The following is a 70,600-nucleotide window of genomic DNA, read 5'->3' as shown; positions in this document are numbered from 1 at the left end:
CCTGTATGTCAGAAGTTTTGTGCCCCACAGGTGAACTAAAGGAGAAGGTGACCCACTCTATCTAACCAGGAGACTGAATCAGGCCTGGCGGGAAGGGCCCTACCAAGTACTGCCTTTGCCAGCAGAATAGCTGAGAGATCCATCTGGGTCCATGTCACACACTGTAAAAAGGCAAAACCAGCTACACCTGACGAACAAACACAGAGTTAGGAGAAAGATCCGATTACCACTAGGGCTCGGGGGTTGGCTCCTTAACGAAGATTCCCTTACCCTGTCTGATCATCCCTGTGTGAGTTCGATAGAAGGTAAAGCAATGGGTTGGCCTCTGGCATCTGACATGTTCTCAGGGCAAGGGTGGGGATTCACAGGTCTCCCGACGGTAGGTAGCTGTCTGATTGTGGGGGCCATATTCCTAGCACACACGGACCCTCCTGTTTCAGCCAGAAGTGGTAGTTAACCTAACACAAGTTGAAAAGGCATAGGAGACAGCTAGACGTAGGGAAAGGGGAAATTCTAGAGTAAACCTCTCTGAGGGAGGGAGTGAGACCGGGGCTGTGGTAAAGATAGTGCAAAACTATAGACCTGGAGGAAGTAGTACAGGTGGAAACGGGGTATAGAAATCTTAACCTGTGGTTGGAATGGATTCAGTATACGGCAAAAAAACTATGTCTAAAGAGGACTGTTTTGCCTGTGGGACAGCCAAACCAGGGTTAACAACAGGCTTTAACTCTCTGTCAGGTTTTTCCTCCATGCAAGCCACCTGGGAATGTGGTGAAAGAGTCTTATGGTAACTTGCACTATCTGTTTCCCCCGATAACAAAGTCATCCCGACCTGGGTTGCCTCAGTTTGAAGTCAAAGGGGATTCTAATTGTTTTTCTAGGACTAGTAAGGATAGGATACAGGGTAGGGCCTTTTAGCTCCTGCTCCCACACAGAGAATGTCACACCTAAAGAGACCATGACTAATCTCTCCTCTTTGTTGCAGACAGAGGATTTTAGGAGCCAAAAACCAGACCCGTGCTGACATCTGATGGATGTGTGGTGATAACTGATTGTGAACTCACCTACATACGCAAACAATCAAACGTGTCAGAGACTGGTGAGTTGTCACATAGAAAGTAGGACCTCCTCCCGGGATCCTTTGATGAAAGGATATATATTGATGGGATCCACAATCAGATCGCAGCTGGGTTTGAATCAAGTATTTTCTGGTGGTCAACAATTAATAAAAATGTAGATTGGATAAATTATATTTAATATAACCAGCAAAATATTTATAAACCACACTCGTGATGCAATAAAGGGATTAGCTGAGCAGACAGCGGCAACTAGCTTAATGACATGGCAGAATAGAATAGCTTTAGATATGCTTTTGGCTGAGCGGGACGGGGTTTGTGTTCTGTTTGGATATATGTGCTGTACTTTCATCTCCAACAATATAGCACCGGACGGGCCCGTGACCAAAGCGCTTGAGTGACCATCACCACGCTGGAGAACGAACTGGTTGAGAACTCTGGTATTGATAGCTCCATAGACGGTTGGTTTGATAACATATTTGGTAAATGGAAAACTATTTGTCGTATATGATGAATGGTGGCAATTATCGCTGTCAACAAAAGAGTCCGATCTATGCTGCATCGTGTTAGAGGCTTTTATTCATACCACGAGGTTACAGCATAAATTACAGACTCGCGAGGTCCGGAGAGCAGTGTCCTCCAATTCTAATGTCTGCTCTGTCCTATCTTCTTCGTGTACCCCTATTTATAACCAATGCAACAAGATGGGCTCCCTCTTCTGGCCAGTTTTACAATACACTTCCTGTCTATTATATGTTACATTATACTAAACATTGCCTTTTGATACTAACATAACCAACATTCCATTTCTTCATGAAAAACATTTAACAAAGGCATAATCTTCAGATACGATATTCCCCCCTTTCGAGACGAAATAAACGTCTCGAAAACAAACAGAATAAGATTATGACTATTAACCATTTATCTCATTGAGTATCTTTAACATTAAACCAAACACATTCTCCTCTAGAGTGTAAATACCTTTCTATGAAATACCTGTTTATGAAGTGTGAATACATTACTATGACATATGACCAACTGTTTATGAAGTATGAATACATTACTATGACATATGAAGAAATCTCTATGAAGTATGAATACATTACTATGACATATGAAGAAATCTCTATGGAGTGTAAGAGCGAAAAACTGTCCAGCAGCCATCCATCCATATCAATCAAGACAGTAAAATTCTCTCACGGTCCCTCTGCCCCAGGCAACCACCGTCGGTACTCCAGATAACCTCATTAACCATGTAAATGCATTTGAAACTATGATGTAATTAAATACACATGTAAGCCCTGCAAACAAAATCCTATCCATAAACATTCATTGTACGGCTGGTCAACCCATAGGACCGGACAATGAAACTCTCCCTTCCTAGCCTCTCTGTCCCTAAACATTCACCGAAATAAACAAAAACATCTAAGATCCTCCCATGTATTCAATAACATCAAACATCATTCTACAAAAATTAATACCTGAGACTATTACACAATTATGTATTACACATGTCTATATTTCATTGCAAACACTGGAATGTAGTCCACTACACTTCATCTCCCTGTAGTGTCCTCTTCCAATGGACTTGTTGATGATGGAATCAGCCACACCCCTCCTTGTTTCATCTCCTCCAGTCATATTGTCCCCTCATATTGTCTTTGTTTGAGTATTCCAATCTCCACATGTTCTCCCAAATACTTCTGGAATGACAAGAAAATAAACGACCAAACAGTATCTTTTGCAAAACAACATTTTCAAATTAAACCTCAACATCAATTTAAGAATATAAAAATGACCTATAAATGATGTATGAATCACATTAACCTATCCCCCCCTTGATTCATAAATCATACCAACATCACCCTACTATTGAAAAAAAAAAAAAAAAAATTTTTTTTTGAAAAATAATCAACCCATAAAAAAATGATATTTATCCATCAGTAGTCCATCCATCTTTATCCAGATCAGGAACAGTCAACACCGGCATCTGAGTGTTGTCTCCAGGAATCACTCTCCAACCTATCTCAATATCATAACTTTCTCAAAGATCAGTAACAAATTACAAACATCACAGTGTTATCAAAGCTGAAACTAAAATCTGACCCATCACTGCCCCTACTGGCCTAATTGATCTTGTAACCAAATCTTCTCAGATCTCCCAAACACATCTCTTATAATGTATCTATAACCCCAGTGATATTATCTGACCTATCTGGACTCAAAGTATAACTAATATTTATCCATATGATCTTCCCAAATGTTACACCATACCATGGAAGAAGTCCCCCCTTCTCCCTTAGACTTATTCTCCAATGGTAGGCTTGAAGACTATGACATGTAGCCATGTCATCCTTTTAACCCTAGATTCAGATTTCTGTGTTCGTACCACTCCTCTTTTAATGGTAAAAACCTCATATGGAAGCTTAAACATTGACCTGTAACAACATCCTATCCCCCCATAGGGTAAGAATATACTCTATCATCACAAACCCACCAAATATCTCTCAAATTCCCATAGTTACATTGTCAGTCAAAAGCTAATCTTTTAACCATCAAAGTCCTGCTCTTCTTACTACCTGGTATATAAAAAATAACCTATTATTTGTCATTCCTACCCTTAAAGTCATACTTATCCAAAGTTATACTATACTCATCACCCTCTGATATTCCCATAAACATACCCCTTACCTCATATGTTTTATTAAAACAACAACAACTTTTATCCTCACTGTTTCACCTGAATACTTCAGGGTTCCGTTGTTACCTGATTTTCCTTTCCCATTGAACAATTCCCATAGGGTACTCCCTTTACCCAAGAACACTTAAACCCTACTGTTCTGACAACTACATTATTTTATCTGTCAATGACTGTTGCCGATACCACAGTCATGACAAAGCATAACCCTGACCCAGACCCGCTAGAGGCTGCGCAACCGTCCAACACGTCTTGGGCTGGCATCCCCAACAGACATCAACCCTCAAGATTCCTCACTGATTCTTACAGAATGAGTTAATCTATCTCTAATTTTCACAACAGAGGAACGAGCAGCACTGATCAGATGCCCCCCCCCTCTGTCATCAAAATCAAAAGACCTCATCCTGCAGCTTCCACGATGAATCTCTCTTCTCCATTTCAGATTAATCTATATTGCTCTCTACTACTATCTGCTCTGCTTTTTTAACCCTATTCGTCGTAACCTAAACCCCTGAGTCTCTCTTGCTGCCTCCTTTAATTTCAGAAAAGTTGTTGTCATCCTTCCTACATTTGCTATTACCATCGTATCATTAATCCCTTCCCAAAGTTACCATTAACGTTGTTGATTTAGTTGATGAATTAAAACCCTTAATTCCCTCTAGTGGGAAACTACCAACATCCTATTCGATTATTCCCTGTTGGAGTGACTACTGTAATAAACTTATCCTTAACTCCCTCTGTGACTGTAGAAAGTTTTACAGACTTCAAATCTTCCATTATAAGCATCACCTTATAAATTACATAGCCCTTTAACCCATAATTCTTAACCGGAACAAATTTCTATGCTTTCACTAGATAAGTACACATATTCTCCCTGATCTTTATCTGTAACCTTACACAAAATAATCCCTTATTTGACTAAGTGCAACAGCTTCTACTTCTGATCCTGCTAACAATACTTATTCTCCCTAATTATCTCTCTCTCTCTGTGAAAGAAACGTCATCATCCTAAATGGCATATTATTATTATTATTATCCTAACTCTAATAACAGTATTTTCCCCCTATAATTGATGCTGGACCCTTATAATCAAATGCGCTATATTTATGGCTTTAATAACTATCAATGTTGAAAGAGTTAAATTACTTCTCACTGTTGTTTTAATAGACTCACGTGGTGATGTCATTATTGTTACTACCTCATCCCAAAGCTCTGAACTCTTTACTTGTACTTCCATCCATCACCATTAGTGTCACTTTTTCCCCCCCTTTCAGTTCTACCTCTAAACTTTAAACCTTTTGATTATAACAAAAAGTACCCACAATTACCTTGATCTTCCTATTCTAAAGTGTCATTCATTACTGTTCTCTCTCTCTCTTACTACTAACTTTGAACTTAGCTCACTGTCTCAGAGTTCCTTCACCCCTAGTTCTCCTAACTTATTTTAATCTAATCTTTTCTCTCATAACATTTAAAACCTTTTCCCACTGATTTATTGACAAAATTCCTTCCCCACCAATTTTTAGAATACGTGATTGGGAATTCCCCACCTGCTCCTGACTCCTTTACACAGACTTGGCAAAACGACTAAACACCTTTTAGCCTAACCTCAAATCTCTTAGTGTAAGAATGTAACCCAAAATAACAGTCACCCCTATTAAGTTTTTTTCCCCAGACAGATTGTCTAACAGGCAATCTAATACATTATCATCCTTCCTATGATATTATCTTTTAAGCAAATGATTCCCAAAAACCCTACTTCTTAAAATATTCTACCAGACAGTCAGTCGTCTAGTGTGCCTCTGATTGAACACTTCAATTTACACCATACATCTCTTCCCACAATGTCATTGGTATATTGTCTCTTTTAATTCCTATTTGACTTCTATAGCAGAGCTCAATTGATTCCCGAAGAGTAAACTGTTTTACTACCTCAAATCCCTATCCTAACCTAATTAGTTTATTTTACAGAGTGGATATGGATAACCTCTTTAGGCTGAACCCAGATAAGTTTTTCCCCTATTCACTATCACTTCTAATGGTCGGTTGTTTTTACTTCAATTGTTGCTATTTTCCCTTCTTCTCTAATCGATGCTCTCAGCTGATACCCCCCTCGTATCTTCTCTAGACACTAACAGGTGATCTTCCCTTGCTCTTCCTCTGTTTCTTCTTACTGTTGTTTCTTCCTCCTCCTTCTTCCAAGCCTTCTCTTCCTCTTCCTCTCCAATTCTGTGTCTTTCCAGACCTTGACTGTGGATATAACACCTGGTACCCCCCTTGGCTGGTACAAGTTGTGATGTCACGAGAGGCTGTGTCCTGGAGGGACGTTACATCCCCCTGAGGTGGCTGCAAACCCAGACAGCTATGGCTCCATCTGCTGGTATGGTCGGGAACTCCACCCCTCTATGGCCAATCTTCCCACGCAGCTGAAACAAATGAGGAGCTGATGAGCTGAAGGTTTGGGAAGGGAAGAGACACAGTCTCCAACCTGGGCTCTCTGGAGGACAAGAGTGCTGCACGTCCACTTCCATGAGGAATATAAGGATTTGGAGATACTTACCTTTGGGAAATACTCACCTTTGGATACATGCACCTGTGGAAATACGTGAGAGACATTTGGAAGGACTTTTTGCTGGGTTGGCCACATAGCTGCAACGTGGACTACAGTAAGGCTGGGGAAAAGTTATCTGAGCGAGTGAGAATTATGATTTTGGATGTGGAAGAGACATCCCTGAACTGTTAACCCTTAAAGAGCCACAAGAGAACAGAATTTTGTTATATTTTCGTTAATTTCCCAAGACCTATAATAAATTCCTTGTTTTGTTTGAACCTTGTCTCCTTGCACTACTTGAGCAATCCCGCTGAAAGCTGTGTAGCCTCTCGTGACGTCACAGATGGTGGAGAATACGGGCACGCTCAAGCGTTAATAGTGCATGTCAGAGGAGGATACCGAAGGTTTGATCACCCAGTTTTCCAAGTTGGCCGTAGGCTCCCCGCCGACTGAAATGGAGGACATATTGAAAGCCCTTGTTGCTGGCCAGCAAGCCCAGATGCAAGCAAACGTGGCTCTCTTGGAGGAGCAAAAGAAAGCCAACCTTCTGAAGGCAGAGGAATTGCAGTTGCAGAGACAGAGGGTGGTCCAAAATACCCGCCCAATAAAGGCAAGTGACTTTATATCTAAGGTGGGAGCTACCGATGACATTGAGGCATACCTGCATGCATTTGAGGCCACGGCCACTAGGGAAGCCTGGCCCAAGCAACAGTGGGTTGGTCTGTTAGCCCCCTTCCTAACCGGGAATCGCTGAATGCTGTCCGGGACCTGGGCCCTGACCAGGTTACTGACTATGATGCCCTGAAGTCTGAGATCCTCAGCAGATATGGACTCACAAAAGTTTGGTATGGCCCAGCGCTTTCACAGCTGGACCTTCCAACCAGACCAACCTCCTCGGGCGCAGATGCATGAACTTGTCCGAATCGCAAGGAAATGGCTGGATCCGCAGAGGAATACAGCAGCGGCGGTAGTGGAGGCCGTTGTGGTGGATCGTTACCTACGCGCCCTGCCTTATGAGGCAAAACGGTTCATCAGTCAACAGGCCTTGACCACGGCTGATCTGACCGTGGAAGCTGTGGAAAAGTACCAGGCCACAGCGGAGATGCTGAATGCTTCCCGAAAAGACCCCAGGAGTGCGGCCCCACCACAAATGGGAAGAACCCGTCCAAAGGACCCCAAGGTCTCGAACCCAGCCACGTCAGGACTTATCCCGGCTCCAGGGGGAGCCAGAAACCAGGCGGGTCCAAGAAGAGTACACCAGGAGGGGGAAACTTCGACAGTGTTACCGGTGTGGGGGAGATGGGACATATCTCCTGGCAGTGTGGGAAACCAGCCGATGAACCTATGCCCACTGCGGAGTCCTCCAGCTCAGCACCCACACACCGTTTTGCCTCGCTCTTGGGAGTCGTAGATGGCGGCCCAGATCGACCCCCCCACCTGCCCGGTAACGGTGAATCACCATGATGTGGAGGCCTTACTGGATTCTGGTAGCCGGGCCACCCCTGGTGCGTAAGGATTTGGTGGGCCCAACGTGTCTGACCCGGGAAAGTCCTCCCAGTTTCCTGTGTCCATGGGGACACCAGAGAATACCCCATTACTGAACTTACAATGACCAGCACACGGGGAACCATACACGCGACGGCGGGGGTGGTTGATTCCCTCCCGTCCCTGTCCTAATTGGACGAGACTGCCCAGCCTTTTACCCACTCTGGAGAGAGTCTCAGGAGAGGATAACCCGAGTACCTCGGAAACGGAGAGGCAAGACTCATCCTGGGAAGGCTCCGGTGCAATCCTCCGAGTTACTCACTCCCGCCCCGGGCTCTGATAGGGAGGGCAGGTGCCCAGACCGACACAGAGACGGAGCTACAGAATCTGGACAAAGAACTGTCTGGTCTGGAAGGGGACCGCTGAGAGGTATCGTTTGTTAAAGCAACAGTTAGACATGAAGACAGAAGAGTTAGATATCCTCCAGGCTAAACTCCAACAGAGCTCCTTCCTAAGCAACAGGAGGAGCTGGAGAGGCTGCGCAGGACCATCGAGGAGTGTGAGGAGACCCTGCGCAGTAGTAAGGAGGTCCAGAAGAAGGCAGAGGGAGAAGTACAAGGTGTTGGAGAACAAGATGAAGAATGCGGAGGCAGAGAGAGAGAAGGAACTGAAAGCTGCTCAACAGAAGCTAAACTCTGCTAAAACCAAGGCTGATGCGTTCAGTAAGAAACTCAAGGAGAGACAACAGGAGGCTGAGTCCCTGGTCCTAGAGGTGGAGGAGTTGAAGAGAGAGCAGTCTGGCAAGCACCACGTCAATGCGGACGCCCTCTCCCGGCGTGATGCCTTCTTCGCAGCCTTTACCCGACGAGGACGTCGGTCCCGAGGAGGGGGATGTGTGATGTCACGAGAGGCTGTGTCCTGGAGGGACGTTACATCCCCCTGAGGTGGCTGCAAACCCAGACAGCTATGGCTCCATCTGCTGGTATGGTCGGGAACTCCACCCCTCTATGGCCAATCTTCCCACGCAGCTGAAACAAATGAGGAGCTGATGAGCTGAAGGTTTGGGAAGGGAAGAGACACAGTCTCCAACCTGGGCTCTCTGGAGGACAAGAGTGCTGCACGTCCACTTCCATGAGGAATATAAGGATTTGGAGATACTTACCTTTGGGAAATACTCACCTTTGGATACATGCACCTGTGGAAATACGTGAGAGACATTTGGAAGGACTTTTTGCTGGGTTGGCCACTAGCTGCAACGTGGACTACAGTAAGGCTGGGGAAAAGTTATCTGAGCGAGTGAGAATTATGATTTTGGATGTGGAAGAGACATCCCTGAACTGTTAACCCTTAAAGAGCCACAAGAGAACAGAATTTTGTTATATTTTCGTTAATTTCCCAAGACCTATAATAAATTCCTTGTTTTGTTTGAACCTTGTCTCCTTGCACTACTTGAGCAATCCTGCTGAAAGCTGTGTAGCCTCTCGTGACGTCACAAAGTGCACTTGACATTCTTCAGCTGAAGCTGCAACAGCGATTGCCGATTTGGTTCCCTCTGATTCTTCATAACCCAAACTTATTTTCTCCTTCTCCAACTCTTGGGATTATTTTCTCAGCAGGTTTTCTTGGTCCTGTTCCTTCTCGTCGTTGACATATCAGTATTCTTCAACCTTAGTTCTAAGTTCTGTCCTCGAAATATCATCTTCCATCATCTTCTTACTTTTCTTCTGTGCCAGTACTTGTAGGACAAACTCCTCTTGAAAATAAAGCACCTTTAATCTCCAAATCTTCATCGCTTTCTTCATCTTCAACTTCCATCAGAGATCAAATCTCTAGTATCCATTTCTTCTTTTCTCTCTTGCCACTTCCCTCTGATCACAGAGTCACCTCCACCCATGACCTCTCATCAATCACTCTCATCTCCATCATCCTCTTCTCCTTCACGTTCCAGACATCTCATTTTCTTCCATCTTCATCTTTCTGAACCTCCTTCTCTTCGTTTCCAGACATGTCGGTTCTTCTTACTTCTGGAGTTTTGAATTCATCTTCATCGTTGTTTCTGCTGGTACCCTATCTATTATTAATCTATATTTCTGATGCAATAATCACTCCTGGATAATCATTGTAAGCTGAGAATAAACCTCCCTAAGCTCTACTTTTTAAACCTATCTTATCGCTGACATATTTTATCAATTTCTGTTTGAGAATGAAGGGCAACTTTTGTTTCACTTGCCGGATACCCTAGCAACACTTTAGTTAAAGGATTACCACTATGCACTATATCAACCCGTGTAATGACTTTCATAGTCCTGATATCTTTTTCCCCATTGTAACAACCCTTTATATTCCTTTATTGTGAACTATCTTATTTTAAATTATATAGCCTATGTAGGCTCCCCCCTGTAATTCTTAATATAACCTAAACAACTCCAAATAAATCCAAATAAGTCAATTAAAAATCATGAATAATTAAAACCAATTTTTATTCCTATCTCCTATGTCCCCAATTTATCCATTAGTGTTGACTATATTACCACAACCCATCAAATGCAAGTAAATTAGTCAACTTCAAAGCAATCCCAAAACAAAGCCTCTAACCCTTCAATAAATGATACACAGAGCATCCAAAATGCAATTTTTAATGAAATAGTATTTGCCAAGCCTATGCAAAATCGTCATAAACTCACATATCTTGTAACAGTAACCTGTTTGATGATTTGATCCCTCCACCGCGTCACGTGATCACTTCCTGTATCTCCTCGCTCCCCCTCTCTCCTGTCTCTCATGACAAGGGACAAAGACACAGAAACAGCTTTTAATAGTTAATGCCATCACTGAGTGTTTCCAACCATTCAATATTCGTTCGTTCTACATTCACTCTAAAACTTTAACTCAGGACTAATTATAGATCGCCCAAAAACATTTTGATTTTAATCCGTCATTTAATTATTTAATTCACTCTATTATAATCCGCCACCATATATTTAATTTATAAATTCAATAGGTCCCAAAACAAGTTTCATCTTAACCCACCGCCGTGTAAACTTCGTGTTAAACTCTCCTTGTGCCTATTTGTTCCGTCGTCTGTGTTCCTCTGTCTCCCCCTGCAGTTTAACCCATGTGTTGTTTTGCAGAATCCCACGCATGCGCAAATATCATTTATTACATAGATCGCTCCAAAACATTTCATTTAATTTTAATCGTCTTTTAATTTAATTAATTATACTCCGTCAACATATATTTGATTTATAACTTTACTACATATCGCCAAATAGTTTCCCGTTCGAACAACAGCCGTTTAACACCTAAGAGATTTTTCCCCAAAAACCCCCCACATGGGACCTATGACCCTTACCCATAATGCCGTGCTTTGTAGGCTTAGCACATAACCACATGTTGTAGTTTTTAGCCCCGTAAAATCACACATGCGCAAATATCATTTTAACCTCACTTGAGTCTCAGCATCCCCCTCATGGTGCCGTAAAACAAAACGTTCCCTAATCTCGTGCCATAAACTCCAACTCCCACGTTTGGTACTGTAGTGTCGCAAAATTAAACGCATGCGCAAATATCATTCCTCACTACACTTTCACCGTGAAAGGAAGATTCTCTACTCTCTCTCTCCAAACAGAATACCAGTCCAGCTGTAATTCCCCATTTCCCCCTTATAGTCAAACAACATTTAACAGCGCTCACAAAACATATAACCTGACTTACAAACACATAAACAAGTTTAAGAGACTTTCACCCGTCGCAACGGAATCTCTAAGGATACGTTAACATGTAGCACACAACACAATTAGCCTGTAGCATTAGCATTTAGCTTAGCCTAAGGTACACTATAGCATGATTCACACTTTAGCCTTACAAAGATTAGCCTGAGCAACGATATACCACGTGGCCCAAAACAATCCAGCCTTAGCTTCAGCCTCTAGCCAACTGCAGCCTACTACACAGAAACATACCCTGCACTGGCCTATTTATTTTTTAACCTATTTCTCCTACCGTTTTTGTTGCCGAGACTAATGACCATTACACCGAGAAATCAGATCCAATCAAACATCCCGTCGGACGAGAGTCAAATCATAATCACAATCAGATAAACCTCATGAATCTGAGCTCTCTTTAAAAAAAAGAAACCCACCGAATATACATTCTATCGTACACACGGATTTGCCAGCCCATTATCTAAAATGGCCCCCTCGGGGTCTTCAAGCCGGTCCAGTGCTCTAAAGAATGCGCATATCTGAATTTACCAACCATTGTCACCGTTACCAATGGACCATACACTTTCAATACTTAAATCCTACCGTTTAATGCTCTAAATGCTTCCAATTAACTGCCGCTTCCAATGGAATAAATTTTAGCAGACTCTAGTCGACCAGCAACACCGCCACCTGAGGCCAGGTTATAATGGAGCATCGCTTCAGTGTACACAAGTCATATCCAATCTAACAAACTCCGAAGCGGCAAGAACACTCACCCTTTCCATGCCTCAGAGAGAGTTAGCCCAGCGATTGACTGAAACAAGGAAGAGACGCAAACCCAAGCCCCACGTTGGGCGCCATTATGTCGTATATGATGAATGGTGGCAATTATCGCTGTCAACAAAAGAGTCCGATCTATGCTGCATCGTGTTAGAGGCTTTTATTCATACCACGAGGTTACAGCATAAATTACAGACTCGCGAGGTCCGGAGATTCTAATGTCTGCTCTGTCCTATCTTCTTCGTGTACCCCTATTTATAACCAATGCAACAAGATGGGCTCCCTCTTCTGGCCAGTTTTACAATACACTTCCTGTCTATTATATGTTACATTATACTAAACATTGCCTTTTGATACTAACATAACCAACATTCCATTTCTTCATGAAAAACATTTAACAAAGGCATAATCTTCAGATACGATATATTGTTGTGACTATTCTGGGTGAAGTTATGGCCTCTATGGGTATACTTGTTCTTTGTGGATGTTGCCTTATTTCCTGGCTGAGTGATTGGTTTGGTGAGTACTCTTCTATGGTGGTTACTGGATTTCTGACCCTAGTAATTGTGTTTTTGCTGTTAATGTGTTGTGCTGCTTGCATCGTCCCCTGTCTCAGGAGGTCAGTGGTAGGAGTGGTGCAGGCGTCAGGTATGATGCTGTTGTTACCGGCCCAGGATGATGCAGGTGACTCTGCTACTGACTCTGAGACCAAGCTGGATGATCCATGTTTTGCCCAGTAAAATACATACACGCATTTATTTTCAGTTCTTGCTCATTTATTACCTTATGTTTTTACTAACCACTGTGATTGTTTATTCTTCCTGATGTGAAGGTAAAGGATTCCTGGGTGGCTGGTAGCCAACTCAGTACATGTTAGGTGTAGGGGAGGAATAGAGGGTTAAAATTATTATTTTTATTTTTATTAACATTAAATGTTGTGATTTAATTTCCATATCCTGTTATTCTTAAGGGTGATTATACTCTGTTTAGAGTGACACCATAAAATTGTTGGCTTTTATTTTTAATTGGATCTGTATGTGATGAATAGCTTGGAAGGAATGCATTAAGGAGGAGCACTGTACTGATATGCATTGTTTCACATAACAGGCTGATAAGAACACTCTCTCTTTGTTGTCTGTGAAACTGTCCTTGAACATGGGTACATGGAGTACAGTTAGTGTCTTTTGGGTGCTGACTGTTATACCATTAATAAAAACGTCGATAGAATTAACTACATACATTAATGTTCAAAAATTAGGCAATTGGACACAACAAGGTTTTGAGGAGGTGCATGGCCAGTTGGCTGCAACCTCTCTCATGGCTTTCCAAAATCGTATTGCTGTCGACATGCTCCTGGCTGAAAAAGGAGGAGTATGTGCTATGTTTGGTGAACAATGTTGTACCTTTATTCCCAACAATACAGCCTCAGATGGCAGCTTGACTGTCGCCCTGGAAGGGTTACGAACTCTTAATGGCAAAATGAAGAGCCACTCAGGGGTGGATACTTCAATGTGGGACTCTTGGATGGATGCGTTTGGTAAATATAAAACGCTTGTTTCTTCTATACTTGTATCCATCTCTGTTTTTGCTGCAATTCTAGTGCTTTGTGGATGCTGTTGCATTCCATGCATACGGACGCTGACAACCAGGATTATAACCACCGCTATTGATCCAAATCCTGCAGATAACAGTCAGATGTTTCCTTTGCTTGCTATTGACGATGCTGACCAAGGATATCTGGATGATGAATAGCATTTAAGCTTTTTGTCACGTCTCTTGTGAGACGTGAAGAGGGGGAATGTAAAACTTTATCTTCTGATAAAGTTTTCCCTATTTTGCCAATTGCAGCATTTAAGCTTTTTGTCACGTCTCTTGTGAGACGTGAAGAGGGGGAATGTAAAACTTTATCTTCTGATAAAGTTTTCCCTATTTTGCCAATTGCACTATTAGCTTGTGTCACGTCTCTTGTGAGACGTGAAGAGGGGGAATTAAAACTTTATCTTCTGATAAAGTTTTCCCTATTTTGCCAAATTGCAGCATTTAAGCTTTTTGTCACGTCTCTTGTGAGACGTGAAGAGGGGGAATCAAAACTTTATCTTCTGATAAAGTTTTCCCTATTTTGCCAATTACACTGTTAGCTTGTGTCACGTCTTAAGTTTTCCTTCTTTACTGTTACTTGGTCACGTCTCTGGGGAGACGTGAAGAGAGGGATTTGTCGTAGTAAATATATAATGTTATAGCTTGGTCTGACTAAAATCTTGTGCATGACCCATTTTGTGTTGGGCCTTTGTATTCAATACAATGGACAAAAAGAGTCCTATCTTGTCAGCCTTGTCAGCAGGTGGCTATGGACAACACCCACGCCATAGGTCTCTCAGTTCTTCCAACTCACGAGTTCTTGCTCTGAGGACACACACACACACACACACACCCCCCCACCCCACACACACACACACACACACATACACACACACACACACATACACACACACACACACACATACACACACACACACACACACACACACAAAAATCCCCTTCTCTTAGGCTGAACATCTGAAGACAGAGAACCCGACTCAGAGCCAATGCAACAGTGACACTAGCCTGGAGGTGACCTCGCCCAACTCATCAGGACCAATCAGAAGATCAGAACTACTAGATTCAACCTACTTCATTTTATTGTATAAAATGTCAGCACACAATGTTTTGGGGCTCTTCTGATAAACTCCCTACGAGTTTGACGAACGGGTCCGTGCACGCGATTCCAGATATCTTTACCTCTGAATAAACTGCCTTATATTATACAATTATCCACCTTGTCCAAAACTCTCTACTTGGTCTCCGTTCTCCAGTAAACTTGTTTTATCAACACAGGCGGTACTGGCGCCGGAAAACCCGCTCTCCCAGGTTCCCCCTGAGCCTGTGTAGGGATCAGATCTGTTTTATTTTTTTAACAGAAAAGTTGTTTGATTTAGTTTAGTGTATTTATTTTTGGGGGTCATTTTGTTTAATTTTTTAGACTCATGTTTCCATTCTGCACAGTAGGTGGCTACATGCACATTAAATTGTGCGATCGCCAATATACCATAGAAGAAGAAGAGCATCATGTCCACCATGGCTTGTGTTTATTCTGAAAGTCTAACATTGGACCTGCGTATAAAACAGAATTACAATGCTCAATTTGCAAAATTGTGTTGGACAACTGGTAGGTAGAGTGAGAAGACAACAGTTCATTGGTTTGCTAACAAGCTGGCAACGGTGAAATCAGTTAGATAACGTTAGCTAGCTACGCTACCAGTATAATCAAGTAGCTAACCTTGTTACTAAACGTTTCTTAGACTCGCTTTTCGACGCCGAAAACCCTTTACATTGTAGCCAACGTATGAGACATCATCTTCTATAACTGGTGTTGGAAGGGTGGCTCCCTTCACGTCTTTTTCCTCGATGTCTCAGCGCAAACATGTTGAATTGCTTTGTTTACCTTTTGAATTTGACGGAATTTACCCAGAGTGCAACGCGTTATTTACATTATGACGTAAAAGTGAAATCAGGCCATTTCCGGCCAGCACAATTCACAGCACCATGGATCAGGTGATATGTCAGCTGATGAGCAGAAGAACCAGGAAGAGAGATTGGGTGTCATAGCGTTGTTATTTCTCAAGAAGTATTATATTTATAAACCCAAGACACATCATAATATCTGAGAAACACATTATTATTGCTACACAAAGACAATACATTCAAAATGTTTGCCGCTGACGACGAGGATGGAGATTTTCTGTCGCCTACTGGAGGGTGAGTTTGCTTTCTTTCTGGTATTAGCCAGCTAGCCTATCTAGCTAAACTTTATTTTTTTATTTTTTTTTACATAAAACTGCTTATTTTGTAGCTATCTTGCTTGTTTGCTTTTTAGACACTGCCTGAATTGAAGTAGGCTAGGTTGTCATTTTCACAGAGCTAGCTACATAGTTACTGCACGCACTGACAAAAACTGCACCGATGCGATGGAAAATGGCTAGCTGCGAAATTATTTTGATTGACCCTGAAGCCTACTACAACCGAATTCACTACAACAATTTAAAATAGTCAAGCCCCTTCACACACACACACAGTCTGGTACATTTGACAGACTTGCGCGAGTCGGGCGCATGCCTTGCACGATATAAATCGAAAGAAAATGTGACCTAGCCTTGCTCTTCGCGCATCCTCAGTTAGAGCCTTGTGTTCTGAGACAGGCTTTGTCCTCCACCTCTCACCCAGAGACAGTAATGCATGGGATTTGCATGGACAGTGGGTGTCTTATGCAACTGATTCGGTCTCAGGTCACTGTATTTGCAACATCCTATGTTTAGGGTAGTTTGTGATTTCACCCAAATATGTTTTCCCTTTTGGCTGTGAGCCCAATTTCAGTTAAAAAATTGGTTTGGTACCAAAGTTGCTGGATGAATAGGTCTGCTATGTCTCATCTGAAGTTCATAACTATTCAATCACTTGTACAATGCATGCTAACTGCCAACTAGGGCCTGTGTTATTTGGTTCTCTAACATTTCCTGGATAGTGGGGCAATAGTTCCCTCGGCTAATATGATTTGGAGGAATAAAACTTGTCTGGGCCAGGAGCAGTGAAGGAGGGGGGAGGCTAGCGTTGTGGCTCCTAATTCCTCTCACATGCTGGTAGTTAGGGCCAGTAGGGCGAGGGCTGCCTGCTCCTTCAGATCAGCTCAGAAAACTGGACTGCAGATTGAGCCACAGCTCTTCCAGTGATATGGTGTCAAATCTGCCATGGAGGTGTGACTGCATTGGAGAACAAGACATTGGGGAAAGGAGAGGAGGGCATCACTAAGGGTGGCAACACTGAAACTCAGTGTGTTGTTGGGTGGCCCATGCCTGTTTTACAAGTGGCTAAACAGGCTACTCTTCACCACCAGTCGTCAGCAACAAAGACCCAGGCCTCAAGGTGCCCACCATGTCTTCTGCTCTGAGGGATAATGACTACCTGTGGAGGGAGATCCAAGGGTCAGTATGGCCCTGCCCTGGATGGAAACGTTCAAGTGAAATCTGATGATTTTCATCTTGATGATGAACATAGCATTCATTTTCCACTGGTGGTCTGTCGTCTGTCTGTGGCAGTTGAGGAAGGTTATGGGGCTTTTTATTATGTGAATTTGTGATATGGTTCTTATGATAGCAAGCATGTGAAATGTTCTTGTGATGTATTTACGCTTCAGTTATGGCAACATAATATTGTTAGAGATGATGGTGCAATACATGATGATGTAAGCTATTCTAGTGTGTAAGATTATTGTATTGTAGTAAGAGCTGCTGTGATAACCTACATTCGTGGTATTGTGTTTGTCATCTTTAATTCAACAACATGTTAAATGTGGACTTTTTAACATGAACATTGTAGAATGTTGACTTGACTTGTTGGAGGCAGTTGCTTTGGGATTCAGAAATCCTCAGTCTGTCAGATGAAAGGGCTCATAAGAGCAGCTTTTCTCTATTGTGTGGGCATGGGTCTTGATATACAGTGTGGTGGCTGTATCAACCAGGCATGGGGATTTTGTTCTCTCTGCTCAATATAAAATCAGGAACAGTAAGCAAGAAAATTGTTAACCATGAAACAGCAACAACTGAACTGCTGAGTTGATAGAATAGCTTTTGCTTTTTATCCAATCAGTTTTTTTTTGTCTCTATGGAACATAATATGGTGTGTTGATCTCTTTTGAACTTCACTTAGGAGAGAGCCTAGTAGGCCTACCTCATTACACCAATAGGGCTTTTGCAGATTATGGGCTTACAGAAATAACCTAAATAACACTTGCTCTATGTCCAGGTTCCCCAACTCGCGGCCCGTGGGTGATTTTATTTGGCCCCCCAAGTTTTCTGAGCAAAAAATATCCGTTTGGGCTTCTTGCGGTCAATTTGCAGTCTACAAATTATTTGTAATTACAGTGGATTCGGAAAGTATTCAGACCCCTTCACTTTTTCCACATTTTGTTTACGTTACAGCCTTATTCTAAAATGGATTATGTTGTTTTTATGATACCCCATTGACAAAGCAAAAACAGGTTTTAGAAATGTGTGCTAATTTATTCAAAATAAAAAAAACGGAAATAACATTTACATAAGTATTCAGACCCTTTACTCAGTACTTTGTTGAAGCACCTTTGGCAGCGATTACATCCTTGAGTCTTCTTCGGCATGACGCTACAAACCTGGCACACCTGTATTTGGGAAGTTTCTCCCATTCTTCTCTGCAGATCCTCTCAAGCTCTGTCAGGTTGGATGGGGAGCGTCGCTGCATAGCTATTTTCAAGTCTCTCAAGAGATGTTCGATCGGGTTCAAGTCCGGGCTCTGGCTGGGCCACTCAAGGACATTCAGAGACTTGTCCTGAAGGCACTCCTGCGTTGTCTTGGCTGTGTGCTTACGGTCGTTGTGCTGTTGGAAGGTGAACCTTCGCCCCAGTCTGAGGTCCTGAGCACTCTGGAGCAGATTTTCATCAAGGATCTCTCTGTACTTTGCTCCGTTCATCTTTCCCTCGATCCTGACTAGTCTCCCAGTCCCTGCCGCTGAAAAACATCCCCACAGCATGATGCTGCCACCACCATGCATGACCGTTGGGATGGTATTGGCTAGGTGATGAGCAGTGCATGGTTTCCTCGAGACAATACGTTTGGTATTCAGGCCAAAGAGTTCAATCTTGGTTTCATCAGACCAGAGAATCTTGTTCCTCATGGTCTGAGAGTTCCTTCGGTGCCTTTTGGCAAACTCCAAGCAGGCTGTCATGTGCCTTTTACTGAGGAGTGGCTTCCGTCTGGCCACTCTACCATAAAGGCCTGATTGGTGGAGTGCTGCAGAGATGGTTGTCCTTCTGGAAGGTTCTCCCATCTCCACAGAGGAACTCTGGAGGTCTGTCAGTGACCATCGGGTTCTTGTTCACCTCCCTGACCAAAGCCCTTCTCCCCCGATTGCTCAGTTTGGCCGCGTGGCCAGCTCTAGGAAGAGTCTTGGTGGTTCCAAACTTCTTCCATTTAAGAATGATGGAGGCCACTGTGTTCTTGGGGACCTTCAAAGCTGCAGAAATGTTTTGGTACCTTTCCCCAGATCTGTGCCTCGACACAATCCTGTCTCGGAGCTCTACGAACAATTCCTTCGACCTCATGGCTTGGTTTTTGCTCTGACATGCAATGTCAACTGTGGGACCATATATAGAGAGGTGCGTGCCTTTCCAAATCATGTCCAATCAATTGAATTTACCACAGGTGGACTTGTAGAAACATCTCAAGGATGATCAGTGCAAACCGGATGCACCTGAGCTCAATTTCGAGTCTCATAGCAAAGGGTCTGAATACTTATGTAAATAAGGTATTTCTGTTTTTTGTTTGTAATACATTGCAAATATTCCTAAACTTTTTTTTCGCTTTGTCATTATTGGGAATTGTGTGTAGATTGAGGAACAAAATGCATTTAATCAATTTTAGAATAAGGCTGTACTGTAACAAAATGTGGAAAAAGTGAAGGGGTCCGAATACTTTCCGAATGCACTGTATGTTCTGGCCCTTTGACCATCCGCTCAAGAAAAAATCAGCCCGTGGCTGAATCTAGTTGATGATCCCTGCGCTGTGTTATTTCAGGGCAAAGCTGGCATCACTTTTTGGACTGGACAAAGCACCAAGTCCGGGGAATGAATCCTTCCAATATACAGCCCCTAAACAGCCTAGGAAGACCTCGAATCAAGGTAAAAACATAATTTTAGCAATGGAAGGAAATATGACCAAAGTTAGGTTAATATGCTCAGGTGAAACTGAGATGTGTTTACTGACAATAGAGCATGTTTTAATTTCCAGGACCTCCTGCCCAGAAACACACTGCCCCTCCTGGTACTCCTGCGGTATTATTGGCCACAGCTATCCATGCTTTCAAATAGTGAGTATCTTTAAACTGTACAAATGACTTGAAATGCCACCCTGTTGATGTGACATCATGAGACCCATTCATTTGTTTTGAGTTCATGACTTACTCCATAACTGACGGTGCATATTTCTGTTTAGTCTTAACGGACAGTATCAGAAACAAGGAAAGCTTGGAGCTGCAGTCCTGGGTAACCACACAACCAAAGAGGTGCGAGCAGAGATGTTTTTTATTATTTTTTTAATGTACATTTTCATGAGACTTTGTCTCTTTGAACATGCTGATCATACACGTTTGCTACCAATGATCTAAAAGTTCCCTGTCCTGTTTTTTTCATAGTACAAACTCTTGCTGTACGCCAGTCAACAGAAACAAGTGACTGCGGCCAAGATTCATGTTGGGTTCGTCTTTACGGTGAGTTTGTGTCAGAAGAACCTGAGCAAGTGAAGAGAGAGCCAGTTGGCTTTACTTAAAGAATCTCAGCTCTTACTCTCTCCTATTGTCTCCTGCAGGTTCAGCCCAGCAACTACTGCACTTTTTATGACGACCAGCGTCAGAACTGGTCCCTGATGTTTGACACAGACAAAGCTGCCGTGGACTTTTGTAAAGAGGTGAAGGACAGCAGATGGACTCTGAGTTCGTTTAATTTCTTTGTGTAGAAAACATTTAATAGTGGTATAAAAGTGATTGAAATGGCTACTTGTCTTTGATTTAGGTATGTTTGGCAAAAGTGAACAGCGCCCCCTCCTTAGATATGGTGGTGGTGCAGGACCTGACACTAGGGGAGGGGCAGGGGGTTGAGAATGGAGACTCCCTGGAGGTGGCATACACAGGCTGGCTCCTGCAGAACCATGCCGTCGGACAGGTAAGATATGGCTGTGTTTGTTGTGCCATTAGAGATCAATGCTGTGTGCCGTCTTTGCCCTGGGATGTAGTGGTACAGCAGTAGTTTTGTAATATTCAACTATTGTTTCAGGTGTTTGACTCCAATCTGAACAAAGACAAGCTACTACGATTGAAACTTGGCGCTGGAAAAGTGATTAAGGTGAGTTATTTATGTCCTATGGGTGAATAATTTGGGTTGTATGGGCACAGCTTTTGTTCTAAATAAGAATAGTAGTGGCATTCCATTCCAGACATGTATGGTGAATTTACAGCTTCCTCTCTCTCCTCTCTAATTGCCAGGGCTGGGAGGAGGGCATGCTGGGTATGAGGAAGTCAGGCCGGCGTCTCATGGTGATACCCCCCAGTCTGGGATACGGCTCCCAAGGAGTGGCCAACCGCGTCCCAGCAGACTGCACACTTATCTTTGAGGCAGAGCTACGACGGGTAGGACGTCCAGCATCTTTCAAATGGGACTGTCCAATAACATTAAGCCAAAGTTCATATTTGATGAGTTTCTTTGTCTCCTCATGCCCTTCTGTTGTGTCCTCAGTTGAAGTTGGCGAAGGACAGCGTGTCTGACCGTGCCAGTGCTGGGTCTCGGGACTCTGCTGCCCCCTCACCTGCCCCCAGTGTGGAGAACCTGGGCCCGGACCTTCCGGCAGGGCCCGCTCAGCCCCCTTCTACAAGCCCCGGGAGACCAGGGTAAGAGCACAGGCTTTCCTGAACACACTCATAACCAACTCCCCCAGCTCATTTCTGTCTTTGTCCTTCTTTCATTGTTTTCACCTTCTTTTTCAGAGAAACACCACTTCGGGCAAAGTCAAATTCCATCAGTGAACAGTTGACAGTGAGTGCTTTCTCTCTCTTTCTCTTCTGAGTAACATTAGACTTTGATATACAACGGGCAAAGCTGACCTGTTAGTAACCCAAACCCTATCAGGCTGATGAGGTATAACCTACTCCTTAATCTTCCCATGGCTCCAGAATCCAGATGCCACCAAAGCCAAGCTGATCTCTCGCATGGCCAAGATGGGACAGCCCATGTTGCCCTTCATGGCAGGGCCCTCCTCCCAGCCAGACTCCAGCGACTCAGAGATGGAGGTGAGATGGAGGGTCCAAGGGATTGTATTTTCACATAGCTGCACAATATTAGCTGAGATAAAGATGCTAGACATAACCAGTGTCTTCCTTCAGGACTCCAGAGTGAAGGCGCGTCCTGCTGCTCCCTCTCCTGTGCAGATCTCCACTGCCCCCCAAGCGCCAGTGCAAGGTGAGCTCTCCTACAGCCTTTGCTGGAGTCATTACTCCATGTTTAGCTGTCCAATAGATGGGCCAATATCACTGTTTTTTAAGACCGATGTCTTGAATTAGACTCAGATCTGCTGTAAAGCTTTTCATGGTGTCGATGTTTGTTGCTGCCCTGGGATGTCATTTCTCAGTTTGTACATAATGTTTTTTTCCTACAGTGCTTTCCTACCCTCATGGGGCACCGCCCTCTGCCTTGATGCCTGTCGCTATGACAACTGCCGCTCCGCAGCCTGTGATGCCAGGCTCCGCCCATGCCTTTCAGGTGAGAATGACAAATGTCATCTTCATCGTTCAACTGTCAAACATTTAAACTAATTTCCATGCTATTTTGTATTGGCTGTAGAGCTGATTTAAAGGCTAACCTCCCTTCTAATGAATCTTCCTCCATTCTCTGTTGCGTCATTGAATCAGTCTTATGTTCTTTCATAGCCTTATGCCTACACACAGTCCTCTATGGCTCCATCTCAACTTCAACCAATGGGCCAGATTTACCCCACCCAGACAGTGCCGTACATGGGAGGCACTGGCGAGGTCACTTCCTTCCTCATGACTGAAGCTCGGCAGCACAACACTGAGATCCGATTGGCTGTTGGCAAAGTGGCCGATAAAGTGGACCAGTTGGCGTCAAAGGTCAGCAATATTATTAAGGGTATTTCTCTTTATCAGACATTTCCACCTCCAGTGTGACATCAGTTTTTCACTTATCATCGATCCTCATGTTTTGACAGGTTGACGACCTTCAGAGGCAAGGAGGCCACTCATTGGCTATGCCCAGTGTCACTATGGAAACATCCATGATTATGCACAACATCCAAAGAATCATTCAGGTATAGTCTGGTTGGGGGCGGGGGGTGTGAGGGATTTAATACCCTAATAATACTTTAGTGAAATATCTACATGGTTTTTTTTATTAGTTAAATCTCTCACTATATTTACTGTACAGGAAAATGAATCTTTAAAGAAGGATGTCTACGAGAAGAGCTCACGTGTAGAGGAGCAGAACCACAAGATTGGGGAGCTCATCAACCAGAACCAGAGGTAAGACACAGACATTGATGCAGAAGATAACATTGGTGGATCTGAAATGGCACCATATTCACATACCAATAGGGTGCTCTTTCGGACCCAGCCGTTGAGTTTCTCCACGTGTCCAGCCAGGCTTGTCTCTTTTGTTGTTGTCCAGGTACATGGAGCAGAGTAACCTGCTGATGGAGCAGAGGAATGACTCCCTGAAGTCATCCAGTGAACACAACCAGGCCCGGGTGCTGCAGGCCCAACAGGATAAGGTAGATCACAGCTCCACTGCAACGCCCACCCTACTGTACATCTGTATATACTGTCATCACCCTGCAAGGATGAACTAACCTTCTCTTATACTCACAGCTAGGGCAAATATGAGGTGTGATTATTTAATCCACAGCCATGGCTCATTATTCTCATGTGATTTAACGGCTCTATTACAGTATCTAACATGGCTTTAGGGATATTAGTGTTGTTTTTGTCTGGGGACTAGACTAACAGCCACTCTGCTGCAGCTCCTGGCTGTTTGTCCTGCTGTGTTCCTCTCAGGAACTTTAGTAGTGACTGCTCTCTCTTTCCAGCATGCTCTGCCTCAGGACCTGGGCTTGGGCCAGGTGAGCCTGTTAGCTCTCGCTCTACCTTCCTCCACTCATCCTCCTTCCTGTCCCCTTTTTGCTAACTTTTCATTAATTTTATTTTTCTTCAGCCCTTCTCATCATCAAACATCATAATTCACCAGTCATCTTCTTCCCACAGTGTCATGCTTACAGACTCCATGTCTCTCACTCATCATCACGTCCAGCCAATCCCCATCACCACTGTCCAGCCAATCCCCATCACCACTGTCCACTCTCACTGTCTATGGCTGTGTCCCAAAACTCTGAGATGGCCTCCTTTTCTCGTCGTCTTTCCTTCATGACCACTGGAAAAAGGACTGGACACTGACAGTTCCCAACATGTTGCTTTGTTTCCAGTCAGATTAGTGATCATAAAGGAAATCAGTTATTTTAGGTTATTGTGACAGCCTGTCTTTGGACTGTGTATTGTATAGACAGACAACATTGCTGACTAAAAGTACTTGTCTCTGTCTCTTAGGTGCGTCTGACAGAGGAGCTGGCCACGTGTACAGCGCGGGTGTCCCAGCTGCAGCAGGAGGCCACGTCTCACCAGCAGAGGGCTGCAGAGCTGCAGAGCAAACTGACCTCTGCCCTGCAGGACAGCGACACACACTGCACACACATCTCCTCCTTAGAGACCCAACTGGAAGGTTTGCAGTACTCTTACATAATTATGTGCTATAAACTGAATGTTTTTCTTTAACTTGGTTAGAAAGGTGTCAGTGAGTGTTTTATATGTGAGTGTGTTTATGTTGGTGTGAGACGGAGGAAGTGTCTCTAAAGGGGTGTTTGTGTAGAGCTGAAGGAGACGTCAGAGCGAGGCCAGGCCCAGTACCGTACAGAGAAGCAGAAACGCAAAGAGATGGAGCTCAGAGTGCATAACATGGAGGAGGAGCTGCAGGACCTGAAGACTGACAAAGAAAGTTTGGAACGAGTGAGTATGGCATACAGTGTCTGTGTTTGTTGGTCTGCCTTTTCTCTCAAGGCTGAGGGGCCGAACGTTATTCCAGGGTGCATTCTCAGAGCATGCGCAAATTAGCTGGCAGGCATATTCACAGTCATTTCCAACCTCTCCTTGTCCCAGTCTGTAATATCTTAAGATGACTACCATCATTCCTGTTCCTAAGAACTCTAAGGCTTCATGCCACAATGACTACTGCCCTGTAGCACTCACATCTGTAATCATGAAGTGCTTTGAGAAGCTGGTTATGGCACACTCTACGCAGACGACACCATTTTGTATACATCTGGCCCTTCATTGGACACTGTGTTAACAAACCTCCAAACGAGCTTCAATGCCATACAACAATCCTTCAGTAGCCTTCAACTGCTCTTAAACACTAGTAAAACTAAATGCATGCTTTTCAATCGAACGCTGCTAGCACCCGCCCACCCGACTAGAATCACCACTCTCGACGGGTCTGACCTAGAGTATGTGGACAACTACAAATATCTAGGTGTCTGGTTAGACTGTAAACTCAACTTCCAGACTCACATAAAGAATCTCCAATCCAAAGTTAAATCTAGAATCGGCTTCCTATTTCGCAACAAAGCCTCCTTCACTCATGCTGCCAAACATGCCCTCGTAAAACTGACTATCCTACCGATCCTTGACTTCGGCGATGTCATTTACAAAATAGCCTCCAACACTCTATCACAGTGCCATCCGTTTTGTCTCCAAAGCCCCATACACTACCCACCACTGTGACCTGTACGCTCTTGTTGGCTGGTCCTCACTACATGTTCGTCGTCAAACCCACTGGCTCCAGGCCATCTATAAATCACTGCTAGGCAAATCCCCGCCTTATCTTAGCTCATTGGTCACCATAGCAGCACCCACCCGTAGTCTGCGCTCCAGCAGGTATATCTCTCTGGTCATTCCCAAAGCCAACACCTCCTTTGGCCGCCATTCCTTCCAGTTCTCTGCTGCCAATGACTGGAACGAATTGCAAAAATCTCTGAAGCTGGAGACTCTTATCTCCCTCAATAACTTTAAGCATCAGTTGTCAGAGCACCTTACCGATCACTGCACCTGTACACAGCCCATCTGAAATTAGCCCACCCAACTACCTCATCCCTATATTGTTATTTATTTTGCTCTTTTGCACCCCAGTATCTCTATTTGCACATAATCTCTTGCACATCTAGCATTCCAGTGTTAATACTATTGTAATTATTCTGCACTATAGCCTATTTATTGCCTTACCTCCATAACTTGCTACATTTGCACACACTGTATATATATTTTCTGTTGTATTTCTGACTTTATGTTTTTTTTTTTTTACCCCATATGTAACTCTGTGTTGTTTTTATTGCACTACTTTGCTTTATCTTGGCCAGGTCGCAGTTGTAAATGAGAACCTGTTCTCAACTGGCTTACCTGGTTAAATAAAGGTGAAATACAAAAAATAAAAAAAAATAAACATCAACTCCACCATCCCAGCCACCCTAGACCCACTCCAACTTGCATACCGCCCTAACAGATCCATAGACGACACAATCTCAACTGCACTCCACACTGTCCTTACCCACCTAGATAAGAGGAAGACCCATGTGAGAATGCTGTTCATTGACTACAACTCAGCATTCAACACCATAGTCCCCTCCAAGCTCGTCACCAAGTTTAGGACTCTGAGACTGAACACCTCGCTCTGCAACTGGATCCTGGACTTCCTGACAGGCCGACCCCAGGTGGTGAGGGTCACCCCCTGCCACGCTGACCCTCAACACAGGGGCCACACAGGGGTCTGTGCTTAGTTCCCTCCTGTACTCCCTGTTCATCCACGACTGCGTGGCCACACACGACTCCAACACCATCATCAAGTTTGCTGACGACAAGACGGTGGTAGGTCACCGGTGACGATGAGACAGCCTACAGGGAGGAGGTCAGTGACCTGGCAGTGTGGTGAGAGCATCTTGACTGGCTGCATCACTGCTTGGTATGGCAACAGTACCGCACTCGATCGACTGGCGCTACAGAAGGTGGTGCGGACGGCCCAGTACATTACTAGGGCCGAACTCCCTGCCATCCAGGACCTCTATATCAGGCGGTGTGAAAGGAAGGCCCAGCCTCCCAAGCCATAGACTATTCTCTCTGCTTCTGCATGGAAAGTGGTACCGGTGCATCAAGTCTGACACCAACAGGCTCCTGAACAGCTTCTATCCCCGAGCCATAAGACTGCTAAATAGCTAACAGGATGGCTACATGGACTATCTGAGTTGACCCTTGTATTGTATTTTTTATTTTTGCACTGTCTATATGCACACCAACACACACTGACACTCCAACACACACACACAACTTGCACACACATTTATACTGACTCTACACACACTCGCATACAATCATAATTTACGCTGCTGCTGCTACTCTGTTTATCTTATATCATGATGCCCAGTCATCTTACCTCTATACATATCTACCTCTATCACTCTAGTATCCCTGCACATTGTAAATATGGTATTGTAACTAACCCTGTTTAAACATTAATATTTAGCCTCCAACGCTTATGTCGATGTGCGTGGGGCTATCAGACATCTCTGGTAGAAATTGCCCAAAGGCACAGATCTAGGATCAGCTTACAGATCTCAGCTCTCTTCAATCCTAAACCATAACCTTTACCATTAGAGTGGGAAAATGACCTAAAACTGACATTAGATTGGTGTCTAAGGGTAGCTTCATCTTTCTTCTCTTAGACACTGTCGGACAGGAAGAGGAAGTGGCAGGCGGAGAGGCAGCGGTGTGATGAGGAAATGGAGGAGCTGAGGAGGAGCAGCCAGCAGGACATGGACAGTCTGAAGACCCAGCTCCGGAAGGCCAGGACCAGCACTGGCCAGGCAGCCTCAGAACAGGTACTGTACAGGGTGTAGTAATATTGTCTATGGGGAGAGGGTGATGATAACACAAATATTTACACAGCTCAATCTCCTTTTGGAGATGTTTATTTTAATTTGAATGAAGAGTAATTGTGTGTGCCTGACTGTGCTTGTGTGCTTATATTTTTGCGTGTGTTTGTTCCAGCTAGCCCAGCTGCAAGCAGAGCTGGAGGAGGAGTGGAAGGGGAAGTGTGAGCAGGCGTTGGCCTCTGCCCAGGAGCAGCAGGGGCGTCAGATGGCCGAACTGGCAGAGCAAAAGGACACACTGGAGCAGGGACTGACCCAGCTACAGGAAAAGGTCAACAGCCTAACCCATATTTTACCGTACACAAAGCTTTCTCTCTCCTGACGCCCCTTTGGACTCCTGAGTTAATACATAGTTTTATATTGTGTGGCTAAGGGGGGATTTGTTAATGTTGTTATACAACAATGGAATTACATAAGTATAAGGCTGTGAAATGACTTATTGTGTAGCTTAATCTGCGAGAGTCTAGTGGTGCGGAAACCTAACTAGTTCCTTCTCATTCTACCAGTTCTCATCTCTGAAGCAGTCCAGGGACTCAGAGGAGCAGTGCTTGCTACAGCAGCAGGGACAGGACGAGGAGCTGCAGGTCCTACAAGAAAAGGTACTGGTGTGTTTACATTTTAGTATGGCATTAGCAGCTAACTCTCTCCATATCATTATGAAGTCCTCTTTCTCACACACTCACATTCTCTCTCTCTTTTCTCTTGTTCTCTCTTTCTCTCCTCTCTTTCAGTATTCAGGCCTGCAGGAGCAGTCATCAGCTATGAAGCAGAAGCTTGAGGGGCGAGTGGCTGAGCTGGAAAGGAGGCTGGCAGAGCAAGGGGGCCAAGAGGACACTGCAGGACGGGACACTGCAGGACAGGACACTGCAGGACGGGACACTGCAGGACAGGACACTGCAGGGGAGGTGAGAGGGACACAGAGACATGTTTTCATTGTGAGAGCTGAGTGTCTTTCTTACCTGTACTTCATGGTTTGACCCTAGCCCTGTGTGCCCTGGCAGGTGAAGCGTGTGATGAACGGAGTGTTCCACTCTCTGAGGGGGGAGTTTGACCTACACGAGACCTACACAGGCAGTGCTGTGCTCAGTGTAATCGTCAACACCATAAAGGTACTGCATCTCTGCACGACAATTATCAAAACTGTTCTCTTATTACTGTGTTATTCACAATGGAGATGGACTGAAAGGGATTTGGGTGAATTAATGTTGGTCTTTGACCCTTCAGAGTGTTACTTTGCAACTGCTCAATGGTACTGAGAGACCTTCGTCCCATCGGAGGGAAGAGGAGGAGGAGGAGGAGGAGGTGGTGGAGGACAGTGATGTGAGGCATAGAGAGGAGAGACCACCACATGATGTCCATGTGAATGGGGAGGAAGAGGAGGAGCAGAGGACAGAGCCAGAGCAGCCTAGTGAGGCCGTTGGGCAGAGGGAGGGAGACCCCAGAGATGTGCAGAAGAGGTCTCACCTGGAGGCAGTACCAGAGACCGAGAAGCCGACTAAGGTGGAGCTAGAGGCAGACATCTACACAGATCCAGAGCACCAATCACACTCAACTCAGCCACGACCAACATCTCCCCAGCCACAGGGAGATAACACCACCGAGGCTTCGGAACCCACTGACATAAACCCTGAGGAGAATCTGCCCTCTGAGATGGGACCGAAAACTCAGTCAGAAGGTGACATAAGTACCCCAGAGGTGAAGAAAGTGAGTGTGACTATTGAGGGTCCCATGGGTGAACTGGAAATAACTAGCCCCAAAGCCACCGGTCCTCCAACCCAGCCCCCACCTCCACCAAGCCCTCTGCATGATAGTCCTGGGAAAGTAACAAGGTGAGTTCTATAGAGAGACCACTGAACTACACAACCCAGGCTCATTTAATTTAGCCTTATCTATGTTCATAATAATAAGTCTGTTGTCCCTTGCTAATATGCATGAATTCCTGCACTTCTCTCGGCCTTCTATCCCCCCCCTCGCTCTCCCTCCTTGCTCTACTCTTATGTCCATTCTCACTCGTGTGTTCTATTCTCTCAGTCTGACTGAGGGAGTAGGAGAGGAAAATGGGAAGGAGACATTTTTCCAGAGCACAGCCCCAACCAAACCCCCACCACCACCCACTGAGGAGGAGGAGGAGGAGGATGAGCTGGTGAGGAAGGATCAGTAGAGCCACACCAGTTCTCTCAGATTTCTAAACACTGCTTCTGTTCCCCTTGTTTGTCAGTAAAGCCTAAGTTTGTCTGTTACGCGGCCTACTGAATAGTACATCAGGTAACATTAAGCTGGTTTCAAGATAGAATTCAGTGGCAGGATCCTCTGCTGTTGAATGTGTATGACAGGAATTTGTTCTGAATTACTTAATTCATTTCCAAACAGTCTCAGTTAAGTGTTTTGTGGTTGGTCAGCGTAGGATTACTGAACACTCACATTTGATATACTTTTTCCCATGTTTTCTCAGAGCTTGAAGGGGCGACCTCCCCCAGCCCCTCTGTTTGGTGATGAAGAGGATGAAGATCTTGACTGGCTGGGCTGAGCAACAACTGAAGTGATAGGTCTTATGAGTCTTAAACGCCCTCCTCTAGAGATATGATTTCCACTGTCCTAGAAGAGACTATACTTGGAAGGACATGTAGTGAACTCAGTCTCTGTTTGAGATAATGCAACTCTGAGTGAGAAGGACGTCCTGTCAGACTGCCCTGAACACTGCGGTTAAAGATCTGTGTGCTGTGTTGATCTGTAGGGCTGACCTGATTGCTGTTGCCTGAAAGCCCCCCCGAAAATGCAATCAAAGTCAATCCATCTCTTGTTAGTCCTGTAATTTGTTGTCTTCATTGTGTCTTCAAGACAAATGATGCTCTAGGGTCTTTTAAATACTGTAGCTCAGATGTTAATTTATCTGATTTGATTTAAAATGTATGTTTGCTTGTTGTCAAGGGTTACAAGGCTGTCATGTATTAATGAGGAGGGCTTGCTGCTTCAAGAACATCTAACTTTTACACATTTTTGCTGACTGAGATTCATTCCAGAAAATAAAAGACATAGAATACGTGGACACCTTTTTTTCCTTCAAATTGTTCTTTTATTGTATTTCCATAAGATATTGCACCAGAGAGATTTCTGCATCATTTTGGAATGACATCCATAATCAAACCAAGGACCTGCAATCATTGAATGCTGATACCGCTAGCCTATAGCATGCTTACTGCAATTAAAACATTTAAAAAACACATTGACAAAACTGGATCATAATTTGGTGTTGACATATTTACCATAACACCATATAATAAAGTATGCCTAGAATGAGTCATGAGTATGGAAGGCTGTGCAGAGCATCCTCCAAAAGAGGATGGGTATGGTTATGAAAAGAAAATGTATGCACTCACTAACTAAGTCGCTCTGGATAAGAGCGTCTGCTAAATGACTAAAAATGTAAAAGAATGTTGTAAAAACAACTTTGACCAGCAGGTGGAGAACGAGATATAGTATGGACGTGTCTCATCGTTGCTTGGCAACGCAAGTTCTGAAAGTTGGTTCTTCTTGGTTAGCTAGCTAGCGGAGTTGTTTAATAGCTACATTTATTTTTCTCTGGCTAAATTAGCCTAGCCTATTTTTTTTCCCATTCAGTTATCTAGGGTGCCCTACACGAGGTACGTATGCGTTGCACTCCGATGGGGTTTCTGCTCAATAACTATTGCGGAGTTAACCTTACTGTATAAATGGCTGGGTAGCTAAAGTAAGTTTCTCTCTTTTAAAAAAAATAAGTGGTTTCCTTCCAATGAATGAGAAACAGAGAGGACAAGGCCGGGGGCTTCTCCAAAAATGTTAGCAGCTCTGTTATAATATTCACAATAGCATATTAGCTACATAGAACCGATGTAGCGAGCTATTATTGGGAATGCATTCTAAGTGGTATGCTAGAATGGACATTGGATAATAGCTAACAGTAGTGTGTAGTACGTGTACTACAGGACTAGCTAAATGATTGCGCTCACTCACTCAGGTATAGTCCATGGGCAGCCTTGCCAGTGAGGTTTTGGATGAGGCCCACTGTTTCTGGGCGATGTGCCCTCATCCTTGCTGCTGGGAGTCGGAGCAGCGCATTGCCAAAGGCAAACCACACTACATAAAGCCCAGAACATCAGATAGGGGCAGAGCCACTGTAGATGGTAGGCAGTCAAGTATTGCAATTCAATTTCTCTCCTCTCTCGCTTTCAAACACACACAGCAGTACTGCAAAATGCATTGAACAGCTGCTGGCTCAAATGGGCCAAATGTTAAAGTGGGTTAACAGCAGAGGTGTGGACTCGAGTCATGTGACTTGGACTCGAGTCAGACTCGAGTCATGAATTTGATGACTTCAGACTCGACTCGACAAAATGTACAAAGACTTGCAACTCGACTTGGACTTTAACATCAATGACTCGTGACTTGACTTGGACTTGCGCCTTATGACTCGAGAAGACTTGCTACGAGGACTTGTAATGACTTGCAAAGGCTTGCTAAGAGGACTTGAAATGACTCGAAACTAAAATGTAGGACTTTGGACTCGACTTGAGACTTGATGGCTTTGACTTTTGACTCGACTTGGGACTTGCCTCATCTTTGACTCGACTTGACTCGGGACTCGAGGGCAAAGACTTGAGACTTACTTGTGACTTGCATAACAATGACTTTGTCCCACCTCTGGTTAACAGTGCTGTTCTTTCTGTTTTATCAGTGGAAGAGTTTCCAACCCTTAGTGTGGTTAATGTATCGGAGTGGACTGAAGGCCGAAAGACCCCTAAAGTGAAGTTGCTCTATAAGACACTTAGCAAGGAGAAATTTGCCACAGATGCTTCTCTAACTCTTCTCTCCAGCCAGTCACAAGCCCACCAGCAGGAGCATAACACAAGGTTAGTAATAGCCTAATCAAAGTCAATATAGTATATTGCCATTGGCCATTCAGTATACTGGAACAGAAAACAGAGTTATCAATTCTAGTTGAAGTTTAAACAATGGATTTGCATAGGGGTCCTCCTACTCTCTAATTCTTCTTTGCAGTGCAGCTCTTCACGTTCCAGGGTTAAACTCTGTTGACCATAGTCCTCGTAATAAACAACACAAGGAAGTAAAGGTTTGTCACAGTTACACATAGAGACATTATGCCTAAAGTCAGACGCAAGGCTTGCTGACTTTGTCTTACACCCTTCGTTGAAAACCAAAGATGGAGTTTTTGTAGGCTATACTTTTCCATGGTGAGTAATATTGATTGGAGTATAGCTGATCCAGTGTAATGTCTGTTGTGGGTGTTATTGCAGCTCAGCACAGCCCAGATCAATCAGTTGGCCAGCTGCTCCAGTGCATCATGGGGCTCTGGCTCCCTAGTGATGTGGGTACCCAATCCCCAACACATCCCTCAGTGCCAAGCCCGAAACAGGTCACTTGATTTATTGTATTTGATGTAGATTGTATCTTAATTTTTCATCATACTCAGTCACCTTATGTTGTACTTTTTATGTTATTGGCCTAGACCTTAGAAATGTGCATCATTTGATTACCACATAACCTTTTTAGACATTAAACTTGGCAGATATGCACATTGCCTTTTTGATCACAGGCCTAAATCTCCCCATGTACCTGTCAAGGAGCTCACTTGCCTTCCGTCCTTAAAAACCTCCAAAATTGTGAGTACCATATTTTCACGGCTTTCATAAATTGTATGTGGCAGGTTATTTGTCTTTGTATTACATTAGTGTTAATGAATAGGCCTATTTCGTTAAGCAGTTACATATTCTCATCTTTATTGTATATTATAGAACAGAAATAAGTCCAAGAATGTGCGGAAGATGGTGCCATTCCAGCTGACACCATTGACATCAAAGCCGAGAAGTGAGCATGGGTTGGGCTCCCCTGTGTCACAGCAAACTGTCCACCCAACAGACCTTGCCCTGGCCAAGCCTGACACAGACACTGACCCCCAGAGGGAGGAGGAGGAGGCCCAGACCCAGGTTCAAACCAGCCCACACCCTCCCCCAGCACCCAGGGTCCCAAGTGCTTTCCTCCTCAGGAACAAGCCTGTGGTGTTCCACAGTGTCAGGGAGAGGGTACTGAGGAGACACACCCAGCAGGACCTCTCAACATACATGTACAAACTGGACAGCAAGGTCACTCATACTATCATACTACTGCCCCATGACATTCTCTTTCTAAATAATGATTCTCTGAATAATTCTCTGACTGATCATTAAAAGGCCTGTCTCCAGTGCTGTTTGAGTGAAATATAATTAATTTACATGTAACCAACAGGCATGAAGCATGTTGCTGCCTCTCAATCCATATTCATCTGGCTTGCTGAGTGGTTGAGAGAGGGGGAAACCCTGCTTTGGCTCCACAGTGAGGGAGAGTCACGGGAGAGTGAGACTGGGCACTGGTTCTGGAGATGCAGGCCATGATAGCTCCTATTACACTGAGCTTTTCTGGCTAGATTTATAACTAAGTGTTTATTTTCTGTTTTCAGCATCTCATGTAGGGAGTGGTCAGTAGTCACGTACTTCCTTGAACAGCCAAGCTTTAGTCCAGGAAGAATGGAACAAATTCCTGCTCAGCTGTTGATAAACAAATGAATTAAATAATTTAAACTTAACTGAATGTCACGCCCTGACTCAAGGGACTCGTATTTGTTGAGTCAGGGTGTGTATTTTCTGTGTTGTGTTTTGTTAGGTTGATTTTCTATGTTGGATCTAGTATGTATAGATCTATGTTGGCCTGTGTGGTTCCCAATCAGAGGCAGCTGTGGCTCGTTGTCTCTGATTGGGGACCATACTTAGGCAGCCTTTTGGCACCTGTTAGTTGTGGGATCTTATTCCGTGTAAGGTATGTTGTGTGTATGCTACCTTGGACTTCACGTTTCGTTTGTTGTTTTGTCGTGGTGTTTATTCGTTAAATAAAGATGTATGCTTATCACGCTGCGCCTTGGTCCTTCTCGTCTATAAATGATCGTGACAGAAGATCCCACCAAATGAGGACCAAGCAGCGTGTCCAGGAGCAGACAGCCTGGACCTGGGAGGAGATCCTGGACGGTAAGGGATCCTGGACTTGGGAGGAGATTCAGGCCGGGATGGATCGCCGTCCTTGGGAGGAGACAGTGGAGGCGCGATATAGAGAGGAGCAGCGGCAACGCGGAAGGCGCCGGCCGAGGAAGAAGCCCGAGAGACAGCCCCAAGAAAATGTTGGGGGGCTAAAGGGTGGTTGGCGGAGCCTAGAGGTAGAGCAGAGCCAACTCCCCGTACTCACGCGAGGAGGAGTGTGACTGGGCAGGCTCCGTGTTATGCGGAGCTACGTACTGTGTCGCCAGTGTTCCGGCACAGTCCTGTACGTCCTGTGCTAGCACCACGCACGTGTCGTGCGAAGATGGGCATTCAGCCAGGACGGGGTGTGCCGGCTCAACGCTCCTGGTCTCCAGTACGCCTCCTCGGTCCCGCATATCCTGCGCCTGTTCTACGAGCTGTATCGTCAGTGCGCGTGCACAGCCCAGTGCGTCCTGTGCCAGCGTTCCGCATGTGTAGTGCGAAAGTGGGCAGCCAGCCAGGACGGGTTGTGCCAGCTCTCCGCTCCAGACCTCCAGTCCGCCTTCGTAGTCCGGTCCGGCCTGTTCCTGCTCCTCGCATCAAGCCAGTGGTGCGCGTCGCCAGCCCGGTCCGGCCTGTTCCTGTCCCTCGCACCAAGCCAGTGGTGCGTGTCGCCAGCCCGGTCCGGCCTGTTCCTGTCCCTCGCACCAAGCCAGTGGTGCGCGTCGCCAGCCCGGTCCGGCCTGTTCCTGCTCCCCGCACCAAGCCAGTGGTGCGCGTCGCCAGCCCGGTCCGGCCTGTTCCTGTCCCTCGCACCAAGCCAGTGGTGCGCGTCGCCAGCCCGGTCCGGCCTGTTCCTGTCCCTCGCACCAAGCCAGTGGTGCGCGTCGCCGGCCCGGCCTGTTCCTGTCCCTCGCACCAAGCCAGTGGTACGCGTCGCCAGCCCTGCCCGGCCTGTTCCTGTCCCTCGCACCAAGCCAGTGGTGCGCGTCGCCAGCCCGGCCTGTTCCTGCTCCCCGCACCAGGCCAGTGGTGCGCGTCGCCAGTCCGGTCCGGCCCGTTCCTGCTCCCCGCACCAAGCCAGTGGTGCGTGTGTCCAGTCCGGCACGGCCCGTGCCTGTTCCACCGGTGCCTGGTCCGGCACCGGTCAGCTGCTCCACTCCGGAGCAATCCGCTCCACCGGGTCCATCCAACTCCGGTCAGCGGATCCACTCCGGAGCCAGAGTAGTCCGCTCCACCGGTGCCCAGTTCAGCTCCGGTCAGCTGCTCCACTCCGGAGCCAGAGCAATCCGCTCCACCGGGGTCTAGTCCAGCTCCGGTCAGCGGCTCCACTCCGGAGCCAGAGCAGTCCGCTCCACCGGTGCCTGATCCAGCTCCGGTCAGCCGCTCCACTCCGGAGCCAGAGCAGTTCGCTCCACCGTCGTCGGGTCCAGCTCCAGTCAGCGGTTCCAGTCCAGACCCAGACGTCAGCCCCTCTCCAGGTTCGGGGTCTCCCACACCAAGGTCCAGACAAGGCTTGGTACGTCGTGGGAGGAAGGAGAGGGGAAGCAGCGCGCCGAGGTCCAGACCAGACCAGGGGCGCAACAGGGAGGTGGAGAGTAAGTGGTGGTCACGCCCGGAGCCGGATCCGCCTCCGAGGCGGAATGCCCACCCGGCCCCTACCCTGTTATGTTTATGTGGCGCGGTCGGAGTCCGCACCTTTGGGGGGGGGGGTTACTGTCACACCCTGACTCAAGGGACTCGTATTTGTTGAGTCAGGGTGTGTATTTTCTGTGTTGTGTTTTGTTAGGTTGATTTTCTATGTTGGATCTAGTATGTATAGATCTATGTTGGCCTGTGTGGTTCCCAATCAGAGGCAGCTGTGGCTCGTTGTCTCTGATTGGGGACCATACTTAGGCAGCCTTTTGGCACCTGTTAGTTGTGGGATCTTGTTCCGTGTAAGGTATGTTGTGTGTATGCTACCGTGGACTTCACGTTTCGTTTGTTGTTTTGTCGTGGTGTTTATTCGTTAAATAAACATGTATGCTTATCACGCTGCGCCTTGGTCCTTCTCGTCTATAAACGATCGTGACACTGAATTAGTGCCAAATACACTGTCTGGGATGTATTCTACTTGTTGTAGACAACACTTGTCTATTGTAATGTCCTGTTGGTGTGTGGAAATGAAGCGAGGAACCGCTAGTTTAGTCAATGAAATAAACAAATGTTTGTAGTGTGTTACACTTGAATAAGGCAAATCTGGCAACTCACATTGTTGTTTTGTTTGAAGTTTTTTATCTCCATTTCCTTTTTCTTCTCTCTTCATGGCTCTTACTCTAGACTGGAGGGGATGGCATTGACTGGGATAGTCTGAGAAGACAGACCTATCTGTGGAGGAAGCACAACGTTCCACCCAACTGTGACAGAGAGAAGCCATTTCCCCCAGAGGACATGACTGTCTGTCAGACAGGCCAGCAGTGGAACAGCTTTGGTTTCTATCCCATCCCAAAGGCCATGCTCCATCACGACCCCAGGAGCCCTCTGTCCAAAGGTAACACACTGGAGCTCTAGGCTGCGTATTGTATGCAAGCCAGGAGGCTGTGTGCCATGATGTCACAAAGAGACTTAAAGATTTGTAGATTTGACATTGAATGGATCAAGGTGATCAAAGAACTGCTAATTTGTAACAAACTTGTATATGTTTGTTGGTGTGATGCCAATAGAGAGAAAGATTGCGAAGAATGTTGTTGAGGAAAATGTGTGTGTATTGCAGGTCCTGCTGTGTGGCACTGCCTGGACTGTGTGGATAGGATGTGGTGTGGCCATGGTGGTGGTCCACTGGCCTCCATATCCAAGTGCCATAATTCATTGGTGTCAAACAGTTCCTTCAAGTTCTGTAGCAGATCCAACCTCAGCTGTCAAAACCCCTTGCACCAAGTAAGTGTCTGACTCTACACCTCTCAAATCTAGCCAACACACTCAGCGTGAACCAATCAAAACCAAAATTCAGCCCTGCATTTGAAACTGATCTGACATGTTCTCTAAGCTCCTAGATAGAGATGACCTAAGTGATGTGGAGCCAGGCAACAAGGGCACCATTGCTCCTCACAACTCCATGATGTACCTTCAGGACACAGCTTCACACCACAGATTTGGTCATTATATCAACACCGAATAGGATGGTTCTCCGTTTTTAACGTTTATATTTGTAGCTCAGCTGGTAGAGCACGGCACATGTAACGCCAGGGTAGTGGGTTCGATCCCCGGGACTACCCATACACAAAAAAAAATGTATGCATGCATGACTGTAAGTCGTTTTGGATAAAAGCGTCTGCTAAATGGCATATTATATTATTATTATTATTGTATCATCATTTATCTGCTACTTTTTAAAATGTATGTACATTTGTACATCAGAAGTGTCCATATATGCTATATATTCTCATAGATAATTTTTCTAATCTCAATGTGATTCCACAGACAGTCAAGGAGAGGATCATGAATTTGGCCTATGCCCAGGGAGAGATACTGAAGAAGGTCTAGGAGCCTTAGAGAGGACAGGGAGGAGCTCTGAGGACAAAGGCCACAGGTCTTCAGGGTCCCAGCCATCCCCTCCAACCTCTAGCGTCAACTCCGATACCAATGGCGATGGTAAACCTTGAAAAGGAAGAGACAGACACTGAATGATCCAGGACTAAGATCCAGGAGTAAATGTACTCATCAGGCCTGTGAACATTCATATATTTCATCCAGAGCTATCCTTCTGCTTTATATAAATACATCTGGTAGCTTGCTTTTTTTTTTCATGTCAAAGTATAGCCTAACATGGTAACATAACAATACACACTAAGTGTACAAAACATTAAGGACACCTGCTCTTTCCATGACATAGACTGATCAGGTGAATCCAGGTGAAAGCTATGATTCCTTATTGATGTCACTTGTTAAATCCACTTCAATCAGTGTAGATGAAGGGGAGGAGACAGATTAAAGAAGGATTGTAAAGCCTTGAGACAATTGAGACATGGATTGTGTATGTGTGCCATTCAGAAGGTGAATGGGCAAGACAAAATATTTAAGTGCCTTTGAATGGGGTATGGTAGTAGGTGCCAGGCGCAACGGTTTGTGTCAAGAACTGCAACACTGCTGGGTTTTTCACGCTCAACAGTTTTGTGTGTATCAAGAATGGTCCACCACCCAAAGGACATCCAGCCAACTTGACACAGCTGTGGGAAGCATTGGAGACAATATGGGCCAGCATCCCTGTGGAACGCTTTCGACACGTTGTAGAGTCCATGCCCCAACGAAGTGAGGCTGTTCTGAGGGCAAAAGCGGGGGTGCAACTCAATATTAGGAAGGTGTCCTTAATGTTTTGTACACTCAGTGTATGTTAACTTACATGATTTCTACAGGCCTTATCCTTATTCAACAATAAATCAACAATCCTTATTCAACTATGTCATGATTCAGTATTTGATTATTTGACATTAGTCAGCTTCATGGCAGCCTTGTGTATCAGGATTCTAGGTTCTTCTCACCGCAGGGTTTAAATGGAGTCCACCACCTTCATGGTTATGAGAGGGCACCAGGTGTCACTGTAGAGTCATTGAGGAAATTCCCAATTTGGCTCTGTTTCGATCAGTAGGGGGCCAATGCCAACCTCTAAATATTTCACTTCAAAACATAGTTAAAATGTGTTTTTATTGTGATAAAATCCTCTACAAAAGATAACTTGGTTCCACACATTTTGTGAGCCCTGTCACAACCGTGGCTACTCTCCGTCCAGCAGCCCAAATATATACATTCGCCATGACAAGTGAAAGAAGGGGCTCTGGGGTTGGATCACATCACAGGGCTAGGCCTATGGTTCAGTTCAGTTTGTTTATGGAATAGTTGATCCCTTCAACTCTCCAGCTGTGCTCATTTCCGCTCTCTGTCCTTGGCCTAATTATGACTGCAGCAGCAGACAGTGGTTGGTAATGTAGCAGAGGATATCAAGGCCAGCGTTGGGTGCAGGAGGTTAGGCTAGCTATGCTACCGCTAGTGGAGTAGACGCCCAGGAGAGGTTTCCTGCTGCTCTGCCAGGTGCTCCTCCTATGAAGGCCTCACAGTAACAGTACTTATTAAGCACTGACTCTCACTGTAACAAAGCTAGGTTGAGGAAAGAACTGGCTGAACTGAACCTGTCTGATGCCCTCTTTTACTTACATTCTCTCTAAAAGGCAAGGTTTTTAAAGCAGAAAGTACTACATGAACAAGTTATAATAGTGATGTGTTCAACAGGTTTCTCTCTTACTCCCTTAACCCCAGAGCATCTCCTATCAGGGAAAGGCCTCTTTTTGTGGCTTATACATTATTGTATAGATTTGATTTTTTATGTTTTCCTATCGTAAAGGTCCTGTTTGATTTCATTCATCAGACCTCACCAGGGTATAAAGAAGCCATTGATTAGGAATGACCTCAAGTAAGTTGAATGTCAGAGCAAATAAACTGGCCTATTTTTAGGTGGCATAACACTGAATATTGGTCATTAGGTATTAGTGCCTGCTGCAAGCTGCTGGATAAACTAATTATCTAACTACTTAAAGAAAGTATTGCTTAATGCTCTGAACTATGATAGTGAAGTGTGAATATCCAGTGCCCAGTCAGTCACAGTAAGCTTTATGTGTTTGTGTCACCATCCCTGTTGGATAACCTTGGAACTTTCTGTTTACATTTCTTAGCGAAAAAAAATTCCCCTCTGAATCATAGGCACCACTGTGTAATGGTGCCACACAGCCCGCCCCCTCTCGCCTCCCCACTAACAGGACACTCTCTGTCAGGCAGCTACACCAGCAGCTCTCCCACTAAAGTCTCTTTAAAATGCAAGTTTGTTCATTTTTTGTGTACTTAGTTTAATATGCAGTGTGCAGCTTAAGAACCCTCAGATTCACTGGAGCAAAAAAGCAGTGTCAGTAGGTATTGTTGCCTTGGCCCATAATCTGTTTGTCTGTCCTCACAATCCAAAAATTAAATCAGAGTATTTTCAATTGATGTAGGCTATAAGTAGCCACAGTGGATTAGGTAAAAGGGAGGATTCATTTTGTGTGTGTGTAGGTGGTCTGGATTCTCAGTTAGAGTAGATGGTTTATAATGAATGTCTTGTCACAGCCTAGTAGTTCTGTCCTGGGGTTCTATTTATTTTTCAATGCATTGCATTTGTAATGTGCCTGGCTGTCATGCAATTATTCCAAAACTCATAACCATGTGTAGGTGGGTGTGCTTCACAATATCAGATGATTCAGCAGTAGTTTTGGGTTACAGCATGGGCTGACTGATTACAGTGGGCATGCATACCTCTCCTCTCTCAGAGAAGGTGGGTGTGTCTGTCTCTTACACCTGCTCATGTCAGTCAGCCACACAATGTACAGGTTATTGCAGTGCTGTAGAGAGCTCTGCTGAGGGGGTCTCTTCTCCTGGCTGCTTTCATCACTCCTATTAGGCTGGGTGAAGGAATGCACAGGCCACGGGTTCCCTCTGCGCTGCTGCTTGGGCAGCCGCCAGGTTAGGCCTAAATGAGGCCCTTTTGTCTCTTAACGGGTGCAGGAGAGCCACACCTGCATTAGGCTAGCACAGGTCTACTTATCATGCTCTGCCCTGGGGCCTCATGGAGGAGCGTACTGGAGGAGAGATGCACAGATGTCGACCCCCAGTCATGTGGATCCAATGGCCGGGCCCCCTGACATCATCCTTTTCACAGCTGTCTTGCTCAACTGCCTTACAGGAATGTACAAAATGTAACGTATTTAAAGAATTGTTGTATAATCAGTATTCTCTCTCATAGATGTACAATTATGGGCATTTAGCAAACAAACAAGCGCTCTTGGAAGGGACAATTTTAAGGGTTACTGATGATTGAGTTTGTGAGTGTACCAGCCAAGGTTTTTAGGACACTAGTATGAGGAATTCAGTGGAGGCCTGACCTATAGAGGTGGTGTCATGAGCTGGGTTAGGGTGCACTGCACATACACAGCTGATTCTACACAGGGTAGATGTTTACACAAATACATGTGAGGCTGCTCCCACGGTCACTGTTATATACTGTAACTCAGAATGCAAGTCGCATGCAGTACTTGTCAGACAGTTATGTAAGAGTTTCTTTTTTTAATTGTCTACTTTTAGTGAAGAAAATAGCTGCAGTACTTTAGAGGACACTCATTATACAGTACACCAGTCTGATAAAGTTGACTTGAATGAAATTGTCTGTTTGCTATGATACGGTATGGAATACTTACTCACACCCACAAACCCAGTTACACTGACTTACGTGTTCAGGGCATATCTGTTTGGATTACTGACAGTCAGGCTTTAGGACATTATAACACCTCTTTGTGAGCGTTGTGTAGATAGACTTCCTGTTTACCCACTTCTTCACCGATGATACACGAGTATGCCCATCATCATTGGCCCTTCTCGGCACTACGCAGGGTACTTACTGGCATCAGAGCTGCCAACAATATCAACATGTCCACAGACCATTATCTTCAGACTGTGAGTAGACCAGAAATCAAGCTGTTGTAAAGGCCTCCAAAATAGTAAAGCTGCTAACTGCTGTCATACAGTATAGATGGGTCAGCGTGCAGACACAGGAGTGGATAGGAGTAAATCTTCCAACCATGGGTGGTGGTTTGTATAATAGTGGTGTAGATTGAGACTCTAGGCTGAGTAGATGGGAAAGGGACAGCATTGATAATCGCCAGGGCTCCTGACCCCCCTGTTTTGGAGTGTTTGTCTATCTGACAAACAATGGCTGGCTGAGGGCCAGAGGGAACTTTGCCAAACCACGGCCAGCTCACACATCCTGCCTTTGTGGGCCAGGAATCCAGACAGCTGCCCTCCTTCTCCCACCCCTCCCTCCCCAACAAGGTGCTCTCTCTCAAACATCCCCGTGTCCCGGTGGTTTCAGCCCAGCGGCCTGGTGTCTGGGTGCTTGCCTAAGGCACTGCTTGTGGCTCACCTCTCTCCCTCCATTCCTCCTCTCTCTCCACAGTGCTCCATCCCCACATCAGTGGCAGGCAGGTTAGTAGCAACACCTGCTCTCTGTGGTTCCCCTCTGCTCCCACTGATCTTAACTCCCACTGAGATTCCTGCTGCCTCAATTCTCAACACTTCCATGGTGGTTGTTATATTTGGTTTTTCATTTTGGTTCATTCCTCGCAATTCTTGAATTTCTGAAGCGGTTTTGTATTCAAAGATACCTGTATTTTTTTTTTTTTTACATTAATTTTATTTCAAGACCACATAAAGAACATGTAAAGTACATACACAACATATCTTTGCAGTCTTTACAAAGGAGCGTAATGAGATTCACATGTTAAGGGTACATTTTGGCTGGATAAAGCAAACATTTAAAGAGTCTGAATAAGAATACAGTATGGATAAAGCCACTTAACACAAAAACCCAGAAGTTTCCCGCATAGACCTAACCACATATCTTTTGAAGGTGCATGTTAACTTTTCCAGCATTTTGTTACACATTTCCTTGCTGCTGCTAAAAGATAATCTATCAATTTAAGTGGAGAGGAGTGGAGTGTATCCACAGGAACAATACCTAGAAGGAGATGACATGGGTCTGGTTGAATAATAATATGTGTGATGTCCTGTATAACATGGAGAATTTCAGACCAAAAATACTGGATTTTCGGACATTGCCAAAATATATGTGATTAAGACGCGTGTATTTCTGAACCATTATTATTTATATCTTGTTTGATATTTTGGGGGATTTGCTTTTTATAGGTGAAGCTGTGTTGTCATTGTGGTTTTGTCAATGTGAACTGGGTTAAGTGAGGACAGGTCTGACAAATTGAGCAGGGATCCACAGAAACAGGTCCTAGTTCTTTTCTTTGCCCTCTCCTGTGGTGTAAGGCTTTCTATATTCACACTCACTCCTCTCTCTCTCGCTCTGCAGGTTTTCAGTGGCCTCATCAAATGTGCAAAATTACATTTCCTGTGTTTCACAACAATGAGAGCCAAGGCCTAATACAGGGCCTTCCTGCCCTCGAACAAAACACTTTTTATGTCCCCCTGGGATGACAATGTGAATGTTTCGTTTTTCCTACCGAACATGGGAACCTGTAGAAGAGCCTTTGTTTCCTGGAATGTGGCCGTTAGGAAAGAGATGGAGAGAACACAGGATATGTGCCTTGGCCTGGGCAATGTGTTTCAATGGGGTGGCTGGGGCCAGCCCAGCCAGGCAATAGAATGGTAGAGTTGTACGTAGGGATTTTCTCTGTTATCTGCATCACCACTTCCCCTATTAAAGTGGATTCTATGCCGGAGTGGGATTCCCCACTCATTTTTTCCGTTACACCTGCACTTGTTTTTTTCTGTTTACAGAATCGGTCTTACGTGACCCATTGTCAAATACTGCTCATATGCCAGAATGTAGCTACCGTGTTACTCAACAGTATGGGAATCCCACAGCCCTGCAGCCCTGGGTTCAAATAGTGTTTGTGTTCGTTCAAATACAAATACTTAAAGGACATTTGTGCCACTTTTCAACCTCATATTCATTATCTCCAGCACCAAACCACTGTCTACATATGTGAAAATGGCATGTTTCTATGATCTGTGATTAAAAAGATAAGACGAAAGGTCCTAAAAAAGGCTTCTCTGACATCACAGGGTAGGGTTAAAAGTAAAAAAAAGACTGTGATTTTCCAAACCTGCAACAAGTTTCTAGCCAGAGGGAAGGTCTTTTCTCATCTAATCTCATAGTGTTTTTAAAATGTTTTAACTTTTGATGACGTCATGGGGTAGAACTTTTTAACTATCGATTTTTTTCTACTAAATGTAGAAATGCACAGTTTTTACATATGTAGACACTGCTACTGTGCTGGAGATAATGAAAATGAGGTTGAAAAGTGGTGGAATTGCCCTTTTAAGCTGCACTTGATTGAGCTTTCATGGCAAAATGGGACTGATGGGGAGAATCTCAATTGCATACTCCTACTCCTCGCGTCCTCTCCCTGCATCCTTCTCAAAAACCCATTAGAGGGGAAGATCAGAGGGGAGGGAAATCTTGCTTTCTCATCCAATGGGTTTTAAGAAAGAGGTGAGGAGAGAGGATGTGAGGAATATGCAATTGAGATTCTCCCATGGAATAGTCCCAAAAGTGCAAACCACACCCATCTGGCACTAAAGGCAGGCTCAATCAAATGCTCAACCTATTTGAAAGAAATCAAATACTATTTGAAGCCACTCCACACTTAGCTTTTCTTATTATGAATTTATCAGCAATTAGCTTTTCATGTAGTTTCTCAATAGCATTAGGGTCATATGATAGTAAGCTGTCAGTGCACTTAAGTGCCTACAGTGTTGTGTTTGTAATATAACCATGCTTTCTCATTATAGTAATGTAGCAATGGTGCAATTTCTTCCTCTCCTACTCCACTCACTCAATCCCCCCCGATGCACTTTCTCTTCCTCCTTGAGAGGAGAGCTGATGTCACAGGGAGGTGGCGGTCTGCCCGTGTCTATAAGTACAGGCACCACAGGGGGAATCTATATGAAGTGGAGCTAACCCAGCTGAGCTGTGCTGACCCGTGCTGAGCAAAGACACTGCAGGAGAGCAAAGAAACACTAGACTGGTGTACCTTTTAGTGCACTCACACAGATGAATGAATAGATGAACTGACAGACAGACACACTTCTCTCCTCTGGACTCAGGTGCAGGCTCTGGACAGTATATCACTAGGTATCTATTCTCCATCTAACGACCTCTAGGACGGAATCTTTATCTGTCATTTTAATTTTGTAATCTACGCTTTCGGGATGTTTTCTCGGGTTAGTTTGAGATGGACCGTCTCCACCCTGTTCTTTCTCCTCTTCAGTGCTGCTGTCATGGTGAGTTTCAAAGATGCATACATACCTGCCTGCCCTTGTTTGATTTATTCCCCATTCCCTTTTCTCTCTACACTTTGCATGACCATATTCACACTGTGTTTCTGTGTCTTTCTATGTACAAATATTTGTTTACTAAAATAATTGTGGAACATTTTGGGTATTTTGTTACAATGAAGAAAGGCACTGAGATCAATATACTACTGTACTAGTAGTCATTGAAATGATCAGCCTGTTGAGGAATGCATTCCCCTCACCTCCACCCTCCTGCTGCTGTGCCGACCCTAACTCACATTTAACACTGACCCTGCTGTCTGTCTCAGGTGGAGAGTGACTGTCCTACCCAGTGCTCCTGTGGCCCCTCACCCCCATCGTGCCCAGCAGGCATTAGTTGGGTGGCAGATGCCTGTGGCTGCTGTAAGGTGTGTGCCAGGCAGTTCAACCAGGACTGCAGCCCCAGCCAGCCCTGTGACCACATCAAGGGCCTGCACTGCCACCTGGGGGCTGGGGGAAACCCAGAGAGAGGCCTGTGCAGAGGTAAGGACCAGGAGCCCCCTAACATCAGTGGAAGAGATATGAGGTAGTTGGGCCAGTATGGGAGTCTGCAGAATTATGGGAGTAGCAGATTATTTCAGAATTGTAGTAGAATTTTGATCATTAGATTGATCCAGGTAGATAGTTGTCAAATGCTCAGCATCATGGTAACACACTACCATAGGGGTATGAAGTCCACAGTGCTGCAAATGTCTCTGTCTCTCCCCAGCGGAGGCCCAGGGTCGGCCATGTGAGTTCAACGGGCGTGTCTACCAGCATGGAGAGGACTTCCAGCCCAGCTGCCAGCACCAGTGCAGCTGCATGGACGGGGTGGTGGGCTGCATGCCACTCTGCCCCCAGCAGGTACCCTTGCCCGACTGGCGCTGCTCCCGGCCAAGGCTGGCACGGCCCTTGGGCCGCTGCTGTGAGGAGTGGGTCTGTGATGACAACAACCACATCAGTGAGGACCCAGAGGAACCTCCACAGGCAGCCCTACCCGACCCACAACCCCTCCCAAACCACATCAATAACCAGCTCCAGACCCACGCCCAGCCACGCTATCAGGCCAGCACTGGAGTCACCTTTCGAGGTACAGTAAACCACCTATCCAATGATAAGCCTAACCCTAAGGGCAAGTTTCCCAGGCACAGATTGTCTAGTCATGGCTTTTCAGTACAGGACTAGGCTGAGAAACCGGCCCTATATGTTTGTTTTTCCCAAGCCTTACCATACATGTTGCTCATGACTGTCATTTTCTTTCACAGAGGTGATGTCCCTCCCCAGGTCCCAGGTGTTGCTAAGCGCCAGATGCTTCCCTCAGACCACTGATTGGACGGAATGTTCCACCACGTGCGGGATGGGCATCTCAAGCCGGGTGTCCAATAACAACGCAGAGTGTCGGCTGGTCAGAGAGACACGACTGTGTCAGGTCCGCCAGTGTGACCTGCAACTTACCCCAGCAATCAAGGTAAAGTGAGACTCCACTCAATGTCTGATATGTTTGTGGGAAATTGCGTTAGAGCACATAGAACATTTGATATTTCACTTTTAATGATGAGAACTTTTGCAATATTACAATTTATTGTGGAATACATAGCTCAGTTGTCTAACTCTGTTTGTTGACTGTCCAGAGGGTAAAGAAGTGCCAGCGTACAGTACGCCCCCAGGAGCCAATCAGGATCAACTTTGCTGGCTGCTCCACGACACGCCGCCATCGGCCTCGCACTTGTGGCTCCTGTGCGGACGGGCGATGTTGCACCCCCTCACTGACCCGCACCGTCCACCTGCGCTTCCACTGTCCCGACGGAGAGGGCTTCACACGCAACGTCATGTGGATCCAGCGCTGCAGCTGCAAGAAGAGCTGCCACAATCACAGTGCCCCCTCAAGGCCCTCTGTCAGCCTGCACAATGACATCCACAACTTCAGGCACTGAGGCAGGCATAGGAGGATGCCCAACCCCAGCTTCGACACACTAGACAGGGCTAGGACATGCTAACCTCTCCCCATCTTCCACCTACCCTCTGCCCAGGGATAGCCCTGCCTTTCAGCCCCTTCCTGGACACCAGCCTCTCCCTCCTGCACCAGCGCCAGACTATGGAAGAGAGAGCCTCGGCTAGGTGGCCGCTCCATCCAACCAGGCAGAACTATCGCTTGCACTTTAAGCTTCCTTACACGTTGCCACCAGTTATCCGACATGAGAGATGTGGAGCAACTGCTCTCTGCAGCCAGGCCCAGTGTCCCTTCCCTGTTGATGACCCAGTCCCTGAACTGTTCTGGTGGAGGAAGGTAAAGCACTGAGCACAACAGACTATGGATGGCCTGATGTCACTTTCTTGATGTCATTTTGAAATTGTGGGTGAAATATGTAAATTAATCAGTTTGGTTGTTTGCTTTTCCCCCTCGTTATTTATCATTTTTCTTTGTTAACATTGTCAAGTTCCTCTATAACCACAGAGGAACAAGGGAAAATGTATGTATGTATGTATGTATGTACAGTGGGGGAAAAAAGTATTTAGTCAGCCACCAATTGTGCAAGTTCTCCCACTTAAAAAGATGAGAGAGGCCTGTAATTTCCATCATAGGTACACGTCAACTATGACAGACAAATTGACAAAAAAAATCCAGAAAATCACATTGTAGGATTTTTTATGAATTTATTTGCAAATTATGGTGGAAAATACGTATTTGGTCACCTACAAACAAGCAAGATTTCTGGCTCTCACAGACCTGTAACTTCTTATTTAAGAGGCTCCTCTGTCCTCCACTCATTACCTGTATTAATGGCACCTGTTTGAACTTGTTATCAGTATAAAAGACACCTGTCCACAACCTCAAACAGTCACACTCCAAACTCCACTATGGCCAAGACCAAAGAGCTGTCAAAGGACACCAGAAACAAAATTGTAGACCTGCACCAGGCTGGGAAGACTGAATCTGCAATAGGTAAGCAGCTTGGTTTGAAGAAATCAACTGTGGGAGCAATCATAAGGAAATGGAAGACATACAAGACCACTGATAATCTCCCTCGATCTGGGGCTCCACGCAAGATCTCACCCCGTGGGGTCAAAATGATCACAAGAACGGTGAGCAAAAATCCCAGAACCACACGGGGGGACGTAGTGAATGACCTGCAGAGAGCTGGGACCAAAGTAACAAAGCCTACCATCAGTAACACACTACGCCGCCAGGGACTCAAATCCTGCAGTGCCAGACGTGTCCCCCTGCTTAAGCCAGTACATGTCCAGGCCCGTCTGAAGTTTGCTAGAGTGCATTTGGATGATCCAGAAGAGGATTGGGAGAATGTCATATGGTCAGATGAAACCAAAATAGAACTTTTTGGTAAAAACTCAACTCGTCGTGTTTGGAGGACAAAGAATGCTGAGTTGCATCCAAAGAAAGAACACCATACCTACTGTGAAGCATGGGGGTGGAAACATCATGCTTTGGGGCTGTTTTTCTGCAAAGGGACCAGGACGACTGATCCGTGTAAAGGAAAGAATGAATGGGGCCATGTATCGTGAGATTTTGAGTGAAAACCTCCTTCCATCAGCAAGGGCATTGAAGATGAAACGTGGCTGGGTCTTTCAGCATGACAATGATCCCAAACACACCGCCCGGGCAACGAAGGAGTGGCTTCGTAAGAAGCATTTCAAGGTCCTGGAGTGGCCTAGCCAGTCTCCAGATCTCAACCACATAGAAAATCTTTGGAGGGAGTTGAAAGTCTGTGTTGCCCAGCGACAGCCCCAAAACATCACTGCTCTAGAGGAGATCTGCATGGAGGAATGGGCCAAAATACCAGCAATAGTGTGTGAAAACCTTGTGAAGACTTACAGAAAACGTTTGACCTGTGTCATTGCCAACAAAGGGGTATATAACAAAGTATTGAGAAACTTTTGTTATTGACCAAATACTTATTTTCCACCATAATTTGCAAATAAATTCATAAAAAATCCTACAATGTGATTTTCTGGATTTATTTTTCTTATTTTGTCTGTCATAGTTGACGTGTACCTATGATGAAAATTACAGGCCTCTCTCATCTTTTTAAGTGGGAGAACTTGCACAATTGGTGGCTGACTAAATACTTTTTTTCCCCACTGTATGTGATGGACATATTACTTTTTGTCATAATAGAAATGTGTAAATTACTGAGGCCAGTGAATGTGTAAGGCTGTGATGAGTGACGGCCATGGGCAATCCTCATACATTCATGAAGTGTTTTGTCTGATACATCGATGGTAGAAAGAGGACAGGATATCATTCTACAAATTCATCAATGATTGTAATTAACTGTATATTACATTGTGTAAAGTTCAGTGTTTATGTGTGTAAGAGAGAATGAAAGGGTGAGAAACAGTGTTTACATGTGTGTATTTGTGTCATATGACAGAGTATAGTGTACAGACTTCACTCTTAGTGGAGTGGCAATTGATGGAGATCACCTCATTTTTCGGGGTGTGTTTTTATTGCCTCATAGTATATAGACTTGTACTGGAGGGAAGATTGTATTTGATATATTTAAGATTTCTATAGTCCCCTGTAGCTCAGCTGGTAGAGCATGGCGCTTTCAACGCCAGGGTTGTGGGTTTGTTTCCCACGGGGGGGCAGTATGAAAATGTATGCACTCACTAACTGTAAGGCTCTGGATAAGAGTGTCTGCTAAATGACTAAAATGTAAAAATTATTATCAATAATACTCTGAAAAATCTAATAAAAACATTCAACACGTGCCCCTCTCCGTCTTACTTGTGTTTCTCAGAGAGGTGTGTCAGGTGATTTAGATGACAGTATCGGGTGGTTGGTCTGGGATGCTACTGTAAGGGGGGCAAGCAAGAGTCTCTCCTGAGTTGGGATAGGCTCACAGAAGGTGGTGAGTCTGACATTTAGCTTGTAGAGGTACCTTAGGGCTGAGTATACTACTCCAGAGAGGGGAGTAGTGCTGAAAGCCAGCCGGAGAGAAGAGGCTGGGTCTCCAGTGTGGCCGGGGCCAGTCCTCTAGCCACGATCATGTTCCCTCTTGTCTTTATACATACAGGCTGGTCTCTGCAGCACAAACATCACAGCAGCCTCCCAGATTCCACACCCCTCTCTCCTCCCCTGTCTCCTATCTCTCCCCTTGTCTATCTATTCCACCTTCCCTGTCTATCACACCTCTCTCTACAGACCTGTCGGTCTGGCTTGGAACAGACTGACTTCCAGTGTGCTAGTTGTCTAAATGGCATCTCTGAGGCTATCACAGCATGGGCCTACTGTTTAATGTATTCGGATCATCTCAATGTATCACCTATTCACCTGCTCAATGTAATCAGTTTGAAATTCAGGTTTGGACACATCAATCATACACTATAGGGTTAGATAAGGGTTGGAGATAAGGCTGGGAATAGGGCGACAATTTGGTTTCCTATAAGCCTATACATCCTCATTGTATTTTGTTCACTGGTCCACCGACAGACAAAACCCTACAGAGCACACATTCCATCATCACCATAGAGACTGCAGTACTATCTGCCATCGTCTTCACTAAAGGCCCCACTCCTCCTATTGGCTGTATCCCTTCTGACTGTACCACATTTCTCCAAAGACTATGGTCTCTAGTGTTTGTCTAGTGGGGCTATTTGGCGTTGTAAATTCAGGGAAAGTATTGTTCTCAGAATTATTGAACACTAAAGCTGGTGTCCCAGGACAACGTTTGACAAAACGGCTGTCAAAGAGGTGCTCTTGCATTTCAGCGAAAGCCATGGCAATATGAGGACTGGGGAGGTTGTTATAGGAGGTTGCATGATAGTTGATTGTTCAAGGCAAGAGCATTAAAATTGGGTTATAACATCATGGTATGGATTTTTCTAAGGGTCCAGTCCATATTAAACAGAAGCTTTGTCATGTACTGTACAGTCGTGGTCAAAAGTTTTGAGAATGACACAAGTATTGGTCTTCACAAAGTTTGCTGCTTCAGTGTTTTTAGATATTTTTGTCAGATGTTACTATGGTATACTGAAGTATAATTACAAGCATTCCATAAGTGTCAAAGGCTTTTATTGACAATTACATTAAGTTTATGCAAAGAGTCAATATTTGCCGTGTTGACCCTTCTTTTTCAAGACCTCTGCAATCCACCCTGGCATGCTGTCAATTAACTTCTGGGCCACATCCTGACTGATGGCAGCCCATTCTTGCAATAATCAATGCTTGGAGTTTGTCAGAATTTGTGGGGTTTTGTTTGTCCACCCGCCTCTTGAGGATTGACCACAAGTTCTCAATGGGATTAAGGTCTGGGGAGTTTCCTGGCCATGGACCCAAAATGTCGATGTTTTGTTCCCCGAGCCACTTAGTTATCACTTTTACCTTATGGCAAGGTGCTCCATCATGCTGGAAAAGGCATTGTTTGTCACCAAACTGTTCTTGGATGGTTGGGAGAAGTTGCTCTCGGAGGATGTGTTGGTACCATTCTTTATTCATGGCTGTGTTCTTAGGCAAAATTGTGAGTGAGCCCACTCCCTTGGCTGAGAAGCAACCCCACACATGAATGGTCTCAGGATGCTTTACTGTTGGCATGACACAGGACTGATGGTAGCGCTCACCTTGTCTTCTCCGGACAAGCTTTTTTCCGGATGCCCCAAACAATCGGAAAGGGGATTCATCAGAGAAAATGACTTTACCCCAGTCCTCAGCAGTCCAATCCCTGTACCTTTTGCAGAATATCAGTCTGTCCCTGATGTTTTTCCTGGAGAGAAGTGGCTTCCTCGCTGCCCTTCTTGACACCAGGCCATCCTCCAAAAGTCTTCGCCTCACTGGGCGTGCAGATGCACTCACACCTGTCTGCTGCCATTCCTGAGCAAGCTCTGCACTGGTGGTGCCCCGATCCCGCAGCTGAATCAACTTTAGGAGACGGTCCTGGCACTTGCTGGACTTTCTTGGGCGCCCTGAAGCCTTCTTCACAACAATTGAAGCTCTCTCCTTGAAGTTCTTGATGATCCGATAAATGGTTGATTTAGGTGCAATCTTACTAGCAGCAATATCCTTGCCTATGAAGCCCTTTTTGTGCAAAGCAATGATGACGGCACGTGTTTCCTTGCAGGTAACCATGGTTAACAGAGGAAGAACAATGATTTCAAGCACCACCCTCCGTTTAAAGCTTCCAGTCTGTTATTCTAACTCAATCAGCATGACAGAGTGATCTCCAGCCTTGTCCTCGTCAACACTCTCACCTGTGTTAACGAGAGAATCACTGACATGATGTCAGCTGGTCCTTTTGTGGCAGGGCTGAAATGCAGTGGAAATGTTTTTGGGGGATTAAGTTAATTTTCATGGCAAATAGGGACTTTGCAATTTATTGCAATTCATCTGATCACTCTTCATAACATTCTGGAGTATATGCAAATTGCCATCATAAAAACTGAGGCAGCAGACTTTGTGAAAATTTATTTTTGTGTCATTCTCAAAACTTTTGACCACGACAGTAGTTGACTTACACTAAAACATATTATATGAAAGCAGAGCATCCGGTGAAATGAGCATTACTCATAAAGGCAGTGAGTCTATGCAGTTCTCTCCCCTGTGAATTGTTTTGGCTATAGCCTCCTGCTGCGGTGGAGTTTACATTGGCCTGGACACCAGACTGGAAGTTACAGGTGTTGTCCAGCCTCACAGAGAACTGAGTTTCAGCATGGTCGTAACATAGGAAAGGGAAATATGTCAGACATCAACAGGGTCTGTGGGAAGTGGTGGTACGGTGGGGGCCTGGGTGGAAGGTTAACCAGAGCAGAAGAAACTCCCAAAAAGAACCATAGCATCCTCTGCAGAAGACAACTGTCATATAAGCAACAATTACACAAAAAGTATTCTCCCTGAGAGAAATGTCACTCTCTAAACAGGAGTCAGGTTTCACCAAAATGTAAAGGTTCCAGCAGTTCAGTGCTGCAGTCAGTGAGATGTATTGTGTAAAACACAACATTTAACTTGTCCCGCCATATAACTCTAAACCATATCTTTACATTAAAAAAAAAAACTAATATTTCTAGGGAAAAAATAACCTGCACTGGGTGGACATTTTCTGCAGCAGTTTTCCAGTACACTGAAGTTATCACTGTTCAGTGGCCACTGTTGAGGAGACAGTACGCCTACAACACAAGAGAACACTGTCCTCTACTGGCCCCTAGCAAGCAGTGCAGGTTAGGTTGAGCCGGGGTGAGGACATTAGGTTAGGGTTATGGCTAGGGTTACGGTTGAGCCAGGGTGTGGACATGAAGCTAGGGTTATGGGTAGGGTTGAGCCGGGCTCTCCCTTTGACCCAAGGTCAATTTAACCACTGTACTTGGCCTACTCTAATAACATTCATAATACTAGGATTCAGTCTTTATTTGGAAATGTTTTATTTTCCAGGTCTTATTGTTGACCCCCAGCTCTTTATTTACTACGAAATATATGATACATAATTTAACCTACACAATAATATAGTAACTATATTCAAATAAATGTATTGCCACATCTCGCCCAAACTTCTCTTAAAAGTCAATGTTAATGTCTTGTAAATGTCACATTTGTATGATTCCGAATATATGAATTGTAAGTGAGCGTCTGCTAAATGACTAAAATGTAAAATGTAATTAAATCATGCATGGAAGTGCAAGTGGTTATTGACAGTCTATACGTTTTAATTGGACATGTTAATTGTGGAATGGATTGTCATAATTGGAAACAGTTTAGTTTGGTTTAATCTAATGAGAAAATGTCCAATGACCCTCTCCAAACACATAAATCATTTTGACAGTAACCCCACCCCTGACAGTCTAGTGGCTGCGCACACTGCATGTTCAAAACGTCACCAAGAAGCGAATTAAATACCCGCTTGCGCAATTCAGTAAATAGTGTAGCTGTCAAAGACGCGAGTGATAGTTGAGAGTCGGATGATAAATGTAATTGACTCCAAAAGATTTTGCGTGCCATCTCTTTAAAACCAATTTTGTTACATTGTATCTTTGATAACGTGCGTTTTTTCCTTTTTGACATTGCTTTAAATCGTTTTAATTAACCACTTTCGTAAATGTGTCGCTTTATTTATGGGATATGGATATCATAGAAGCGCTAGTTTGTTACAGTCAGGTTTAACTATTGTTGAAACATTATCTGCTGTCGCCCATTGTTTTGTTTTTGCTTTTTTACAACTGAACTTCTCCACGTCTGAATTCTCTGGGAAGCACATCAAGGTGAGCATCTTCTGTTCTAAATGCGCTTATGGTGCGTTAAGCAGTCTAAGTTGATGACCAAATTACTTACCGTAATGTTCAAATGAATTTTGATTCCATGAAGTATACATTTATATACAGGCTATTTTTACCTCCTCTTGATTCGCTGTTGCATGATGGTTCGAAGTTCATCCCGAGTCTCCTTCTTTTGAGACTGCTATTGTTTTCCTTGCACGTGCATCACTCTGACACTTCTGTGTTTCACTGTATGATTTCCTGTATAAAAAATATACTATTCGTAACCAGGACCTTATTCAACGTAGAAAAGTGTTCTGTATGAATAGATAACACAGCTCCCTTGTCTTGTGGAATATAAATATGTAGTATTTATTATTATTATTGTGATACCTGTAAATGACAGGTAAAATGGCAGGTTAAACTGGTGTTATTGTCATAAAACGTGTTATAAATGCTATGTTATTGTTTTTAGTATAATGTAGCCTATTTTGTTCAATCAGTGACCATATTATTTGTTGACTTCCTACGTTTTTGGTGAGTTGTGATGCAGGCAAATGAACATTTGCTAGGTATACCTTGTCTGCTTGGTATTTAGAATAAAAAATCATTCACCCAACCACCTAATATGGGCATCCTTATTAAAACTTCAATTTACAGCTTACCTGGCTTGTCCTGTAGGAGCTTCATGTTCTTGAACTAGCGAACATACAGAAAGTAAAGGTGTGGGGAAATCCTTTGTCGGAAGATATAGTGAAACATAAGCATGTTGACTAAATAATGTACTTAGTTAAAGTTATTGGATTCATGTTGCCCATGCTTGCTTGCTTTATTGGTCACCTGTTAGGACTTGTGGGTATCCTGACCCCTTCCAGTAGTAGATCATTGGGGGCTCCCTGCTTGACATTGTCAATGAGGTCATTGTAACAGCATGCTACCTTTGCCATGTAGCTTAAGTGTCAACATTTTCTTTGTTTCCAGGAGCTTCAGAGGGCCCAGCATGGTGAACAGTCAGCTGGGTGGTGTTGTGGCATCACCTCCCAGGTCATGTGCAGGATGCGGGGGGAAGATCGCAGACCGCTTCCTGCTCTTCTCCATGGAGCGCTACTGGCACACACGCTGCCTCAAGTGCTCCTGCTGCCACGCAAAGCTGGGCGACATTGGCACCACCTGCTACAGTAAAGGAGGCATGATCCTGTGTAGGAGCGACTATATCAGGTGAGGTCCTATGGGGCTCTGTGGAGAGGACAGGAGGGTGAGGATCTAGACTTTATCTCCCAGGCTAGGGCACTGCGACTGATCTGGCTCTGCTTTGTGTCTGCAGGTTGTTCGGGCACAGTGGGGCATGCAGCACCTGTGGCCAGTCCATCCCGGCCAATGAGATGGTTATGAGGGCACAGGGCAATGTGTACCATCTCAAGGTAAGACCTCCTGGCAGTAATTGTCTCACTGTTGTTAGTGTCTGTCACCATCAGTGCATTTGTAACAGTTGTTTGTGTGAAACCAATAGATGTATACTTGAAACAAGGTGCTATATACACTGTCCTAAAGTTAACTTGTATGTTGGAGTTTAACGTTTGCTAACGACACTAGAGTAAGGCCTGGACTTGGCACGTTTGTTCATGAGGATTCTAACTCCTGTGTCTGTTTTTTATCCTTAGTGTTTCACCTGTGCCACCTGTAGAAACAGACTGGTGCCAGGGGACCGCTTCCACTATGTCAACGGCACCATCTTCTGTGAGCATGACCGGCCAGGGGCTGCACTGCTCAGCAGCCACCTGCCCCCACTCCAGAGTAACCCTGTGCTGCCTGACCAGAAGGTGAGAGGGGGACCAGGTCCATGGGGCCTTTCACACTGTCATATCTTTCACACACACTACTGTCTAGTAACTAACGTTTTATTCACCCCTGCTCTTGTCTGTAGGTGTGCTGAGTGGTTAGAGCGGTGCGGTGTGCCTTCATCCTTCCCTTGTCTCCAGAGGTCTCTCCATCCATGCTCACCCTGCTCCCGATACTGTTGTTGTGGATCCTCATCACCATCCACCATCTTGTCTCTTTGACCAGGAGGCTATTTTTACTTGCAGGATCAACTTCAGATGTGTTGTGCATATCCATGCTTGAAACAGTTTACAAATACACTGTCATGGTGAGTCATGTGTGATGCAGTGCTGGTCTGCCCATCAAAGACAATATGGACCACATGAACTACTTCAGGACTGAGGTTACATGTTGTACTGTAAGTAAGGGACCCCCAATTCTGTGCATATCCAGAACTTTGGTGCTTGTGGACAAATCTTGCCATGAGTTTTAAGGGTATGGCCTGGACCCTCTCTAAGAAGAATAAAGCAAACAAAAATAAGTGTCTTCATGGACACCACTAAAACTCTATCAGTCACAGTGGTATTGCTGTGGTCATCTTTATTGTCAGGAATATCGCTTAGATGATGAACTCAGAATCCCTCTCAATGGCCTCCTCTGTTACTCTGTGATGTTTAGACCATCATATGAATTGGGCTGAAGTCAAGGAAGAAGATAAATGTCCATTCTTTTTTATATAATGCTATTGTGTGTTTCCCAGTAGAGTTCTATTTCCTGAATTAATGTTGCATTCAATTTAATTATGGATGTCTGTTCAATATGTGACATTATCAGATGGAGACAAAAAATACTATTAAAATACTTTACTATAACATGAGGTGAACTGAAGTAATTGAAGCCTATGTGCAGTTGGTTGGTTACATGACATGGGTCTCATGGTATTACATGGTAAGCTACTACCCAGTTGGTGTGGCATTTTCTCCCTGCTTGTGCTGCATAGCTTCCTCCAGCCCTGTATGGTGAAAGCATGCCTGATTACCCTGAGGAATAGAGTTGGAGGGCTATAGTCTTGACCATTTACAGAAGCAATTAAACATGAGTGGTGTATCTTGCTGCCTGCTACAGTTCCTGCTCCTGGGAGGCTGAACTTCGGCCATATCCCGTGGCTGATGTTTTTAAAGACTAATCTGGGAGCCGGCCTAATTAAAGGGAGGGGCTCCTACGCATCCAGCCAGCGTGTAGAAGAAAAAAACCACAACAACAATCTGATGCTTGGACGGTTTACCATGTTGCAATTAAAAGACACAAGCCAGAGCTTTTCCAATACCCCTCTGCTGCTCTTGGTTGTTCAATAGAATGAGCTTTGATTTCTGTTAGGATCTGCATTGGCTAACTTGCTTGAACTTCCTTGAATTTGTCTGTTTGATGTAATGTAAAACTGGATATGACAAATCTGTAGCCATACTGCAAACAGTATGAAAAATGTATGCACTCACTAACTGTAAGTCGCTCTGGATAAGAGCGTCTGCTAAATGACTAAAATGTAAAAATATAGTCAGACATGGGTTTGTAGACCTGAGTGATTAAGGCTTTAAGAAATACAGTTAGTGAATCAGTTGATAGCATCTGCTGTGCTTCAGATGAGGTCTGTACTTTCACACCTTTGCTAGGAGCATGGCAGCCATCAAAATTGCACCTTGTGTCCCACTTGTCATGGTAGGTGCTGATACGGCATCAATGATGTATTCCACATTTGATTGAAAAGCATCACGCAAATTCATTAACGTATGCAAATGGCAACAATTACAAATATCTTCATATCTAGATTGTGCAGAGGTTTTATTTCCTCACTATCTGAATCCCAACGCTCCACAAGTTACACTTAGCGTTCAAACCAATCAGGACTCATCTGCATATTACTAATTAGCCCAGCATTTTCAGATGCCAATTAGTTTCTCATAAAAGAAACTCTTTGCCATGAGGTGTTGTTTTTTTTCAGAGACTTTGCAGGTGTGTGGCTCACAATCTAGCCTATCTTCTGTTATAGGAAAGTGTTTATACTCACTAATTAATCATATTAACACATGCAGATGAGTGTAATTGCCTTAGCTTCTACGCCTCACACTGTGTGAAGAGACAGAAATTAGCCAGGATATTTTTTACAAGCGGATGAAGAGGAAGAGAGGGTCTGAGTGGTGTCCTTCCGTCTGAGTGGCCACTCCTCTGATACAGATCCAAGATGGAGTCTCTGTGTCCTTCTGCCCAGCCACTCCTATGATACAGATCCAAGATGGAGTCTCTATGTCCTTCTGCCCAGCCACTCCTCTGATACAGATCCAAGATGGAGTCTCTGTGTCGAGCTGTCATATGAAGATGAACCACTGTCTCTGTGCCAGCAGGACTGGCAGGAAGATCATATCTGTCTCATGATCTGTTGAGAGGCCAAGGAGAGGGTTTGGAGCAATCTGACAATGTGCTGGCGTTAAGAGACAGACAGACACCATTTAAATCCTCTCAGCTCAAGCAGTCTGGCTGCTGTTAAATGTGTTCCAGTGAGAATACAGTATGTTAGAGAGGTATGTGCATGTGGTCACTGTCAGGAACAGAGCCAGAGACTCTGCTGAAAGTGGGTCCGTGTTGATAGACAGGCATGCAAGCTGAGGTGATGTCCGCCTACAGACATGCATAACATTCATGGTAACAGGTTTCCAGTAAAAAACACCATCTGTTTTTTTATTTTTTACATTTGTCCTATCTATTGAAAAGCCAAGTATGTATGTACTGTTGCCTAAGGAATTGTAACTATGCTAAGAATTCTTCTTGCGACCATAAAACTGTCCTGTCTGCTAAAACAATAGAGAACAGGCTTAATGACAAAGAAAAAACAACTTTACAACTATGAGCCTCACACAGGAACGAGAGAGACAGAGAGAGAGAGAGAGAGAGAGAGAGAGATAGATAGATAGAGAGAGAGAGGAGAAAAGTTCCCTGCCCAATCAGAACGCTTTGAATAATTAAACTGATCGGCTTAATTAGCTCAATTACGTTAATTTGACCATGGAACACGGCCATATGGTGAAAGGAAACAAAAGAGGGGGGAACTAATTAAAAGTAAAATAATGAGGATTTTAATTAACTGGTTCCCCAGACAGCAGCGCGCAGGGATCAGAAGCCTGGTACCATAATTAAAGTGCTGTAACGCTGGCAACATCTCTCCTTTCTTTCTTATATCTGTGAGGGCTCTATCCATCTAATTAAATCTGTAAATAAATTAGCAACATTGAGGGCTTGACTTAACACCGCCTGCAATCCACCCCCTACCCCCCAATAACACGCTCACTTTACTCCCATCACACACGTCTAAAATAGAATGGATGTGCAAGCCAAGGTTTTGCCAAAGTCTGATATTAACAACAAGTTGTAGATAGAGGATTTGTATATGTGTGTACATTTGTCATGGTATGTTTGTGTGTCTGTCTGTGTGTTTGTGTGTGTGTGTGTGTGTGTGTGTGTGTGTGTGTGTGTGTGTGTTGTGTGTGTGTGTGTGTGTGAGTCTGTGAGTGTGTATACATGCATGATGCAGGTTGTGCTATCATGTTTGTGCAGGCTGATGTTTGTGTTTGCTCCCTCTCATAACCCCGAACTCTTTTAAATAGTGTCTGCCCTGAGTATCACAGTGACACCAGCCCCTATCTCTGTGAGTAGTCCCCCCCCAGATCCCATACCCCATGACATATAAGTTATTTGACATACAGTACCATAAAACACACTGTACACACTATTTCTAATCCTATCCTATGACTAATGGTTGAAACTCCAGCCGCTCTGGTGTAGTGCTGATTATCCCAGGTGTGGCCCATGTTAGGGTAAACCCACAGGGTGTTGTATCGATACAAAACAAGACAGACTGTAGACCCCCAGGGGGAGTAACGTTATTCTCACCTGAGAGACAAGGGACAGATGCTGCTCTGAGATGGGCTGTGACCTGTTTGTAAATGGAACTCAGTGTGGGATGCTGATCGTTTAGTAGTCTATTCTCACACAGCATAGTGATGACCTTATTTACTTAGTTCCACTTGTGTCTTCCTGTCCCCCACTGCTAGGCTCCAGAGGCTCTTACAACACCAAACCTGAGGCTGTTCCTCAGGATCTGTAGACAGATCTAGGATCAGATTACCCTCCCCTAATCCTAACCAGTGAGAGGAGAAATCCAAAAATGACCATAGATCAGCTTCTACTGGCAACTTCATACAACTCTGTTCCACAGCAGTGCTTCTTGAGACAGAGTTCTATTATTGCTCAGAAGAAGTGTTGTGAAAGGCCAAAGCCTCTTTGGCAGGTTTAGTTAGTGTGTGTTCCAACCCCCTCTCACTGGAACCAGGTGGAACACACGTGCATTCATTAGCGCTCTGTTAATGAGGAGCAGATGCAACACGTTCTCTCTCTCCCTCGTTCTCTCTCCCTCGTTCTCTCGCCTTCGTTCTCTCTCCTTCATTCTCTCTCCTTCGTCCTCTCTCCCTCGTTTTCTCTCTCACGTTCTCTCTCCCACATTCTCTCTCCCTCGTTCTCTCTCCATTGATCTCTCTCCCTCGTTATCTCTCTATCGTTCTCTCTCCCTCATTCTCTCTCCATCGTTCTCTCTCCCTTGTTCTCTCTCCCTCGTTCTCTCTCCCTCGTTATCTCTCTATCGTTCTCTCTCCCTCGTTCTCTCTCTATCGTTCTCTCTCCATTGAACTCTCTCCCTCGTTCTCTCTCCCCCGTTCTCTCTCCCTCGTTCTCTCTTTCACGTTCTCTCTCCATCGTTCTCTCTCCCTCGTTCTCCCTCCCTCGTTCTCTCTCCCTCGTTCTCTCTCTCACGCTCTCTCTCTCTTAATTGTTCTCTCTCCATTGTTCTCTCTCCCTCGTTCTCTCTCCCTTGTTCTCTCTCCCTCGTTCTCTCTCCATTGTTCTCTCTCCATCGTTCTCTCTCCCTCGTTCTCTCTCCCTCGTGCTCTCTCTCTCACACACACTCACACAGTGCTGGCCTCCCCTCTATTCAACCCTATTGTGGAGGTTTTTCACAGCTGAGACGAGTGGGCCTCATTAAAGGACATTTGTCCAATTTAGATGAATGACTGAGATCGTATATCATTCTCTCTCGTCACTCAATTTTTCTCCCCAAGGAACTGAGTGTATATAGTTCAGTTAGAGTTTTGAACACTAAAATGTGTTCTGGTGGTGTGGTTGGGTTGACTCCCTTGGCCTCACATTCACCACCTTAAAGTTTTAGTTTCCCATTGTTGTCTAGAGTGTCAATCATACAGTATCACTGTAGTCTTTGATAATGGCTCACAGATGTGATATTCTTCTCTACACCACCAGCAGCACACTGTGCTCTGCTCTAGATTTGCAGCCATGTGTAATGAATGCCCTTCTCCCACTCCTCAAGAGGGCATGCTTTCAAGGCACACTATCCCTAATTGCCCATTAAAGTTAACTCACACCATCCCAGCCAAGCTCTCTAATTGAAGTCCTTAAAATAAGAGAGCAAGCCTTCCAGGGGAGCTCTGACAGTTTGAGCACTGCCACGTTGGGACTGAACTCAGCATGGTCCCGGACTTCCCGGCCTATGTGGTTGGACCCCTGCTATCCCGACATATGGGGTTGGACCCCTGCTATCCCGACATATGGGGTTGGACCCCTGCTATCCCGACATATGGGGTTGGACCCCTGCTATCCCGACATATGGGGTTGGACCCCTGCTATCCCGACATATGGGGTTGGACCCCTGCTATCCCGACATATGGGGTTGGACCCCTGCTATCCCAGCCTATGGGGCTGGACCCCTGCTATCCGGCCTATGGGGCTGCACCCCTTCTATCCCAGCCTATGGGGCTGGACCCCTGCTATTCCATGGGTCAAATTAAGATCCTACATCTGTAGTATCATTCTACCATTACACTCTTCCATTTTAGTCAGTTCATGAAGATTTGTCTGAGCTGAAGTCATGTATTGTACATAAGCAGGAGAGGATAATGCCGATCAGAAGTGGCGCAGCAGCTGAAATGTCTCTGCGTGGTCGGGTGTTCTGGCATTTCAGAGAGAGATATCATTTCAGACTTGGGTTAGAGATGTGCTGGCCTGATTTAGGGGCCAGTCTGCACATCAGAGTGTGCAAGGGACTGTGGTTTGTCCCCAGCCAAACAGCGCTCAGGGTTGGGGGGAAAGGTCTGCATGAAGCAGGGTGGTGATGCTTAATGCTAGTGCAGTAGGGCAGGAGGCCAACTCCCCATGGCTCTGCTGAGGGTCTATGCCTTGGTCTCTGGGATGATAAGCAGAGCCTGAGTGCCCTCCTCCATGCTGCCTCCCCACTTTGGAAATGCCAGCGAAGGGTCAAGGGCAGAGCTCTCCCCAGCCAACCCCCATGGAGACCCACCTCACTGAACCATAAGGCACCTCCATACCTTATCAGCGCCCACACAGACAATAGGAGGCCATGGTAGGGTGTGTGTGCAGGTGAGTGTGGGTCACACGCTCAAGGCAAGCAAGTCAAACCACTGTATACATGTTTCTCCACTCCACTAATGGAGTCAGTTTGTGGTTTGTCATCTCAGTGTCTCTGTGTGAGCCGTACCAAACTGTTGTCGAACTTAACTTTCTATTCACAGTCAAACTTTACAGAGGTAGCAGAAGATAAGAGATCTGTCACTCCACTCCAACGGTCACTCCACTATCTTGGTTTCTAATCTCTCAGTCTATTTGCTTATTCTCTACTGTTCATGACCTCAGTGACTGCAGAGAGAGAGAGATAAGCATATCTGAAAATGAGACCTACAGTTGAAGTCGGAAGTTTACATACACCTTAGCCAAATACATTTAATCTCAGTTTTTCACAATTCCTGACATTTAATCCTAGTAAAAATTCCCTGTCTTACGTCAGTTAGGATCACCACTTTATTTTAAGAATGTGAAATGTCAGAATAATAGTAGAGAGAATTATTTATTTCAGCTTTTATTTATTTCATCACATTCCAAGTGGGTCAGATGTTTACATACATTCAATTAGTATTTGGTAGCATTGCCTTTACATTTTTTAACTTGGGTCAAACGTTTTGGGTAGCCTTCCACAAGCTTCCCACAATAAATTGGGTGAATTTTGGCCCATTCATCCTGACAGAGCTGGTGTAACTGAGTCAGGTTTGTAGGCCTCCTTGCTCGCACACGCTTTTTCAGTTCTGCCCACACATTTTCTATAGGATTGACGTCAGGGCTTTGTGATGGCCACTCCAATACCTTGACTTTGTTGTCCTTAAGCCATTTTGCAACAACTTTGGAAGTATGCTTTGGGTCATTGTCCATTTGGAAGACCCATTTGCGACCAAGCTTTAACTTCCTGACTGATGTCTTGAGATGTTGCTTCAATATATCCACATAATTTTCCTTCCTCATGATGCCATATATTTTGTGAAGTGCACCAGTCCCTCCTGCAGCAAAGCACCCCCACAGCATGATGCTTCCACCCCCGTGCTTCACGGTTGGGATGGTGTTCTTCGGCTTGCAAGCAGCCCCCTTTTTCCTCCAAACATAACGATGGTCATTATAGCCAAACAGTTCTATTTTTGTTTCATCAGACCAGAGGACATTTCTCCAAAAAGTATGAACTTTGTCCCCATGTGCAGTTGCAAACCGTAGTCTGGCTTTTCTTTGGCGGTTTTGGAGCAGTGGCTTCTTCCTTGCTGAGCGGCCTTTCGGGTTATGTCGATATAAGACTAGTTTTACTGTGGATATAGATACTTTTGTACCTGTTTCCTCCAGCATCTTCACAAGGTCCTTTGCTATTGTTCTGGGATTGATTTGCACTTTTCGGATCAAAGTATGTTCGTCTCTAGGAGACAGAACGCGTCTCCTTCCTGAGCGGTATGATGGCTGGGTGGTCCCATGGTGTTTATACTTGCGTACTTGTCACGGATTCTGCCGAGGCTGCTCCTCCTCCTTGCTCGGGCAGGCTTCGGCGTTCGTCATCCCCGGAGTACTAGCTACTGCCGTTCGATGTTATCGGTGTTTGTTTAGTTTTGTCTGTATTGTTTACACCTGTTCGTCATTATGTTAATTGTTTCCCTTATAATTACCCCTGTCTCTCATCTGTACTTTGTGTGTGATTGTTTTCCCCTTCACGTTGTCTATTTTGTGAGCGGGTTATTTCCTCCCTGCGTGGAGTTATTTTCTGTGTCCTTTTGGATCCTTTTCATATTAAAAGTACGTATCCGAGAGTTCTGTGTCCTGCGCCTGACTTCGTTTACCGCATCTCACAGACAGTCGTGACAGTACTATTGTTTGTACAGATGAACGTGGTACCTTCAGGCATTTGGAAATTGCTCCCAAGGATGAACCAGACTTGTGGAGGTCTACAAATGTTTTTCGGAGATCTTGGCTGATTTCTTTTGATTTTACCATGATCTCAAGCAAAGAGGCACTGAGTTTGAAGATAGGCCTTGAAATACATCCATAGGTACACCTCCAATTGACTCAAATTATGTCAATTCGCCTATCAGAATCTTCTAAAGCCATGACATCATTTTCTGGAATTTACCAAGCTGTTTAAAGGCACAGTCAACTTAGTGTATGTAAACTTCTGACCCACTGGAATTGTGATACAGTGAATTATAAGTGAAATAATCTGTCTGTAAACAATTGTTGGAAAAATTACTTGTGTCATGCACAAAGTAGATGTCCTATCCGACTTGCCAAAACTATAGTTTGTTAACAAGAAATTTGTGGAGTGGTTGAAAAACGAGTTTTAATGACTCCAACCTAAGTGTATGTAAACTTCCGACTTCAACTGTATGTGTGTGAATTGTTTGCATAATGTGTATGGAATTAGTATGTTACAGACAAGAGCCTTTGAGCTTTGTGAATTGTGCTGTACAGTCGTGGTCAAAAGTTTTGAGAATGACACAAGTATTGGTCTTCACAAAGTTTGCTGCTTCAGTGTTTTTAGATATTTTTGTCAGATGTTACTATGGTATACTGAAGTATAATTACAAGCATTCCATAAGTGTCAAAGGCTTTTATTGACAATTACATTAAGTTTATGCAAAGACTCAATATTTGCAGTGTTGACCCTTCTTTTTCAAGACCTCTGCAATCCACCCTGGCATGCTGTCAATTAACTTCTGGGCCACATCCTGACTGATGGCAGCCCATTCTTGCATAATCAATGCTTGGAGTTTGTCAGAATTTGTGGGGTTTTGTTTGTCCACCCGCCTCTTGAGGATTGACCACAAGTTCTCAATGGGATTAAGGTCTGTGGAGTTTCCTGGCCATGGACCCAAAATGTCGATGTTTTGTTCCCCGAGCCACTTAGTTTTCACTTTTACCTTATGGCAAGGTGCTCCATCATGCTGGAAAAGGCATTGTTTGTCACCAAACTGTTCTTGGATGGTGGGGAGAAGTTGCTCTTGGAGGATGTGTTGGTACCATTCTTTATTCATGGCTGTGTTCTTAGGCAAAATTGTGAGTGAGCCCACTCCTTTGGCTGAGAAGCAACCCCACACATGAATGGTCTCAGGAGACGGTCTAGGTGCTTGCTGGACTTTCTTGGGCACCCTGAAGCCTTCTTCACAACAATTGAACCTCTCTCCTTGAAGTTCTTCATGATCCGATAAATTGTTGATTTAGGTGCAATTTAATAGCAGCAATATCCTTGCCTGTGAAGCCCTTTTTGTGCAAAGCAATGATGACGGCACGTGTTTCCTTGCAGGTAACCATGGTTAACAGAGGAAGAACAATGATTTCAAGCACCACCCTCCGTTTAAAGCTTCCAGTCTGTTATTCTAACTCAATCAGCATGACAGAGTGATCTCCAGCCTTGTTCCCGTCAACACTCTCACCTGTGTTAACGAGAGAATCACTGACATGATGTCAGCTGATCCTTTTGTGGCAGGGCTGAAATGCAGTGGAAATGTTTTTTGGGGATTAAGTTCATTTTCATGGCAAAGAGGGACTTTGCAATGAATTGCAATTCATCTGATCACTCTTCATAACATTCTGGAGTATTTGCAAATTGCCATCATAAAAACTGAGGCAGCAGACTTCGTGAAAATTAATATTTGTGTCATTCTCAAACTTTTGACCACGACTGTACTTCATTGGGCTTGACATAATCAAGAGCTATTAAGGCGATTAAGCTGACACAATACTTTCCTTTTAAGTTGACTCGATTGTTCCCCAAAATACAAAATGTCCTCGCTGATGGAAGGAGGTTTTCACTCAAAATCTCACGATACATGGCCCCATTCATTCTTTCCTTTACACGGATCAGTCGTCCTGGTCCCTTTGCAGAAAAACAGCCCCAAAGCATGATGTTTCCACCCCCATGCTTCACAGTAGGTATGGTGTTCTTTGGATGCAACTCAGCATTCTTTGTCCTCCAAACACGACGAGTTGAGTTTTTACCAAAAAGTTATATTTTGGTTTCATCTGACATTCTCCCAATCCTCTTCTGGATCATCCAAATGCACTCTAGCAAACTTCAGACGGGCCTGGACATGTACTGGCTTAAGCAGGGGGACACGTCTGGCACTGCAGGATTTGAGTCCCTGGCGGCGTAGTGTGTTACTGATGGTAGGCTTTGTTACTTTGGTCCCAGCTCTCTGCAGGTCATTCACTAGGTCCCCCCGTGTGGTTCTGGGATTTTTGCTCACCGTTCTTGTGATCATTTTGACCCCACGGGGTGAGATCTTGCGTGGAGCCCCAGATCGAGGGGAGATTATCAGTGGTCTTGTATGTCTTCCATTTCCTAATAATTGCTCCCACAGTTGATTTCTTCAAACCAAGCTGCTTACCTATTGCAGATTCAGTCTTCCCAGCCTGGTGCAGGTCTACAATTTTGTTTCTGGTGTCCTTTGACAGCTCTTTGGTCTTGGCCATAGTGGAGTTTGGAGTGTGACTGTTTGAGGTTGTGGACAGGTGTCGTCTATACTGATAACAAGTTCAAACAGGTGCCATTAATACAGGTAACGAGTGGAGGACAGAGGAGCCTCTTAAAGAAGAAGTTACAGGTCTGTGAGAGCCAGACATCTTGCTTGTTTGTAGGTGACCAAATACTTATTTTCCACCATAATTTGCAAATAAATTCATTAAAAATCCTACAATGCGATTTTCTGGATTTTCTTTTCTCAATTTGTCTGTCATAGTTGACATGTACCTATGATGAAAATTACAGGCCTCTCTCATCTTTTTAAGTGGGAGAACTTGCACAATTGGTGGCTGACTAAATACTTTTTTTCCTCACTGTATAATTGTGTAAGTCAATGAGTAACTCTGATAAGCATTATGGAGCCGTTAGTCATGGCAGTCTCTCCTTCACACACACACACATGTCCACATGCACACACACGTGCACACACACACACACACACACACACACACACACACACACACACACACACACACACACAGTCTTGTACAACTAACTTTTTGGGGACACAAAATTTAGTCACATTCAAAATCGTATTTTTCCTAACCCTAACTTTAACCCTTACCCTAACCTTAACCCTAACCTTAACCCCAAAACCTAACCTTAACCCTAACCCTAAACCTAACCCTAGCTGTCACGATCGTCGAACACAGTGGACCAATGCGCAGCGTGATAAGTGAACATACTTTTATTTAGATTCACCACACGAACAAAACAACAAAACGATAACGTGAAGTCCTTGGTTACAATACAAAACCAACACGGAACAAGATCCCACAAACACTGTGGCAAAACAGGCTGCCTAAGTATGGTTCCCAATCAGAGACAACAAGCAACAGCTGACACTCGTTGCCTCTGATTGAGAACCACCTCGGCCAACACAGAAACACATGAGCTAGATAAAGAACCTATAACCCAAACACATAGAAACTACACACCCTGGCTCAACATAACAGAGTCCCAGAGCCAGGGCGTGACAGTACCCCCAAAGGCGCGGACTGCGACCGCGCCAAACATAAACCGAACAGGGGAGGGCCGGGTGGGCATTCCTCCTCGGAGGCGGTTCCGGCCCGGGCTTGACCACCACCCTCCGTAGCGCCCTGGTCCGGTCTGGCCCCGCTGGCTGGAGCTGGACTGGACATCGGTGGAGCGGATTGCTTAGGCTCCGATGTGGAGCAGCTGACCGGTACCTGACCAGGCACCGGTGACCCAGGCACGGGCTGTGCCGGACTGACGACACGCACTACAGGCTTGGTGCGGGGAGCAGGAACGGGCCGGACCGGGCTGACGACGCACACCACAGGCTTGGTGCGGGGAGCAGGGACGGGCCGAACCGGGCTGGACGAAGCGCACTACAGGCTTGGTGCGGGGAGCAGGAACAGGCCGGGCCGGGCTGGCGACGCGCACCATTGGCTTGGTGCGGGAGCAGGAACAGGCCGGGCCGGGCTGGCGACGCGCACCATAGGCTTGGTGCGGGAGCAGGAACAGGCCAGGCCGGGCTGGCGACGCGCGCACCATCGGCTTGGTGCGGGGAGCAGGAACAGGCCGGGCCGGGCTGGCGACGCGCACCATTGGCTTGGTGCGGGGAGCAGGAACAGGCCGGGCCGGGCTGGCGACGCGCACCATTGGCTTGGTGCGGGGTGCAGGAACGGGCCGGACCGGGCTGACGATGCGCACCATTGGCTTGGTGCGGGGAGCAGGAACAGGCCGGGCCGGCGACGCGCACCATAGGCTTGGTGCGAGGGACAGGAACAGGCCGGACCGCACTGGGAACACACACCACTGGCCTTACCCGGGGATCAGGAACGGGCCGGATCGGACTGGCAACACACCTCAGTACCTCTCGCCGTGCCTCTACATTTTCCTTCCCTCTACTCGCCAATGGCTCCCGTAACCCGGTGGCCTTCTCTCCTCGTTCACTAACTCGCCCCTTATCTGCCTCCAGCAGCCCCGTCGTCCACGGTGTGAGCCCCCCCCCTAAAAATGTATTGGGTTCGTCTCTCCCCCGTGGCTATGGCCTCCATGGCTCTCCATCTTCTGCTCCCAAGTCCAACCTCTCTCCTCCTCACGCGGCTTGACCGAGTCGAGGTTGATATCCATTAGAGTCCTCTCTGGCGTTGGCTCCTGGACACGCTGCTTGACCCAGTCGAGGTGGACATCCATCAGAGTCACCTCTGGCGTTGGCTCCTGGACACGCTGCTTGGTCCCGTTATGGTGGGATCTTCTGTCACGATCGTCGAACACAGTGGACCAATGCGCAGCGTGATAAGTGAACATACTTTTATTTAGATTCACCACACGAACAAAACGATAACGTGAAGTCCTTGGTTACAATACAAAACCAACACGGAACAAGATCCCACAAACACTGTGGCAAAACAGGCTGCCTAAGTATGGATCCCAATCAGAGACAACAAGCAACAGCTGACACTCGTTGCCTCTGATTGAGAACCACCCTGGCCAACACAGAAACACATGAGCTAGATAAAGAATCTATAACCCAAACACATAGAAACTACACACCCTGGCTCAACATAACAGAGTCCCAGAGCCAGGGCGTGACACTAGCTCCCAACCCTAACCCTAAAACTAACCCTAGCTCCTAACCCTAACCCTGAACCTAATTCTAACCCTAACAGTAATTCTAACCTTAACCCTAAACCCGCTCGAAATAGCATTTGACCTTGTGGGGACCAACAAAATGTCCCCAGTTGGTCAAATTTTTGTTTGTTAACTATTCTTGTGGGGAG

General features: G+C 45.1%; 4 protein-coding genes across 9 annotated transcripts; all 4 read left to right on the top strand.

Annotated features, from left to right (window-relative positions):
- Positions 1-15,384: 15,384 nt before the first annotated feature.
- LOC121584698 (FK506-binding protein 15) lies at positions 15,385-30,989 on the top strand. Of its 4 annotated transcripts, none has more exons than XM_041900747.2 (29): positions 15,387-16,089; positions 19,932-20,035; positions 20,145-20,223; positions 20,349-20,418; positions 20,548-20,622; positions 20,721-20,819; positions 20,924-21,073; positions 21,185-21,253; positions 21,394-21,537; positions 21,644-21,795; positions 21,892-21,940; positions 22,078-22,194; positions 22,288-22,363; positions 22,560-22,663; positions 22,831-23,031; positions 23,130-23,228; positions 23,345-23,439; positions 23,585-23,687; positions 24,003-24,035; positions 24,517-24,688; positions 24,836-24,972; positions 27,735-27,890; positions 28,060-28,212; positions 28,448-28,540; positions 28,673-28,846; positions 28,925-29,050; positions 29,166-29,770; positions 29,973-30,084; positions 30,394-30,989. In XM_041900747.2, exons 1-29 carry the CDS (start codon positions 16,040-16,042, stop codon positions 30,466-30,468), a joined length of 3,672 nt encoding a protein of 1,223 aa, XP_041756681.1. In that variant the 5' UTR covers positions 15,387-16,039; the 3' UTR covers positions 30,469-30,989. The 4 variants fall into 4 exon arrangements, with proteins under 4 accessions (XP_041756684.1, XP_041756681.1, XP_041756682.1 ...); XM_041900748.2 differs by having other exon boundaries at positions 15,388-16,089; positions 28,943-29,050; XM_041900750.2 differs by lacking the exon at positions 29,973-30,084 and having other exon boundaries at positions 15,385-16,089; positions 30,394-30,486.
- A 366-nt stretch (positions 30,990-31,355) lies between these two features.
- Positions 31,356-38,874, top strand: LOC121584121. Of its 3 annotated transcripts, none has more exons than XM_041899953.2 (11): positions 31,356-31,582; positions 31,936-32,101; positions 32,653-32,827; positions 32,976-33,048; positions 33,233-33,351; positions 33,532-33,598; positions 33,731-33,922; positions 37,301-37,511; positions 37,734-37,897; positions 38,007-38,115; positions 38,441-38,874. In XM_041899953.2, exons 2-11 carry the CDS (start codon positions 31,945-31,947, stop codon positions 38,620-38,622), a joined length of 1,449 nt encoding a protein of 482 aa, XP_041755887.1. In that variant the 5' UTR covers positions 31,356-31,582; positions 31,936-31,944; the 3' UTR covers positions 38,623-38,874. The 3 variants fall into 3 exon arrangements, with proteins under 3 accessions (XP_041755887.1, XP_041755885.1, XP_041755888.1); XM_041899951.2 differs by having other exon boundaries at positions 33,731-34,078; XM_041899954.2 differs by lacking the exon at positions 38,007-38,115 and having other exon boundaries at positions 31,357-31,582; positions 33,731-34,078; positions 38,441-38,597.
- Positions 38,875-45,525: 6,651 nt separating this feature from the next.
- Positions 45,526-48,398, top strand: LOC121584122 (CCN family member 1). Its single transcript, XM_041899955.2, has 5 exons — positions 45,526-45,847; positions 46,168-46,381; positions 46,608-46,967; positions 47,143-47,345; positions 47,509-48,398. Exons 1-5 carry the CDS (start codon positions 45,776-45,778, stop codon positions 47,809-47,811), a joined length of 1,152 nt encoding a protein of 383 aa, XP_041755889.1. The 5' UTR covers positions 45,526-45,775; the 3' UTR covers positions 47,812-48,398.
- Positions 48,399-54,739: 6,341 nt separating this feature from the next.
- si:dkey-90l8.3 (LIM domain transcription factor LMO4.1) lies at positions 54,740-57,765 on the top strand. Its single transcript, XM_041899956.2, has 5 exons — positions 54,740-55,081; positions 56,057-56,293; positions 56,400-56,496; positions 56,737-56,895; positions 57,000-57,765. The coding sequence occupies exons 2-5, from the start codon at positions 56,076-56,078 to the stop codon at positions 57,006-57,008; spliced, it is 483 nt and encodes a 160-aa protein (XP_041755890.1). The 5' UTR covers positions 54,740-55,081; positions 56,057-56,075; the 3' UTR covers positions 57,009-57,765.
- The last annotated feature ends 12,835 nt before the right edge of the window (positions 57,766-70,600 follow it).

This window comes from Coregonus clupeaformis, chromosome 16, assembly GCF_020615455.1.
Source record: "Coregonus clupeaformis isolate EN_2021a chromosome 16, ASM2061545v1, whole genome shotgun sequence".
NCBI classification, from domain to species: Eukaryota; Metazoa; Chordata; class Actinopteri; order Salmoniformes; family Salmonidae; genus Coregonus; species Coregonus clupeaformis.
This window is presented reverse-complemented; position numbering and strand designations above follow the sequence as displayed.

Bases quoted from the DNA above. Each gene is read 5' to 3' on its own strand.
- LOC121584698 (XM_041900747.2), top strand. From the start codon at position 16,040: ATGTTTGCCGCTGACGACGAGGATGGAGATTTTCTGTCGCCTACTGGA. The intron at 23,688-24,002 runs GTAGATCACAGC...CTCTCTTTCCAG, and splicing joins TGCAGGCCCAACAGGATAAG to CATGCTCTGCCTCAGGACCT. The intron at 24,973-27,734 runs GTGAGTATGGCA...TTCTTCTCTTAG, and splicing joins ACAAAGAAAGTTTGGAACGA to ACACTGTCGGACAGGAAGAG.
- LOC121584121 (XM_041899951.2), top strand. From the start codon at position 31,945: ATGGGCAGCCTTGCCAGTGAGGTTTTGGATGAGGCCCACTGTTTCTGG. The intron at 33,049-33,232 runs GTTTGTCACAGT...GTGTTATTGCAG, and splicing joins AACAACACAAGGAAGTAAAG to CTCAGCACAGCCCAGATCAA. The intron at 38,116-38,440 runs GTCATTATATCA...GTGATTCCACAG, and splicing joins AGCTTCACACCACAGATTTG to ACAGTCAAGGAGAGGATCAT.
- LOC121584122 (XM_041899955.2), top strand. From the start codon at position 45,776: ATGTTTTCTCGGGTTAGTTTGAGATGGACCGTCTCCACCCTGTTCTTT. The intron at 46,968-47,142 runs GTACAGTAAACC...TTTCTTTCACAG, and splicing joins CACTGGAGTCACCTTTCGAG to AGGTGATGTCCCTCCCCAGG. The intron at 47,346-47,508 runs GTAAAGTGAGAC...TTGACTGTCCAG, and splicing joins AACTTACCCCAGCAATCAAG to AGGGTAAAGAAGTGCCAGCG.
- si:dkey-90l8.3 (XM_041899956.2), top strand. From the start codon at position 56,076: ATGGTGAACAGTCAGCTGGGTGGTGTTGTGGCATCACCTCCCAGGTCA. The intron at 56,294-56,399 runs GTGAGGTCCTAT...TTGTGTCTGCAG, and splicing joins TGTAGGAGCGACTATATCAG to GTTGTTCGGGCACAGTGGGG. The intron at 56,497-56,736 runs GTAAGACCTCCT...TTTTATCCTTAG, and splicing joins GCAATGTGTACCATCTCAAG to TGTTTCACCTGTGCCACCTG.